The sequence below is a fragment of the Panicum virgatum genome, chromosome 9N, assembly GCF_016808335.1.
Source record: "Panicum virgatum strain AP13 chromosome 9N, P.virgatum_v5, whole genome shotgun sequence".
NCBI lineage: Eukaryota > Viridiplantae > Streptophyta > Magnoliopsida > Poales > Poaceae > Panicum > Panicum virgatum.
The window spans coordinates 27575812-27647549 of NC_053153.1; the positions used below are offsets into that span (position 1 = coordinate 27575812).

Here is a 71738-nt window from a genome sequence, read left to right on the forward strand (position 1 = left end):
CCTTGAAAGTTGCCGATGAACACTTTCCGGAGGTCTGTCCTGCTACCGATGGAGTCGGCGGGCAAGAACTCCAGCCAGGCGTGGAAGTTCTCTCCCAAGCATATTGGGAGATACTGGATGATGAAGCGGTCGTCGCTTGCTCCTCCAGCCTGGCATGCAAGCCGGTAGTCCTCCAGCCACACACCAGGGTTCGAATCCCTAGTATATTTCACGTTGTTCACCGGCAGTCGAAAACACTAGGGGAAAGGCGCCCCACGACAAGGGGAAAAGGCGTCTGGTCCGGCGGGGACCAGGCTCGGACTCCGATTGCGGTCCATGTTGGGTCGCAGGGGCGTCCCTCTCGCCGGAGCGGTGAGCGCTCCGGGTTGGGTGCGTATGCCCGCGCGTCCTCTGCTCGAGCGGCCGCGCGGGCGACTGTTGACGTTCACTAACGTCAACGATTTGTATACCACAAGCGCACGGTTCGTGGTAGCTTTTCCCTTAGAGTATTCCCCCAAGGTTTATCAATCCGTGGATCGACAATGAACTTACTAGGGTTTTCTATCTAATCTAACGGATCTATCCTAACATGAAGCATTAATTGCATATAAAAGGTGAACCTTTGATAGATATGAGTGATGTACAAAGATTGATCTCATCCATGAACATCGGTAAGGATAAAGCATGACCGAAGGCATGACTAAACCTATCACACGCATTCTAGTTGTAGTTCTAGCTAAACGAGTAAGCTCAACATGGATCTCATCCAAAGCCTCTTTAAATCAAAACCTCCAATCCGATCCCTCGATACCCAACCTACTAAGTGGCAACGGCCTGTCACGACGCCACCCCTTTCAACGGGATACCCTGAAGCAAGTCGAACCCCCTTTGGGTAGATCCGGTATGAACTCCTAGCCACCATAGCTACAAGAACACCCCATGCAATCTATCTCGAGAATAGATCTAGGAATAAGCGCACCCAAAGCAAGAACGAAATCAAAAGAGGAGAGACATGATCGCTAAATAGATCGGATGACATGAAGACATTACTCACATAATAGATTCGTTTGGATCGCCACCACCGCGTATACACCATTGACGACTCCAACTAGCTCATGAACTCCACCATGACACAACCACGCAGTGAGGCCATGGCGGCTAGGGATGGCCTAAGCCATCTCCTAAACAACTTCGAAGACTTGCGGCGGCCGTCGTCTCCCTTCGGTCTTGGCCCTAGGTTTTTGTCGAGTTCTGGTTGGATGGATGCTTCGAGTTGAATAAGGTGCGAGCTATTTATAAGTCGAGGAAGCCACCGGTCGAAGGGGAAGGCAAACCGCCTCAGAAAAGGGCTGGGCCGGCCGGCCCCATGGGCCTAGGCCGACCGGCCTACCCCTTTTCGGGCTCGCCTCGGTCTCATTTTTGGCGTGTAGACTCCTCGCATCTTCTAGAGTTTCTGTCCTTCACGATTGCACCCCTTTGGACGTTGTTATCTTGGAGATATCTTCGAGGAAAGGATAGGATAGGGAATCCTTCCTTAAATCTTCATTTGCTTTGCTTAATCCCAAAGTATCTTGATCTCATCTTCGTGGGCTCGGTCCTTTGGGCTCTCTTGGAGGATGGATGTGCGTGAATGGGCTTCGAATCAACACGGGCTTTGGTCCTCCCTTTTGGGCTTTGGCCCTCGTCTTTCTCCGTGTTAGCGCTCGATCACGGGCCTCGTCATTTCATGCTCTAAAATAGGCCAAAAACCTGCAAAAACGAAGTTCCTCCAAAATATATGTGCAAACGTGAAAATGACCAATAATTAGGCCGGGGTTAGGACGGTTAGTGATTTTGATATTGAATTCATGCCATTATCAAGGATAAACAAGGGATAAAACGGGTACTTAAGGAGCGCCAACATTCCCCCCAAGCTTAAACCTTGCTCGTCCTCGAGTAAGTCCAGGAGCTTTGCTTATAAAGAAATCAGCGTTGCCGCTCAATGTCCTCTCTGCACTTAGTCATACATAACAAGACATATTGCTCTCTCAAGTATTTAGCATTTAAGTTCATGTTGTGACCGGCTACTTTTTCATTATGGAAGATAGACTAGCAATTAAAGAACAAGCCACAATAATAAATAAATGCAATGCTCTCAAACTTAAGCGAATTTCAAACATTTACCTTGTTTCATCGTGAAGAGTTTTCAAAAGAATGCATATCAAACATAAGTGAGGTTCTCTTGCAAAAGATCATGGAAATACTCATCTCATCAAGTCGCTCAAGCCTACATTAGATTGTTTTCAACCTATTCTACTCATATATAAAAGTGGAAGGCTTATGTGGAGCTTGGTAGGTAAAAACAATCCTAGCAAAACATTATACTTGAAATATTATCAAACTAAGAGAGAGATCTAATGGGATTACCGAGACTAGTCAAAAAGGCCATTGGAAAATAATGTTGGAGAGGGGGAAAGATAAAACACACACATTTAGATAGGTGGACATGTGCAAGTGGCAAATGGATGATCCCGAGACACAAATGAAGTTCTCGTTATCGGATTGCACATGGTTGGAAGATTTGAGTATGGAATAGTTCTTCAAAGTAACTTGGAAAATTAATGAAGCCAAAAAGAACTAAGGAGTATTTTATTCTTCTCTTTTTTTTCTTTCATTTTTCTTTTCTTTTCTCTTTCTTTTTGCTCCTTAGAACTTTTGATAGCATAGAATACTTACCCAGCCATCCCCCCCATGCTTGAACGAATGCTCGTCCTCGAGTATGAATAGTGGGAGAACCAACTAGCTAGGGTAAGTATCTCAAATTCACCTTCTTCTTCGTAGAACCACTTGAATCTCGGGGAGCCTTGTCTCCCAAAACTTTTCTTTATATGATGCCTTTGATTCTTTTGATTCCGTCGAAATGATAATCCATTCTCAAAGTGGGTTGTGGTCAAGGAGGTAATCACAAAAAGATATTTTTGGTTTAGGGTGGATATCCAGCGAGGCTTGCAAAATTCCCGAAGTGGAAACTCACAATGCATGGATGAATAGGCTAGCAAAAAGAAGGTTACACAAAAAAAACGGAATGACCAGCTTCTTAGTCTCGTACCAAAGAAATCAATCTTAATCCAACTCATCAAAATATAAGTTTGCAATCTAAAGGTTTCATCATGAAAGAATATGCTTCTATAGGCTTTGGTAGGTAGAACTTTGCAAGAGATTCACAAATGTAGATAGCATAGGAATTAAGTTTTCAAATTAAACAACACAAGGTGTAAGGTCATCGGTAGACTTAAATCAAAGAGCAACATAGAATATGTGGGTTTAGAATTTAGTCATTTAACCTCCACAAATAAAAGAGCCGGTATTTAATCATTTAATTCCATTTAATTGAGAGCAAATGGTCAAGTCATATACAACATAGCGTAGGTAAAACAAAGCAGCAACTTTCATCATTTTTCCATAAGCATAAGTCATTGCCAAAATGTATCAATGTGGTGATCTCAAAGTGATGGTGATCCTACACTTATTGTAAAAAAAACAAAACTAGGTTGTCCTCCTAGAAGCCATGTTATTATAGGGAGAGATATACACAAAGGTTGCATCTTTGGTTGAAGGCATATATGTACAAGCATTTAGAAAAAGAGAGAGTTGATGAAGAATTACCATCCTTCTCGATGCTCGTAATGAAGTGTAGCACGGCCTCCCCCATACTTAAGCATTGTGCTAAGCATGGAAAAAGAATCATGAGCATCTTGTGGCAACCGTGATTATCTTACTCCATGAGATCTTTCTTCCTTGTCCACGAAATCCTCCCCCATGCTTAGCATGATGCTAGGCGTGGAAGGAGAAGATGGACCATCTTGAAATTCTTGAAGTCCTTCCCTCATGCGTATGAATATCATCTTCAATGTGTCTTCACCTTTGTTGCCTCAATTTCCTTCAACTTCTTTTTGTACTAAGTCATGGTCCCAATCATTGCTTCACGTCGTCGTCGCCACCTTCAATTCCTCGTTGTCTCATTGCTGCCGCATCTTCACGAATTTTTCTTTCAATTTCCAGAACAGAACCTGTACTGAAACATTGCTCCATTGCGAAGTGCACGAATTTTCCTTTCCAACGAGTCCTTATTCGCCCAAAATTGATTCCGAACAAGAGAGTTGTGTCCATTTTATCCCAGCACTGCAATCTGTCCCGACGAATTTCAGAACGCGCAACGTCCAATATTCTTGCTACATCTCCTTGTATGGGTCTTCAAATTCATTGATCTTGAATCCGTTGGAATGGAAATTTGATGGAGCTTCTGAATATCAACTTTTTGCTTCTTGTACAGCTCTGAACATGTTCTCAAATTGATGAAAACAGCTGCGTCCTTCTCGGGTTTCGACGATGTTGACGATCTTGATTGAAATTCTTTTGGCCTTGAACTCATGGAGCGCTTCTTCATGCCTGCAAAACATTTTAAACACACACTACCCCCGGGGTGACGGTCGGGAGTAGAAACAAATGCCAACAAACCTACCATTCCTAAAATCTCAAATTGTGGCAAAGCTAGCTTAGCGAAACTACTGAGTGTACGTGTGTGCTAGTGTAAATGCAAATGAGAGGAAGGTATATAAACAAAGACAATGTTTACACCTAGTTCTAAACACCATGTTTACAACTAGGTTGCCGAACTTCTCCATAGCCACAAAGACTTATTTAACAAAGGTCAAAACACCATGTCTATCCCAAGATCAATAGGCCTTCATAGCACAAGAAAAAATTAAGCGCATTGCAAAGCTTATAAACCAACCAAATGCAACCTCATAGCTTGGTAACGAAATGATGATGGTCTTCAATCATGTCTAAACACCATGTTTACACAAGATTGCAAAAAGAAAAATGCTCACGTGAAGCATTAACATGGATATGAAAGCTTTCATCAATAAAGTTGAGACCAAGCTAGCAAAATGAGTGCATGAACAATGGAATGGACGCAAAGTGCAAATGCAAAGTTCGTAAAAACAAGTGTTAGCAAGGTTGAAAGGACCTTTCGATGTTGTTCCGCAACTAGCTTATTCGAAAACAATTGCTAAGAGTGACAAAAAACCTTCGCGGCACTTCATAAGAAGTGAGGCTTTTGTCAATGAAAAGATTATTTATCAAAAAAAGGATCAAGCAACCGAGCTAACAAGGTTTTAGAAGTAGGTTTATGGGTTTCCTATATTTTTGTCTTAAAACAAAAATTTTGAAGAGAGAGAGTGTTGGGTATAGAAATTCTATCTAAGGTGGTTTCAAAAAAACTAGAGAGAAACAAAAGTTAGATTTTTTTTGAATGAAAAACATACCTTATGGTTTTAGGATTGCTCTATGAGTGGTTTTCCTAAGGGTTTTAGGATCTCAAAAGCGAGGCTAGTCAATGTTTTTAGAAAATGTTTTTTTAAATGCAACATGCAATGCAATGCAAGGGTGAGACGAACAACATGGTATGCAATGCAACACGGGGTGGGTGAACAAAATGATATGACATGATGAGGTGGTCTAAAACAAAACAAAAAGTTAGCCTAAGTTAACTAGCCTCAAGTTTAGAATCAAAGGGTGGTACAATGCTTCATAAATCTCTCTAAAAGGGACACAAAGAAAAAGACTCTAAACACTAATAGGCACACAAAAAGGTCTACAAGTTTCCCAAGATTAAATAACAAAGTGCTCCATCAATAACATTTAGAATGAACAACATGAAGTTGTGGTTTTTATTAGAGCAATGGTAACAATGTTACTTGATATTCCGATTAAAGAGTGCAATGTAGACGGTCATATTAATATATATAAAATAAAAGATCGGGTTGCCTCCCGCAAAGCGCTTCATTTAGAGTCATAGAGCTCGACTTTCTTACATACCTTCTCATTGATGCGAAGCCATGGTCCTTCATGCAAGAGGTGAAGGTGTTCCATGCAGCTCTTATTCCACTTCCCATGTTGGACATGATCAATCACGCTTAATGGAAAACTTGCCCAATCGTTTCTCACATCATGGTCACCTCCTTCTTTGTTGTCCTTCGTCGCTACCTTTCTTTTCATGAATTTTCCTCTCTGTCCAGATTGGGAGTTGCACCAACCAATTGATCCAATGCAAGGTGCACGGAATCTTCTTTCCAACAAGTCTTCATTTATCCAAAACGCATTCCAATTGAGGGAGTTATGCCCCTTTTTCCCCGTTACTGCAATCTGCCTCGTGCTGATTTCAGCACGTGCATCTCCGATGTTTGAGACATAGCTCCTCCCGTGGGTCTTCAATTGTATCGATCATGGATGCGTTGAACCGAGGACTTGATGGAGATCCTGAATATTCAACTTTGTTGGATTGTAAACCTCTGGACTTGTGCACAAAATTGATGAGGCTTGGCGACGTCCGTTCTTGAAACTTGAATATGTTGATGATGGTGTTCAAAATTTTGGGCACGGTTTCCCTCCTCATCATTTGAGTTTCATGTCCTGCATGGTTAGTGAAATCCCAGGCTTCTCCCGACATGTGCTCTTTTAGGGTCATGAGCTTGACCAAGCGCAAAGCAAGATCGAGATTTGCAATTATTTGTAAACATATGCAACATAATCACATCCTCAATTAAATTTCATCAACATGGCATGGTGTAATTAAATATGGCATGTGTTTCTTGCATAGCGCGACACTCATTATTAGGCAGAGGTTCTTTAAGCATGAAATCAACATTCTCAAGAAACTCTAGCCTATCATCATGAAAAGAACAAGGCATAGAATTTAAACTTTCATTCCGACTATCGGTTCGAGCATGAGATTTTTAAAGATTATCAACAAAACCAATAGAAGCTTGAGAATTCAGTGTATACCTTAGCCTCGGAGCTTTTTCATACACAATGGAGTTGTGGTGCTTTGTGCGAGATGTCATCTTGATGCACTCTTCGTGGTTTGCTTCTCACATCTTCATGTGTTGATTGTTGCGCTCTTGTAATCCGTCGTGGTTTGTTTGCAACATCTTCGTTTGTCGAAAGTCGACCGCTTGTGTCTTCATTTGCCAATGTTTATGAAATTACCTTTCCAACAAGTGGTCATTCGCTCTAATCGGAGTCCAAATGAGAGAGTTATGACCGTTTTACTTTAGCGCTGCGTGCTGTCCAGAAAATTTCAGAGTGCACGACCTTCGATGTTTTGGCCATAATTCCTTGTAGGAAACTTCGATTGACTTCATTCTTGATTCGTTGGAACCGAAACTTTATGGGGCTTTTGAATGTCTAGAAATATGCTGCTATTTCCTTCTAAGGTCGAGCTGGACATTGATGAGAATAATATCTTCTTGTGAATTCATCCGAAGATGTCAATGATCTCGATCATGTGGTCTTTGGAGCGTAGTGTCGTGCGTCCCTAGGCTTCAAGGTCATCACCATTGATTACCAGCAATCACAGCTTCAATGATGTGTCTTCTCCATTGTTCTTGCTTTAACCAAGGTGTCGGGATTGGAAGATGCTCGTGTGCTTCGTGTTGATGATCCGAACGGTTTCCTTCCTTAATAGCATCACTCGATTAGAAGTATATCGAGTATCTCACTGGAGAAGATAGGTGGTGTTGTGGTTCTTCTAGTCTTGTTGCCTCCAGCTTTGGTCAACTTCAAATCATCATCTTTTGTGTACACAGCCTTCCAATCATCATCGTCATCACCTTCTTCGTCCGTTGCTACTGCCTCTGAACTCGTTGAATTCCCCTTCATCCAATGTAGAACATGTACTAAACTTCTGCTCCATTGAAAGGTGCATCAAATTATCTTTCCAACAAGTGGTTATTCAACCCAATTAGACTCCGAATAAAGAAGTTATGCTCGTTTTTATTACGGCGCTGCAATCTGTCCAGAGGGATTTCAGAACGCGCAGCGTTGAAAGATTTTACCATAACTCTTCACACCGATCTCCAAAGCTGATGGTTCTTGATCCGTTGGAAAGAAGACTTGATGGACCTTCAAAATAATCTATTATTTGCTCATGGTACTTCTCTAATCTTGGACGAAAAACTCATCACATCAGTAACACTTCATAGATGATGATGATCGCACGATTTTCTTCGCGGGCATGCTTCATACCTATTGCTTGAACAAACAATTCTTCCCAAAAACATCAGTCTTTAAAATTAATTGACACAGCAGCATACCTTATTTATCATATTTTTCTTTAGGGAGTGGGGACTCGATAGCGGATGCTGGGCCACTAACAAAAGTTAGCACCTACCACTAAAGAGTGAATCTTGATGTTGTTGCCGTCATGTAGATGTGGATGTTGTCGATGTTCCATGTCGAGGCTCCTCGATCATCTTGTTGCCGATTGTTGAAATTTGTCGAAGTGGATTATGGACTTCTCGAAATCCAAGTTTGGTGTCTAGCTTTTTCCACCTGCTTTCAAGGACACAACCAAGAAAACAAGGGTATATGCAATAATAAAAATTAGGGTTAGTCCAAAAAAACTAGATAGATCGCCCTAGGGTTCGAGTTGCCGATCCCCGACAATGGCGCCAGAAAAGCTTGTTGACGTTCACTAACGCCCCCGATTTGTATACCGCAAGCGCACGGTTCGTGGTAGCTTTTCCCATAGAGTATTCCCCCAAGGTTTATCAATCCGTGGATCGACAATGAACTTACTAGGGTTTTCTATCTAATCTAACGGATCTATCCTAACATGAAGCATTAATTGCATATAAAAGGTGAACCTTTGATAGATATGAGTGATGTACGAAGGTTGATCTCATCCATGAACATCGGTAAGGATAAAGAATGACCGAAGGCATGACTAAACCTATCACACGCATTCTAGTTGTAGTTCTAGCTAAACGAGTAAGCTCAACATGGATCTCATCCAAAGCCTCTTTAAATCAAAACCTCCAATCCGATCCCTTGATACCCAACCTACTAAGTGGCAACGGCCTGTCATGACGCCACCCCTTTCAACGGGATACCCTGAAGCAAGTCGAACCCCCTTTGAGTAGATCCGGTATGAACTCCTAGCCACCATAGCTACAAGAACACCCCATGCAATCTATCTCGAGAATAGATCTAGGAATAAGCGCACCCAAAGCAAGAACGAAATCGAAAGAGGAGAGACATGATCGCTAAATAGATCGGATGACATGAAGACATTACTCACATAATAGATTCGTTTGGATCGCCACCACCGCGTATACACCATTGACGACTCCAACTAGCTCATGAACTCCACCATGACACAACCACGCAGGGAGGCCATGGCGGCTAGGGATGGCCTAAGCCATCTCCTAAACAACTTCGAAGACTTGTGGCGGCCGTCGTCTCCCTCTGGTCTTGGCCCTAGGTTTTCGTCGAGTTCTGGTTGGATGGATGCTTTGAGTTGAATAAGGTGCGAGCTATTTATAAGTCGAGGAAGCCACCGGTCGAAGGGGAAGGCAAACCGCCTCAGAAAAGGGCTGGGCCGGCCGGCCCCATGGGCCTAGGCCGGCCGGCCTACCCCTTTTCGGGCTCGCCTCGGTCTCATTTTTGGCGTGTAGACTCCTCGCATCTTCTAGAGTTTCTATCCTTCACGATTGTACCCCTTTGGACGTTGTTATCTTGGAGATATCTTCGAGGAAAGGATAGGATAGGGAATCCTTCCTTAAATCTTCATTTGCTTTGCTTAATCCCAAAGTATCTTGATCTCATCTTCGTGGGCTCGGTCCTTTGGGCTCTCTTGGAGGATGGATGTGCGTGAATGGGCTTCGAATCAACATGAGCTTTGGTCCTCCCTTTTGGGCTTTGGCCCTTGTTTTTCTCCATGTTAGCACTCGATCATGGGCCTCGTCATTTCATGCTCTAAAATAGGCCAAAAACTTGCAAAAATGAAGTTCCTCCAAAATATATGTGCAAACATGAAAATGACCAATAATTAGGCCGGGGTTAGGACGGTTAGTGATTTTGATATTGAATTCATGCCATTATCAAGGATAAACAAGGGATAAAACGGGTACTTATGGAGCGCCAACAGCGACGTCGGCGTGGTGCCTCGCCTGCTGCCGGCCTTGGATCACGCTACGCGCGTCGTAGTTGGGACCGACGTGGTCATGAATCGGCGGCCTCGGCGGGAGAGGAGCCGATGTCGCCGCCAGGGCTGGCGCGCGGCCCATGTTAGCCTGCTGTGCTGGTGGGGGGTGCTGTACCTTGGATGGTTCTCGCCCACGGTGGCTTGCGCCGCCGGCGGGACACGAGGCAGCGGCCTGCCGGCGGTGCAGTGAGGAGCTCTCCACTTGCTGGACGGCGGCGAGTTCCATCAGGTTCCGCATCTGGCGATGAAGGTTCCTCTGGGCCGGGTCCTCCGGCTCTGGCAGGGTCTGCAGGAGGATTGCGGCCGCTGCGATGTTCTAGCCTGCACAGAACTCTTGCGGGAGTTGCATGCAGGCGTCGTTGATGATGTCGCGGTTGACCTTGCGCGCACGCTGAAGTGTGGAACCCGCGGGGTTTACCCACTTTGACCCGGAGGGAGCCCGCGGAGGCTGGTCCACGGGCGGGGGCGTCTGTTGGCGACGGTGGAGATCTTCGCCGTGTGCCTATGCGTTGGCGAGTGCGCGCTCATGGTGGTCCGGTGGGGTGTGCGTCTGTTTGGACGGCACCACCTCCGGCGGCGGGTCGTTGTCGGCCATGGCGCACATGCGCTGCGGTGGGGATGTTCCCTCCAGGTGGTTGTCTCCCATGCAGGAGGAATCACTCAAGGGATCCTCATAGCACAAGAGGTCGTGGACGGAGTTGGGGTATCTCTTAGTCATGCCCGCGAACTGTGATGCGGGCTGGCGCCCTTGGGTGGCCTTGTGCAGCTCCCGAACATTGACACTCGCAGAGTTGCGTAGGCCGAACGACAGCCACTCCGAGAACGAGCGGGGTGTCAGGAGCGGCGGCCCGCCCACGAGCTGCCGAGAGATGTTGGCCAGAGAGAAGAGGACCAGGTTGACGTCCTCGATGGCGGGGTTGGAGGCCATCATGAGCGCGATGCGGCGGAGCACCGCACGGGATGGCTGTGATGGCCTGCGTTTCCTGATGCACCAGCAAACTGATCGCCGACGCCTTAGTTTGTGAGACCTAGGAGGAGGAACGGGCTCCTCTGCGGCCTCCGGGACGGCTTCCTCCTTGTGAAGGCGCAGTGCACCGAGCTGGTCGGTGACGAACTCTAGACTTTCAAAGCGGATGATCTGGGAAGACGGGAATGGTGGAGGCGCCCACGATCCGTCGCGGGGGATCGCGGGGAACTCTAGGGAGCCGAAGCGGATCGTCTCGCCGTGGTTCACCACCGCAGCGGTGAATGGGGTGATCGAAACCATCCGATCGCCGAAGCAGTGAACGCACAAAGCACTCCCCACGGATGGCGCCAAAACTGTCGCTGCGGGAAATGGGCGACTACTAAACTACTCAATTTCTCGTTTGATGTGCGCTTGATCGGATATGGTCTAGCACGCAATGACTCGAGGATTTAGACTGGTTCAGGCCAAATGTGCCCTACGTCCAGTATGGGGGGTGGTGTTCTTGCTCTATTGCTCTCGAGCCCGGGTGCTTAAATTTCAGAGGGGAGCTTACAAGCTGGTCAAGCAGTGTCGAACCTCTAGGAGTCCAACTCTTTCCTATGTGGGGGGCTTTCCTTTTTATAGTCGAAGGTGGGGCCCCCATTTACATATATCTAGTGCTATGTCATGGCACTGTCGGGGTGCTCTTTGTCCTGGTCAGTCGTCGGGGCCCACTCGGTCGGTCAGGAGTGGGGAAGCTGGATACTAGAGATCTTCTTGGGCGATGGGTTGTCCCGGTGTTGTCCCATCCTGGCTTAGTCGGGGCGGTCCGATCACTCGGATGGTCGTTCGGCGGTCACCTCCGGTCTTGTCCGTCTAGGCCTATGTTCCTTATCTGCGGGGCTACCTCACGTCGCCCTTGCGTAGCCTCTGCCAGCGGGGCGGCACACCCGGTGAGGGGTGCACTACCGAGGTCAGGCCAGGGGCGTCCGGTCACACTTGCTGACGTAATGAGGCAGTGCACAGGGGCAACCATCATTACGGCGGGGGTGGCGGCTTCCATTGACGCCTCCTCCTATACTGTCGCAGGGCCCACGCGGACGGCGCTGTCCCTTTGTCAGGGGGTCCTGTAGCCTATGCCCACGCCACAAGATAAGTAGAGCTGGCGTCGTGGAGCCTGTACGTGGCCTGTCTTGGCCGGCACGCCTGTCAGGGGGAGCGGTGTCCTTGGAGCGCACGTCCCGGGTCATCCGGCATGGCTCTGACCCATGGTGCTAGGTCGGAGGACTGCCACGTGTCCCGGGAGGTCGAGCTCCCGGACGTGTTGGCTTAGGAGCAAAGGCAGCTCCCCGTGCGGGTTGGTGGGCCGTCCCGTTCTCGGCCCAGTGAATCAGCTGGGCTTCCCCTTGTACGAGTCGGGCCCGTCAGGGGTCCCGAGTTTACACCCCGTCAATATGGAACCGCTTTCATTTGATCGATCTCATGCTGGTTCCTGGAACATTGAAATTTCCCAAATCTATCGCCCTTGACTATAGGAGCAGGTGAAGGCGTACAAGCATGCATACTGTATTTCTTTAGAACTTTTTCCAAGTAAGCCTTCTGTGACAATCCTAATACCCCCTTTCTTCTATCTCGATGAATTTCAATTCCCAAAACGAATGAAGCTTCACCGAGATTTTTCATATCGAAATTCGAGAACAGAAATTTCTTTGTCTCCAGTAGCAGACCGACATCACTGCTAGTGAGTAAAATGTCATCCACGTACAGGATAAGGAAAATAAATTTCCACTTTTAAACTTTGCATAAATACAATTGTCCTTGTCATTCTCTTTAAACCAAAATTTCCTTATGGTTTCATCAAACTTTAAATACCACTGCCTAGAGGCTTACTTTAATCCATAAATGGATTTCCTTAGGCGACATCCCATACGCTCTTTTCCTTCCATGACAAAACCTTTCGGTTGTGCCATGTAAACACTTTCATACAGATCTCCATTAAGGAATGCCGTCTTTACATCCATCTGATGTAACTCTAAGTCATAATGTGCCACCAAAGCCATTATAATTCTGAAGGAATCTTTACACAAAACCGGAGAAAAGGTTTCGTTATAATCTATCCCTTCCCTTTGCGTAAAAACCTTTGCCATGAGTCGTGCTTTAAACCTTTCTACATTCCCTTTGGAGTCGCGTTTAATCTTGTAGACCCATTTACAGCCTACTGTTTTGGCCCCTTTAGGAATATCCTCTAAATTCCAAACACCATTGGAATTCATCAATTTCATCTCATCCTCCATAGCTTCCAGCCATTTAGATGAGTGAACACTTCTCATGGCTTCTTCATCTGAAGTGGGATTACCCTCCATATGACCTCTTCTGCATTATAAACTTTATAGTCGCTAGAAATAGCTGACCTCCCAACTCTTTGAGACCTTCTAGGGGCCTCAACTTCTGGTACATTTTGTACCTCAACTTGTGGCACATTATTCTCTTGGGGCTGTTGTGGCTCCCCCTCATCTGTGGCAATTGGTTCTGTCGGATCCTGAAGGACAGGTTCCCTATCATCATTTATTGCCACAGTTGGACAACTCACAACAGGTATTGGCATCACAATATCAGGTATTGTCGGTGCAGCAGCAGGTGCTGGCATCACAATGTCAGGCATCGTTGGTGCAGTAGCAACAGGTAGTGAGAAAAACGGCTCTTTAATCATCGGAGTAGGCACACACACCCATTTCTCCTCAAGATCAATTTCTCGAGCTACCATGCTCCCCCTTACCATTTCTTCCTCTAGGAAAACAACGTGTCTAGTTTCTACAAACTTTGTGTGTCTGTCTTGGCAGTAGAAACGAAAACCTTTTGACTTTTCTAGATAGCCCATGAAATAACATCTCACTGTCTTGGGATCCAGTTTCCCAATATTTGGGTTAAATATTTAGCCTCAGCCGGGCTCCCCCACACACACAGGTGGTTTAGTGAGGGTACTCTTCCTGTCCACAGCTCGTACGGTGTTTTGGGCACCGACTTACTTGGCACTCTGTTGAGACTATGGATGACGGTTTTTAACACCTCCATCCATAAACTCAATGGCAAGGTGGAGTAACTCATCATACTGCGCACCACATCCATCAGTGTACGGTTAGACCTTTCAGCCACTCCATTCTGCTGAGGCTCGCCTGGTGTGGAATACTGGGCAACTATTCCATTTTCCTGTAGAAACCTCACAAAAGGTCCAGGAACTTGTCCATATGGGGTATGCCGACCATAGTACTCCCCCCACGATCGGATCTTACTATTTTAATTCTTTTATCATGTTGATTTTCAACTTCAGCTTTGAATATCTTAAATTTATCCAATGCCTCTGATCTTTCTATAGTTGGATAAATGTATCCAAAACGGGAGTAATCATCTGTGAATGTTATGAACGAGTCACAACCATCCACACTTCGCACAGGAAAAGGACCACAAATGTCTGTGTCAATTATCTCTAAAACTCCTGCGCTTCATTTGGCACCCATTTTAATTTGCTTTACAAACTTTCCTTTAATGCATTCTATGCATTGTTCAAGATCAGAGAACTCTAGTGGAAGAAGAATTTCATTCTTTACTAATCTTTCAATTCTCCCCCTCGAAATATGGCATAAACGACAGTGCCATAATTTCGACGACTCAACTTGAGTTCTCATTCTTTTCCTGTTCACATTCACTGACAAGGACACTATCACATTTACATTCGCATCATACACAGAATGTACTTTGTCATGCATAGATAATAAATAAAGCTCATTGTGAAGGAAAGCATCACCAACACAATTATTATCAAACCATAGTTCACATTTGCCATTCTCAAAATGGCAACCATAACCATTTTTGTCTAGACGTGACACACTAATCAAATTTCTATGAAGTGAAGGAACAAATAAAACATCTCTTAGTACAAGCATAAAGCCATTAACTAGCTCGAGGGAGACATCGCCAATAGCTTCAACTTCTGCTTGTACTCCATTTGCAACTTTAATGTGTCTTTCGCTTCTTAGCGTAGTCCTTGTCGAACAGAATCCTTGTAAAGAATTTGCAACATGCACAGTTGCACCAAAGTCAATCCACCAAGTAGATTTAGAAAACTGTATATATAGGGATTCATTTACAAATGAAATTATATTCTCACCATTTTTTGCCATTATCATCTTTAAGTAGCTGGGACAATCTGCTTTACGATGCCCCTTGTCATGGCAGTGGAAGCACTCATATTCCGCTGGAGGGCGCTGTTGCTGATACTTATGTGGCATAGGAGCTTTGTCTTTGGACTGTGAGGAAGAGCCAGCTTGGAAAGACCTTTTCTTTTTATTGTGCACAAAATTAATTGAACCACCATTCTGGCACTTCAATCTTTCTTCTTCTTGCACACACATTGTTGTTGTCTTTTCCATGTTCCACTTCTCTGGCTGTGAGTTATAGTTTAGAATAAACGTTGCGAATTCTTTTGGCAGAGAGGCGAACACCAGGTGAACAAGAAACTTTTCCTTGAGATCCAAGTCCATTGGTTTGAGCTTGGAGTTCAAGGCGCTCACCTCATGATATGATCCCTTATAGTACCGGCACCGACATAGTACCTCTTTGTGACCAACAGCTCTATGATCTGTGTGGCATAACACTTTGAAGAACCAGCAAACTGATTCTTTATCTTTTCAAGGTACTCTGCAGCAGAATCACACTATCCAATTGAGGCCAAAATGTTAGGCTCAATTGTGTTCTTTATTACTACCACACATTTCTTGTTGGCATTGTTCCACTTTGTCTTTTTGAGATCATAAGCCATCTTTAAGGGAGCATAGTCTCTTTCCTTTTTCTGCCACTCAGCATCAGTGTCAGTTGTCCCTCTAACTGGAGCCGGTGGCTCAGTGGGCTTTGGAGTGGTGATCATCTCATCCACCTCTCCACAGACGAAAGCAAGATCAACCTTCTTGATCCATTCGCCATAGTTGTCTCCTTTGAGGGTCGGGATGTGGTTGATGAAACCCATCAAGTTCATCCCCGCTGAAAATTTCAAAGATAGTGAGAACATAATATAACAACAATTGCATGTAATAATTCCAATATTGGTCAAAATAGAGCATACAACTGTTTTTGCAATTAAATCTATATCACCGTTGGGCAGAAATAGAAATAAATGCACAAGAACTATACAAAAATTATAATATTGCTATTAACAACGTTGGTCAGAAAATAACAATATCATAATTCACTTCTCAAGAAAACTCTTTAAATATGCTCTTAATGTAATGCTTGGGCGGGTCGTACTCGTAATTCTCGCACATGAAGAATCTCTTGCAAAAGTCGTCCCCCAAAACCCTTGATTTCATTAGTTTGCACAAGGATCCTCAAAAACACATAGGCACCTGGACTTCTTGGGGGACTGTTTCCGTCACCTTACTCCATAGAATGTAGGTGGATCCTGAGGATGCCATGGTGTTGAGCCCTGGCAATCACAAGTGATCAATCAGATTGCTAATATACTATATCAACGCTAATCATTATCAGTAACTACATCTAAATGTACCACTAATCACTCCTAATAATAATTAAACTGATTGCTAAACTACTGTTTCAACAAAATACTTTCTACAATTTTCTAACATTTTATAAAATTTTTAATATTATCTTCCAATTTTTAAGACTTTCTAATACTTCTCTAACAGTTTTCTAGTACTTTCTAATACTTAATCTAACACTAAATGTACTGTACCAACGCTAATCATTACAAGTAACTGCACCTAAATGTACCAGTAATCACTCCTAACAATAATTAAATTGATTGCTAATCTACTGTTTCAACAAAAATAATTACAACATAATCTATTTGTAAAGCGTAGAAGAATTTTGGTTACCGGCAGTCGCCGGCTCAAAAATCCAGCAGGGCTTCACCGCTCTCCCTCCCTCCCTCTTTTTTCTTAGTTTCTGGAATTTTAGTGATGCAAATGAGGGTTGGGGGACCAGCCAACCCTTATATATGGGTGGGAGAGCCGGTCGCCCGGCAGTCGGGCGGCCAGGGCCGGCCGCCCAGCTGCCGGGCGGCCGGCCCCAGGGACCTCCGCGCAATTATTTGAGCAAAAGGTTTTGCACAAAAGCCCCTGCCGCCCCGCTCCCGGGCGGCCAGGTCCCGGCCGCCCGGCAGCGGGGCGGTCGTGGTATATTCCTGTAAATTTCCAAATCGAAAATATATTTTTGTAAAAAACAAAAATAAAAAAATAAAAAAACAGCTATCATAATAAGGGGCATTCAACGGTTACTAGTGTTGAGCTAGCAAAGCTGATTGCAGGCCCGTTTAATGCCACGACCGAGCGTGCGACCGCTCCACACTACTGCACATTCAGCCTTTTGTCCCGGTTCCAAACTGGCTTTTGTTCCGGTTTTGGAACCGGGACAAGGCTTCCGGGACAAAAGCCTCAGTGGCAGAACCGGGACAAAAGGTGCCTGACATTAAAATTTTTTTGCACACCACGGGATTCGATCCCAAGACCTCTTGTCTAGCGCATGGTTTACTTACCAACTCACCTAAATAGTACACGTGACTCAATATAGAATAACTTCCTTTTGAACTATCACGTGGAGGGGCCTTCTGTCCGGGTTGATAACACCAATCGGGACAAAAGGGTCACCCTTTTGTCCGGGTTGGTGTTACCACCCGGGATAAAAGGGTTGGGCCTTTAGTCCGTGTTGGTGTTACCACCCGAGATAAAAAGGGTTGGGCCTTCTGTCCAGTGTGGAGCCACCGACCGGGACAAAAAGGGCCTTTTGTCCCGGTTGGTGGCTCCACCCGGGACAAAAAAAACCCTGTCCCCCGTTGGCCCGGCTAGCCGTTGGACCCGGGACAAAAGTCACCTTTTGTTCCGGGCCCAAAGGTAACCGGAACAAATGGACTGGAACAAAGGCCTATTCTGTAGTAATGCCAGGTCTAAAAAAAATAGGGTCTCAAATTTTAATAGTCGACATTTGTATCTCTTCTACCTTTCTTTCTTCCTAATGGGTGGAGACAATCCGCAAATCACCAGGACCAGGACCGGTGGGTAGCCACCAACACTCTAGATCAAGCTCAGCAAGATTTTCTATCTGCACATTGCGGCAATTAGGCTCAGCAAGACTCAACGTGAGGTGAGCAGCGTTTCCTATCATGGCTGGCCAAACCAAACCAATAAACTCAACTGATTTTTCTTTGTTTTTGTGAAATTGATGTTTGTTTCTTGGAGAATTTTAGAGTTCCATTTTGCATTTCGCATCGGAGCCCCAAATTTCTGAAGGCGGACCTGGCCGATTGTTCTTCGATGCGAGAAAGCCAAGCTGCTAGCTTCTGCATACTCACGATTTAGGGTGCTGTACGGCGCTGTTTGCGTTTTTTGTCAGGGGCCCTTGGCCAAGCTGATAAGTTTTATAGATAACACAATGTTTTCTTATTAAGTGCCAGCTGAGCTGTTAATACTGTCGCTTAATTAGATGCTGACGATGCGTTGCGAAGGCTCCAGCGCATGCAAGCGTGCTGTTACTGTTCCTTTCTTCAGAAGCCGTTCATCACTTGCTGCTCAACACAAGCGTGGGCTGACAGTAAAGTCTGGTTTTTTTTTAAAGATGTTGAGGGCTGAAAAGTCCCTGAAACCGATCGTAGAGAGGTGGACTATGTACCTCCGATCCAATTCCAACTACGAATGCTGCAACTCTGCAGTCTGCACCATGTTTACCCTCCACTGCTCGATCTGTCAGTGTTCTCGGAGTTGAGCACTCGAACTCATGTGCTTGCCTCTAACCCGGGTAAGCGGCTTCACAGCTAGCACGCCGATGCTGCACCAGCACTGCTTGCTGCTGCTGCTGCTGCTGCTGATTGATTCATTGATCTCAGGGCTGTCCCAAGGGCCATGGCACATTCCGTGAGCCATCGATGTACGCGCTGACCGCCGCCGCCCGCCGGCAGCTAGCTCCAGTGCGCTCGGCCGGCCGGAGACGATGTGATGATTCTGCCGTGGAAATTGAAGGGCACTGGCGTGTCACCGTCAAGAAAGGGGCGGAAAGAGAGGGCACGCACTGTTGGCCTGGCCGCGGCAGGTGGTGCACATCGCGTCCTCGTGTCTCCGGCCTCCGGCGGACACGCCGGCTCGCCATGCACCACAGATCAATGCAACAACCCCGTCCATGGGGCCGCCGTGCGTCGTAGCTAAGCTATATATACCAACGATGCTAATGCACATAAGCACATTAATTATATATACAGTGCTACAGATTATATATAGAACTATAGGTAGCCAATACTATAGAGAGATATTAAGACTAATTAATCTGAAAATAATGACACCACATTTAGGGATCTTGTCATCTCGCAGGCACCATTACCATATACCAGTATCGGCATGGCTTCGGTTGCCATGTCGACGTCCACGTCCTAGCCCTGCTCAATACGATTGCCCTCGATCGAGCTGCCGGGCACCACCACATTTAGGGCTTGTCAAGGGTCTCTCTGTCTCTCTCACACACTCACACACTCACATTTCGCGAGGGACTCATGAGTATGCAAAGAAAACAATACCTGAAAGCGTACGAATAATTCAGGCTTAATTAGATGGTTACCGGCCGGCGAGCTGCGTACACATGTAGCTGGATGTGTATATGTCGATGTAGGATTGCGCGGGACCATCATCACGATCCTCACTCAACTGAACTATCTAGAATTTTCGGTGTGACTTTAATTAGTTATTCAAATCGACCACAAGAATGTCCTACATTTTAGAAAAAATTATTATGAAGAATAATGACCTTCGGCTATGTGAGAAACACTAAGACAATGCTGGATATGTTTAAGCGAGATGGTGGAAATGGTTTAACCATGCAATAAAGTTTGTTTCATATATAAATTCTTCCATCATTGTCTTCCATAGTTAAAACACCGTTTATGCCTTTTGTAGGTTATAGTTTGCCTTAAAACCTGCTTCCTCACTTCCAACAGCTTAGATAGAATGCTTGAGCTCACCCATTTCAGTTGTGTTAACATTGCACGAAGCACGAACCATACGAGGGGAGCATCTTGCGACATGGTTATTAGACTTAAAGGGGTGATAATTGCAACTCTCCCTCCATCTCAAAATACAAGTTTTTTTTGATGAAACAGGAGGGGCGAAATCCCCTACTGGTTAAATATTGGAAAAAAACAAAAGATACAGATCGTCTTAAGAAACAAAAAAGGAAACAAAGAAAATAAGGGAAATTACAAGAGGTTGTCTATCCATATTTACATTAAATCTATGACGGAACTCTTTGCTATATGCATAGCCAGAGCAAACTCTTTCTTGAACAGAAGATTACTAGTCTGCATCGAGGGATTTATCTGTCGAAAGATGAAATCATTGTGTGACATCCAGATGCTCCAACAACCCAGGATGATAATTTCCATGAAAAAAGGAACATGAAGCTGTTGCCGGAATGAAGCTACCACCTCTGTGTGATCCTGAAAGGGTGGAACCACTAATCCCAAAGACGCCCAAAACTGAGTGGCAAGGGGACAAGTCAAGAACAGATGATCCAGAGTTTCTCTAGAATTGTGATGACAGAGTACACAGTCATGTGATTATTTTTCCAAAGCCGATCTTTTAGGAGTAACCAGAAGAACACTTTATGTTTGTGTTGACAACAATTTTTCCAAAGCCACTTGAATGCCGGTGGCACATTTGCTTGACCTGTAAAATGCTTATATGCTTTAGAGCTAGAGAAGAAAGGTGACCCCCAAATGTAAGTCCAAGTGTTTGAACTGTTGTTGAGTTGGATAGCATCTAATCTTTCACTTAAGAGAAGCAGCTGAGAGTAAGCCTCTGATGAGAGAGGCAAGTGGAAAAGTTGGTCAATATCAATGGGGGATAAAACTCTCTGTAAAGTAGCATTTTTTATTCTGGCAAAAGAGAAGAGTTCAGGATAAACTTGAGCACAAACTTGTCATTCCCATAAATCCCACCAAAGCAAACAAGTTCTTCCGTCAGAGATAGAGACAGATGCCAGTCCTTTATAGTTGTCTAAAAGTTTCAGAATGTCTTCCCACCAAAAAGATCCCTTCCTAGTTGCATTTGGCAGTTTGTCACTTTGGTAATGTTTTTCCCAGATTAAATTAACCCAAGGAATATCAAGCCTATTAAAGAATTTGTGCAAATTCTTGAGCAACAGAGCTTCATTATGAGTTGTCAGATTGATGACACCTAGTCCACCTTGTGACTTTGGTAAGCATACCATATGCCAAGCGGCCTCCCATCCCATGCCATTGAGCATAGAGGCTCTACGCCACGCCCTACGAACCCTGCGAATTTACCCAAAGTCGAAGGAACCATGGCTTCTCCTGAGGCGATGATCCTCTCGGCTTGGTGCTCCATCCTTCTTCCTTGATCCGCTGCTGGTTAGTTCGTTCCTCTCTCCCCTTCCCTTCTTTTTGTTCTCTCATGGCTCATTCCACTTCTTCATCATCCCCTGGTCTTCTCTTCGCTTCGAATATTCGTGCTAAATTGGGTGTGCCAGTTGTTTCCCACCAATCGGATGATGCATCAAGCTTTTGGCTCTTAGCGTCCTTTAGCCGTTCTGATTTCCGGTTGACTCCAGAATCTGTCTCTTCGGCACTCCAGTTTGTCTTGGGTGGCGATGCCCAGCTTTTTGCGGTTGTTGAGTTTGAGGAACGTATCTTTAAGTTCACTGTTTCATCAAGAGCGCTTGGGCTTGAGGTTTATCATCTGAATTCGTTTTCCAACTCATCGTTCCAATTCTTCTTTCATCTTTGGAACAAGCTGGGTTTTGACAGAGCTAAAGCCAATTCCATCGAGGACTCCCGTCCAACTTTTGAATGGATTGAAGTCAAGAAAAAGAAGAAATCAACCCACCGCTGTTTTGTTGATGTGGTCAAATCCCACATTTCTGATCTGAACAAGCCTGTCAACTAGGCATTTCCCGTTAAGAATGTGTTCTCACGTATCTCCAAAGATCTTGGGCCAAGATCTGTTTTTTCAAGATTACATTTTCCTGATCATTCTTATGCACCAGCGAAGAACACGGAGTTTCATCATCATTCTCCCAGATTTCACACCTCATTAACGGGCATTCACTCTGGTCCTAATCAGGCTCTTAATCTTGATCTTAATTTGGGGTCCTCTATTTCAAATTCAAATCCTCTAACGGGCTCTAATTGTGTACCGCTGGGCCAATATAAGATTTTATCTTCCTCGCATGGTCTGTCTGGGCTGGGCCGAAAAAACTGCTCCCGTTGTCTCTCTTACTCTCACCTCCGGCCCAACTGCACCTATAGTGTTCGTTGCAATGCTTGATTTTGGCTTGGTCACATTGCCAGCTCTTGTACGTTCCCGCCTCAGTTTCCGGGTCTTTCCATGGAGCGCCTCTCCAGCTTCGCACCATGTGCAGGAGATTGGTCACATTTTTCCGTCTCACGTTGGTTTCATTCTAATCCGCAACTGCCTGTTGGGCCTAATCCTTTGCCGGTCCCAGTGTTCAGCTCCTTTGCGCTTCTATCTCAGGCTTTGTCTAAACATGCCTCTGCTCCTGCATTTACGATTCCATGGAAAGATATCTCCCCTGCTCCCTTGCCCTGTGTTCCTCCTTCCACCTCGCCATCATCGACGATTCCCCCGGATCATCCGCTTCATCAAAGCACACCACCTTCATGCTCTGATCCTGGCCTAGATTTCTCGCCCCGTTCCTCTCCCTCCTCTTTCCCCTTACCATCACATTTCCACACTCCGCCAGCCAAGAAAACCCCACCCCTAGCTACAGTAAACCCTGCTCCGCCGGTGAAGAATCCAGACATGGCTTTCCATTTTGTTGATCCCACACCCTTCATCCCTTGAGGGTTTCAGTGAGTGCAGATAGAAGGATGCAAGTTGATGTCACGTGTGGTGAGGGAACCCCCCGGCGGCAAGGAACAGTGACCTGGCCATCGCGACGATCGAGCCTTTGCCAAATCAGCAGGTATCCTTTACTGGCATCCGACATGTTCTAGAGGATTTTCTGAGAGATGAAAAGGGGGTTAGCTTCTGTTCCATCCAGCTGTGCCCTTTTGGCCAAGCATACGTCAGGTTCAACTTCTTTCACGACAGGCATGCTCTGATTCATGCTAGCGCGCACACTTTTGGGGATATCCGTATTTATTTTGTACCTCACAATGATGGTTGGAATCATAGATCAGTCACTTTTAATCATGAAGTTTGGCTCATGTTTTTGGGGTATAATGTGGATTACTGGTCACAGAAACATGTGGAGAAAGCACTAGCTGATAATGGCAAATTAGTTGCTTGGGAGGAAGATCCAAACAACCTGGCACGTGTTTTAGTCAAAGCAAGAGTGGTTAACTTAGAAGAGATCCCTTGGTTTATGGTCTGCTCTGATGGTGAGGGTTTTGAGGGGGAATCTTGATCTTGTCAGTGTGAAATTATTCAGACAAGGATGCTAGGTATTCAGCCTCAAGATGAGGATGTCCCTCCTGATAATGATGATGGTTTTAACCCTGGGCTTTTTGACTTCTTTGGTTATGGTCAGCCAGGCAATGCCCCTCCACCTCCCATTGATCCAGCTAATGACCATAATGCACCTGCGGCAGCTGATTGGGGTCTTTGGCCGGATAATGGTCAAGAAAATGCAGATGAAGTTAATGGTTCTGTGGGTAATGTAGGGGCAGTGAATCTTGTGCAAGTGCCTGTTCAAGGCGAACCTTTTTTGGAGCTCAATGATCTTATCAACCAAGCTGATGGATTTGGTAAAAATGATCTTGATCTTAACCAGCCTCTAGATGATGATTTGGGTGGCATAGAGGATCTTATTCAGGCTGCAGATGCAATGGAGGAAGGTGCTCTCCAGGCTCAGGAGGAGCAAATTATCATAGAAGATGTTCACTCTGACAATTCAGAAGATGAATTGGATGTCCAGCCTATGATTAATTTGAATGATCCTAATGAAGTAAATGTTTTTATCCCAATGGATTGGGATGTTCCACTGCAACTAATCCCTGCTGAGATCCATGAGGATGAACTGCTTGGTGAGCCTTCACCCAACTCTGACCAAGCCCAATTAGATGTTCTGCACAATGACAACATGCAGCTTGGTTTTGTGGAAACCTTTTTCCCTGTGGTTGACCTTGTTTTTGCCTCAATCCAAAACGATTTGCAGTCAGCCTCATCAGAGCTCATTAGACAATGGGCCAGAAACTTTGCTCCAGGACCTGGGGCACACACTGTTCAAGTTCCTTTGCAGTGGAGCCCATTTTTCACCTCAATGCTCTTAAACCCTGGCAATTTCCTCTGGGCTAAAAAATTCTTAGAATCCTCTGCCTGGGACTTCTTCTCCAGTTCTTTGTCTGACTCAAGGCCGTTTGCTCTGCCAAAATATTGTCCTACTTCAGTTAAAATTTCTTGTATGAAAGATGTAGTCGATTTCGAACAATATGAAGATTTGCTTACAGATCACAACACAATTGAAAAGGACTCTCAGCCAGTGGAAATGGACAAAACCTCTCCTGCAAAGCTAGCCAAAAACCAGAACAGCATGGGCCCATGGTCTAAGGTGGTCTTAGCCCAAACAGGGAAACTGAGACTTTCTATTGATGATCCCAGTTTGAGGAGAAGTGCACGTAGAAAGAACATTAACAAAGGCTACAAAGACCCGACTTGCTCAAAAAAAAGACTGCATTGCTTGCTCGGTCAAGCCTCCTTCCATCTCTACTTCTGTAATCAAGAACTTGGGTGCCACCTTCTGTAAGATTGATCCTGTCAAGATGTCTGATGAAGCTCTACAAAAGAAAAAGAAGCCATCTGCTCCTGGTGGGAAGAAGATGAGAAAGCAACAAGACAAAAGTGATGATGCATCGAAGCCTGACAAAAAAAATCTAGGAAGTGATAACTTTGGAGTTCTTAGCTATGCTGCTTTTTCTTTTGAACTTTCTGCTCTATTTTAGACTCTCCCTTTCATGTCTGTAATAAGTTATTTGGCTCTGTCAACCCAAACTTCAAGTGTGCCTCTAGTACTCATGTTAATCATGTGTTACTTTCATCACTCTCTTTTGGTTCTTTAATGGCTTACACATATACTGTTAAGAGTTGGAAAATATTGTGCTGGAATGTTCGAGGAATTAATTCTGCGAGTAAGTGGGATTCTATCAGGGACAAAATCATAGAAAGTGGTTGCGATATTGTCTGTCTCTATGAAACAAAGAGAGAAACCTTTGATCTTCAATATATAAAGCAGTTCTGCCCTCCTGCTTTTGATGCTTTTGAGTATCTCCCTTCAGTAGGAGCCTTGGGGGGAATAATCACTATTTGGAAATCAGCTTTGTTTGAGGGTCATCTTGCTTTTCACAATTCTTTCTCTTTATCGGTGGATTTTTGATCCCTTCATAATAATGCTAGAGCATCCAACACACTTTTTAAAACAACCACGAATAGAGAAAAATTTAAAACTAGACTAAAACTAATGATCCAATAGACTTTTGATCTACCGTGCCTCGCCATCCCACTCGCGATACCACACCCCTTCCTCGACAAATTTGCCGAGCCACCGCCACTCGGCAACTCACCCTCCCGCGCCCCATCCCCCCCCCCCCCCCGTCCATCGCCGAGCTCGCGGAAGGAGGCATCGCCGCTCCTCGCTCCGTTGTCGCGCGAACAACAAGGCGGGTTCTTGGCGGGCAACGGGGCAAGGCCATGGAGGTCTGGCAGCCTCCGGCTCCCTTCTCTCGTGCTGTGCTGTGGTGCGTGTCCTGGCCTCTCCTGGTAAGCAGTGCAAGCTGTCATCGCCGTCACTCCTGACGTCGTGGACAGGCAGCCTGCTTGGGACGACCTCGTGTGGTACGAGAGTGCGGGCATGGAGGTCGTCCTCCTCCAGCTCCCTAGCTGCCTTGCTTCTTCCCGGCCTCGATCCACCCTAGCTGACCTACAAAATCTGTTGCACTCGTCTTCCTGTTGCTCCTCCCCCCTCTTCTTCCCCACCGCCGGCGAGCCCCTTCGCCGGATTTCGCCCCCAACTACGGCAGCTCCAGCCAATGACCCAATTGCAAGTCCCCAATTATTTATAGGGTTATTAGTGCAAGAACTCAGGGATCCCGTTGCAAATAATAACTTTGACTCTCAAACTTAGATAGCTATAGTATGTTGGATAGAATAGACATATAGATAGTGACGGCTGGCCAAATGGATAGCTAAATGTCAATATAGAGAGTGAGATTTGACTAGTCTTTTGGAAATGCCCTTGCTTATTCTAAAAATTCTATAATAGACTAACAATATATTTATTGTTTGGCACTAACTGATTCATGCATGCACATGCAATTTCTAAATAAGGTAAAAATGACTTATTTTCTAGGATTTTTTTTCAAATCAATTATAAACAAATTTTAAAATGTTTAGTTTAAAATGTTTAGATTTAAGTGAAAAATTCACATAGCACCTACAAGTCAGTCACCCAATTTGCAAATACCCTTATAGAGGAAAATATTTGCATTACTTAGCATCCCTCAAGTCTATGCCCGGCCGTACAAAATCTAGCCTTATGGTTCTTACTCGAAGTAGTGCCAACATTTACGCTGTGACATAAACTTGAAGTGTTTTCGAGGTAAGAAGCTAGTATGGATGAGTGGGGATAGAGGAAGCATACCACTTGGCGGTAGAGTTTGTTGCACAAGTTTTTCATTGCAATTTTCTCCCTAAACTAGACAAAATCATAATGTTGTAAGCTCTATATGCTTTTAATACTTGCTCCCTCAGTTAGCATACAATGGTCACGACTCGACCCCTATACCTCAGTTAGCATTAATCTAGAAAAGCCTCACTCACACACCCATTAACAAATATAGGCTATTACTATTTCTTTTTGAGGAACAAGAAGCCGGCAGGCAACACAAACTGATTCATGCATGCACATGCACTTTCTAAATAGGGTAAAAATGTCTTATTTTCTACGATTTTTTTCAAATCAATTATAAACAAATTTTAAAATGATTAGTTCAAAATGTTTAGATTTAAGTGAAAAATTGACATAGCACCTACAAGCCAGTCACCCAATTTGCAAATACCCTTACAGAGGAAAATATTTGCATTACTTAGCATCCCTCAAATCTATGCCCGGCCGTACAAAATCTAGCCTTATGGTTCTTACTCGAAGCAGTGCCAACATTTACGCTGTGACATAATCTTGAAGTGTTTTCGAGGTAAGAAGCTAGTATGGATGAGTGGGGATAGAGGAAGCATACCACTTGGCGGTAAAGTTTGTTGCACAAGTTTTTCATTGTAATTTTCTCCAAAAACTAGACAAAATCAGAATGCTATAAGCCCTATATGCTTTTAATACTTGCTCCCTCAGTTAGCATACAATGGTCACGACCCGACCCCCATACCTCAGTTAGCATTAATCTAGAAAAGCCTCACTCACACACCCATTAACAAATATAGGCTATTACTATTTCTTTTTGAGGAACAAGAAGCCGGCAGGCAGCACAAACTGATTCATCCATGCACATGCACTTTCTAAATAGGGTAAAAATGTCTTATTTTCTAGGATTTTTTTTCAAATCAATTATAAACAAATTTTAAAATGTTTAGTTTAAAATGTTTAGATTTAAGTGAAAAATTTACATAGCACCTGCAAGCCAGTCACCCAATTTGCAAATACCCTTACAGAGGAAAATATTTGCATTACTTAGCATCCCTCAACTCTATGCCCGGCCGTACAAAATCTAGCCTTATGGTTCTTACTCGAAGCAGTGCCAACATTTACGCTGTGACATAATCTTGAAGTGTTTTCGAGGTAAGAAGCTAGTATGGATGAGTGGGGATAGAGGAAGCATACACTTGGCGGTAAAGTTTGTTGCACAAGTTTTTCATTGTAATTTTCTCCATAAACTAGACAAAATCAGAATGCTGTAAGCCTCATATGCTTTTAATACTTGCTCCCTCAGTTAGCATACAATGGTCACGACTCGACCCCCATACCTCAGTTAGCATTAATCTAGAAAAGCCTCACTCACACACCCATTAACAAATATAGGCTATTACTATTTCTTTTTGAGGACCAAGAAGCCGGCAGGCAGCACAAACTGATTCATGCATGCATATGCACTTTCTAAATATGGTAAAAATGTGTTATTTTCTAGGATTTTTTTCAAATCAATTATAAACAAATTTTAAAATGTCTAGTTTAAAATGTTTAGATTTAAGTGAAAAATTGACATAGCACCTACAAGCCAGTCACCCAATTTGCAAATACCCTTACAGAGGAAAATATTTGCATTACTTAGCATCACTCAAGTCGATACCCGGCCGTTCAAAATCTAGCCTTATGGTTCTTACTCGTAGCAGTGCCAATATTTACGCTGTGACATAATATTGAAATGTTTTCGAGGTAAGAAGCTAGTATTGATGAGTGGGGATAGAGGAAGCATACCACTTGGCGGTAAAGTTTGTTACACAAGTTTTTCATTGCAATTTTCTCCATAAACTAGACAAAATCAGAATGCCGTAAGCTCTATATGCTTTTAATACTTGCTCCCTCAGTTAGCAAACAATGGTCACGACTCGACCCCCATACCTCAGTTAGCATTAATCTATAAAAGCCTCACTCACACACCCATTAACAAATATAGGCTATTACTATTTCTTTTTGAGGAACAAGAAGCCGGCAGGCAGCACAAACTGATTCATGCATGCACATGCACTTTCTAAATAGGGTAAAATGTCTTATTTTCTAGGATTTTTTTTCAATTCAATTATAAACAAATTTTAAAATGTTTAGTTTAAAATGTTTAGATTTAAGTGAAAAATTGACATAGCACCTACAAGCCAGTCGCCCAATTTGCAAATACACTTACAGAGGAAAATATTTGCATTATTTAGCATCCCTCAAGTCTATGCCCGGCCGTACAAAATCTAGCCTTATGGTTCTTACTCGAAGCAGTGCCAACATTTACGCTGTGACATAATCTCGAAGTGTTTTCGAGGTAAGAAACTAGTATGGATGAGTGGGGATAGAGGAACCATACCACTTGGCGGTAAAGTTTGTTGCACAAGTTTTTCATTGTAATTTTCTCCATAAACTAGACAAAATCAGAATGCTGTAAGCCCCATATGCTTTTAATACTTGCTCCCTCAGTTAGCATACAATGGTCACGACTCGACCCCCATACCTCAGTTAGCATTAATCTAGAAAAGCCTCACTCACACACCCATTAACAAATATAGGCTATTACTATTTCTTTTTGAGGAACAAGAAGCCGGCAGGCAGCACAAACTGATTCATCCATGCACATGCACTTTCTAAATAGGGTAAAAATGTCTTATTTTCAAGGATTTTTTTCAAATCAATTATAAACAAATTTTAAAATGTTTAGTTTAAAATGTTTAGATTTAAGTGAAAAATTGACATAGCACCTACAAGCCAGTCACCCAATTTGCAAATACCCTTACAGCGGAAAATATTTGCATTACTTAGCATCCCTCAACTCTATGCCCGGCCGTACAAAATCTAGCCTTATGGTTCTTACTCGAAGCAGTGCCAACATTTACGCTGTGACATAATCTTGAAGTGTTTTCGAGGTAAGAAGCTAGTATGGATGAGTGGGGATAGAGGAAGCATACCACTTGGCGGTAAAGTTTGTTGCACAAGTTTTTCATTGTAATTTTCTCCATAAACTAGACAAAATCAGAATGCTGTAAGCCCCATATGCTTTTAATACTTGCTCCCTCAGTTAGCATACAATGGTCACGACTCGACCCCCATACCTCAGTTAGCATTAATCTTGAAAAGCCTCACTCACACACCCATTAACAAATATAGGCTATTACTATTTCTTTTTGAGGACCAAGAAGCCGGCAGGCAGCACAAACTGATTCATGCATGCATATGCACTTTCTAAATATGGTAAAAATGTGTTATTTTCTAGGATTTTTTTTCAAATCAATTATAAACAAATTTTAAAATGTTTAGTTTAAAATGTTTAGATTTAAGTGAAAAATTGACATAGCACCTACAAGCCAGTCGCCCAATTTGCAAATACACTTACAGAGGAAAATATTTGCATTACTTAGCATCCCTCAAGTCTATGCTCGGCCGTACAAAATCTAGCCTTATGGTTCTTACTCGAAGCAGTGCCAACATTTACGCTGTGACATAATCTTAAAGTGTTTTCGAGGTAAGAAGCTAGTATGGATGAGTGGGGATAGAGGAAGCATACCACTTGGCGGTAAAGTTTGTTGCACAAGTTTTTCATTGCAATTTTCTACATAAACTAGACAAAATCAGAATATTGTAAGCTCTATATGCTTTTAATACTTGCTCCCTCAGTTAGCAAACAATGGTCACGACTCGACCCCCATACCTCAGTTAGCATTAATCTAGAAAAGCCTCACTCACACACCCATTAACAAATATAGGCTATTACTATTTCTTTTTGAGGAACAAGAAGCCGGAAGGCAGCACAAACTGATTCATGCATGCACATGCACTTTCTAAATAGGGTAAAAATGTCTTATTTTCTAGGATTTTTTTTTCAAATCAATTATAAACAAATTTTAAAATATTTAGTTTAAAATGTTTAGATTTAAGTGAAAAATTGACATAGCACCTACAAGCCAGTCGCCCAATTTACAAATACCCTTACAGATGAAAATATTTGCATTACTTAGCATCCCTCAAGTCTATGCCCGGCCGTACAAAATCTAGCCTTATGGTTCTTACTCGAAGCAGTGCCAACATTTACGCTGTGACATAATCTTGAAGTGTTTTTGAGGTAAGAAGCTAGTATGGATGAGTGGGGATAGAGGAAGCATACCACTTGGCGGTAAAGTTTGTTGCACAAGTTTTTCATTGCAATTTTCTACATAAACTAGACAAAATCTGAATGTTGTAAGCTCTATATGCTTTTAATACTTGCTCCCTCAGTTAGCATACAATGGTCACGACTCGACCCCTATACCTCAGTTAGCATTAATCTAGAAAAGCCTCACTCACACACCCATTAACAAATATAGGCTATTACTATTTCTTTTTGAGGAACAAGAAGCCGGCAGGCAGCACAAACTGATTCATGCATGCACATGCACTTTCTAAATAGGGTAAAAATGTCTTATTTTCTACGATTTTTTTTCAAATCAATTATAAAGAAATTTTCAAATGTTTAGTTTAAAATGTTTAGATTTAAGTGAAAAATTGACATAGCACCTACAAGCCAGTCACCCAATTTGCAAATACCCTTACAGAGGAAAATATTTGCATTACTTAGCATCCCTCAAATCTATGCCCGGCCGTACAAAATCTAGCCTTATGGTTCTTACTCGAAGCAGTGCCAACATTTACGCTGTGACATAATCTTGAAGTGTTTTCGAGGTAAGAAGCTAGTATGGATGAGTGGGGATAGAGAAAGCATACCACTTGGCGGTAAAGTTTGTTGCACAAGTTTTTCATTGCAATTTTCTACATGAACTAGACAAAATCAGAATATTTTAAGCTCTATATGCTTTTAATACTTGCTCCCTCAGTTAGCAAACAATGGTCACGACTCGACCCCCATACCTCAGTTAGCATTAATCTAGAAAAGCCTCACTCACACACCCATTAACAAATATAGGCTATTACTATTTCTTTTTGAGGAACAAGAAGCCGGAAGGCAGCACAAACTGATTCATGCAAGCACATGCACTTTCTAAATAGGGTAAAATGTCTTATTTTCTAGGATTTTTTTTTCAAATCAATTATAAACAAATTTTAAAATGTTTAGTTTAAAATGTTTAGATTTAAGAGAAAAATTGACATAGCACCTACAAGCCAGTCGCCCAATTTGCAAATACACTTACAGAGGAAAATATTTGCATTACTTAGCATCCCTCAAGTCTATGCCCGGCCGTACAAAATCTAGCCTTATGGTTCTTACTCGAAGCAGTGCCAACATTTACGCTGTGACATAATCTTGAAGTGTTTTCGAGGTAAGAAGCTAGTATGGATGAGTGGGGATAGAGGAAGCATACCACTTGGCGGTAAAGTTTGTTGCACAAGTTTTTCATTGCAATTTTTTACATAAACTAGACAAAATCAGAATATTGTAAGCTCTATATGCTTTTAATACTTGCTCCCTCAGTTAGCAAACAATGGTCACGACTCGACCCCCATACCTCAGTTAGCATTAATCTAGAAAAGCCTCACTCACACACCCATTAACAAATATAGGCTATTACTATTTCTTTTTGAGGAACAAGAAGCCGGAAGGCAGCACAAACTGATTCATGCAAGCACATGCACTTTCTAAATAGGGTAAAATGTCTGATTTTCTAGGATTTTTTTTTTCAAATCAATTATAAACAAATTTTAAAATGTTTAGTTTAAAATGTTTAGATTTAAGTGAAAAATTGACATAGCACCTACAAGCCAGTCGCCCAATTTGTAAATACACTTACAGAGGAAAATATTTGCATTACTTAGCATCCCTCAAGTCTATGCCCGGCCGTACAAAATCTAGCCTTATGGTTCTTACTCGAAGCAGTGCCAACATTTACGCTGTGACATAATCTTGAAGTGTTTTCGAGGTAAGAAGCTAGTATGGATGAGTGGGGATAGAGGAAGCATACCACTTGGCGGTAAAGTTTGTTGCACAAGGTTTTCATTGCAATTTTCTACATAAACTAGACAAAATCAGAATATTGTAAGCTCTATATGCTTTTAATACTTGCTCCCTCAGTTAGCAAACAATGGTCACGACTCGACCCCCATACCTCAATTAGCATTAATCTAGAAAAGCCTCACTCACACACCCATTAACAAATATAGGCTATTACTATTTCTTTTTGAGGAACAAGAAGCCGGAAGGCAGCACAAACTGATTCATGCAAGCACATGCACTTTCTAAATAGGGTAAAATGTCTGATTTTCTAGGATTTTTTTTTTCAAATCAATTATAAACAAATTTTAAAATGTTTAGTTTAAAATGTTTAGATTTAAGTGAAAAATTGACATAGCACCTACAAGCCAGTCGCCCAATTTGCAAATACACTTACAGAGGAAAATATTTGCATTACTTAGCATCCCTCAAGTCTATGCCCGGCCGTACAAAATCTAGCCTTATGGTTCTTACTCGAAGCAGTGCCAACATTTACGCTGTGACATAATCTTGAAGTGTTTTCGAGGTAAGAAGCTAGTATGGATGAGTGGGGATAGAGGAAGCATACCACTTGGCGGTAAAGTTTGTTGCACAAGGTTTTCATTGCAATTTTCTACATAAACTAGACAAAATCAGAATATTGTAAGCTCTATATGCTTTTAATACTTGCTCCCTCAGTTAGCAAACAATGGTCACGACTCGACCCCCATACCTCAATTAGCATTAATCTAGAAAAGCCTCACTCACACACCCATTAACAAATATAGGCTATTACTATTTCTTTTTGAGGAACAAGAAGCCGGAAGGCAGCACAAACTGATTCATGCAAGCACATGCACTTTCTAAATAGGGTAAAATGTCTGATTTTCTAGGATTTTTTTTTTCAAATCAATTATAAACAAATTTTAAAATGTTTAGTTTAAAATGTTTAGATTTAAGTGAAAAATTGACATAGCACCTACAAGCCAGTCGCCCAATTTGCAAATACACTTACAGAGGAAAATATTTGCATTACTTAGCATCCCTCAAGTCTATGCCCGGCCGTACAAAATCTAGCCTTATGGTTCTTACTCGAAGCAGTGCCAACATTTACGCTGTGACATAATCTTGAAGTGTTTTCGAGGTAAGAAGCTAGTATGGATGAGTGGGGATAGAGGAAGCATACCACTTGGCGGTAAAGTTTGTTGCACAAGGTTTTCATTGCAATTTTCTACATAAACTAGACAAAATCAGAATATTGTAAGCTCTATATGCTTTTAATACTTGCTCCCTCAGTTAGCAAACAATGGTCACGACTCGACCCCCATACCTCAATTAGCATTAATCTAGAAAAGCCTCACTCACACACCCATTAACAAATATAGGCTATTACTATTTTTTTTTTGAGGAACAAGAAGCCGGAAGGCAGCACAAACTGATTCATGCATGCACATGCACTTTCTAAATAGGGTAAAAATGTCTTGTTTTCTAGGATTTTTTTTTCAAATCAATTATAAACAAATTTTGAAATATTTAGTTTAAAATGTTTAGATTTAAGTGAAAAATTGACATAGCACCTACAAGCCAGTCGCCCAATTTGCAAATACCCTTACAGATGAAAATATTTGCATTACTTAGCATCCCTCAAGTCTATGCCCGGCCGTACAAAATCTAGCGTTATGGTTCTTACTCGAAGCAGTGCCAACATTTACGCTGTGACATAATCTTGAAGTGTTTTCGAGGTAAGAAGCTATTATGGATGAGTGGGGATAGAGGAAGCATACCACTTGGCGGTAAAGTTTGTTGCACAAGTTTTTCATTGCAATTTTCTACATAAACTAGACAAAATCTGAATGTTGTAAGCTCTATATGCTTTTAATACTTGCTCCCTCAGTTAGCATACAATGGTCACGACTCGACCCCTATACCTCAGTTAGCATTAATCTAGAAAAGCCTCACTCACACACCCATTAACAAATATAGGTTATTACTGTTTCTTTTTGAGGAACAAGAAGCCGGCAGGCAGCACAAACTGATTCATGCATGCACATGCACTTTCTAAATAGGGTAAAAATGTCTTATTTTCTAGGATTTTTTTCAAATCAATTATAAACAAATTTTAAAATGTTTAGTTTAAAATGTTTACATTTAAGTGAAAAATTGACATAGCACTTACAAATCAGTCACCCCATTTGCAAGTACCCTTACAGAGGAAAATATTTGCATTACATAGCATCCCTCAAGTCGATGCCCGGCTGTACAAAATCTAGCCTTATGGTTCTTACTCGAAGAAGTGCCAACATTTACGCTGTGACATAATCTTGAAGTGTTTTCGAGGTAAGAAGCTAGTATGGATGAGTGGGGATAGAGGAAGCATACCACTTGGCGGTAAAGTTTGTTGCACAAGTTTTTCATTGTAATTTTCTCCATAAACTAGACAAAATCAGAATGCTGTAAGCCCTATATGCTTTTAATACTTGCTCCCTTAGTTAGCATACAATGGTCACGACTCGACCCCCATACCTCAGTTAGCATTAATCTAGAAAAGCCTCACTCACACACCCATTAACAAATATAGGCTATTACTATTTCTTTTTGAGGAACAAGAAGCCGGCAGGCAGCACAAACTGATTCATGCATGCACATGCACTTTCTAAATAGGTAAAAATATCTTATTTTCTAGGATTTTTTTCAAATCAATTATAAACAAATTTTAAAATGTTTAGTTTAAAATGTTTAGATTTAAGTGAAAAATTGACATAGCATCTACAAGCCAGTCACCCAATTTGCAAATACCCTTACAGAGGAAAATATTTGCATTACTTAGCATCCCTCAAGTCTATGCCCGGCCGTACAAAATCTAGCCTTATGGTTCTTACTCGTAGCAGTGCCAACATTTACGCTGTGACATAATCTTGAAGTGTTTTCGAGGTAAGAAGCTAGTATGGATGAGTGGGGATAGAGGAAGCATACCACTTGGCGGTAAAGTTTGTTGCACAAGTTTTTCATTGCAATTTTCTCCATAAACTAGAAAAAATCAGAATGCTGTAAGCTCTATATGCTTTTAATACTTGCTCCCTCAGTTAGCAAACAATGGTCACGACTCGACCCCCATACCTCAGTTAGCATTAATCTAGAAAAGCCTCACTCACACACCCATTAACAAATATAGGCTATTACTATTTCTTTTTGAGGAACAAGAAAACGGCAGGCAGCACAAACTGATTCATGCATGCACATGCTTTTTCTAAATAGGGTAAAAATGTCTTATTTTCTAGGATTTTTTTTTTCAAATCAATTGTAAACAGATTTTAAAATATTTAGTTTAAAATGTTTAGATTTAAGTGAAAAATTGACATAGCACCTACAAGCCTGTCGCCCAATTTGCAAATACCCTTATAGAGGAAAATATTTGCATTACTTAGCATCCCTCAAGTCTATGCCCGGCCGTACAAAATCTAGCCTTATGGTTCTTACTCGAAGCAGTGCCAACATTTACGGTGTGACATAATCTTGAAGTTTTTTCGAGGTAAGAAACTAGTATGGATGAGTGGGGATAGAGGAACCATACCACTTGGCGGTAAAGTTTGTTGCACAAGTTTTTCATTGCAATTTTCTCCATAAATTAGACAAAATCAGAATGCTGTAATCTCTATATGCTTTTAATACTTGCTCCCTTAGTTGGCATACAATGGTCACGACTCGACCCCATACCTCAGTTAGCATTAATCGAGAAAAGCCTCACTCACACACCCATTAACAAATATAGGCTATTACTATTTCTTTTTGAGAAACAAGAAGCCCGCAGGCAGCACAAACTGATTCATGCATGCACATGCACTTTCTGAATAGGGTAAAAATGTCTTATTTTCTAGGATTTTTTTTCAAATCAATTATAAACAAATTTTAAAATATTTAGATTTAAGTGAAAAATTGACATAGCACCTACAAGTCAGTCGCCCAATTTGCAAATACCCTTACAGAGGAAAATATTTGCATTACTTAGCATCCCTCAAGTCTATGCCCGGCCGTACAAAATCTAGCCTTATGGTTCTTACTCGAAGCAGTGCCAACAGTTACGCTGTGACATAATCTTGAAGTGTTTTTGAGGTAAGAAGCTAGTATGGATGAGTGGGGATAGAGTAAGCATACCACTTGACGGTAAAATTTGTTGCACAAGTTTTTCATTGCAATTTTCTCCATAAACTAGACAAAATCAGAATGTTTTAAGCTCTATACGCTTTTAATACTTGCTCCCTGAGTTAGCATACAATGGTCACGACTCGACCCCATACCTCAGTTAGCATTAATCTAGAAAAGCCTCACTCACACACCCATTAACAAATATAGACTATTACTATTTCTTTTTGAGGAACAAGAAGCCGGCAGGCAGCACAACGCACCAACAGCCAGTTGGCCTGTTCGTTGTCACGCTCACGACCTCAAGCGCCTTTCTACTCTCCCTACACGATCACCGCTCGCCGCCGCAGCTGCGCCCGCGTGCCGGTATCTACATGCCTACCCCCGCGCCGTCCGATCCTGCACCTCGGCGTCGCGCTTCTGCCCGCCGGCGGCGGCTGTCGCGGTTGCAGCCGCATCCTGCTTGCCGGCGTCGAGGAGGCACATGAGGTCGGCGAACGCGCCGAGGATGTCCCTGAGCGCGTCGCGCTCGTTGAGCGCGATGTAGCAGAGCAGCAGGTCGTGCAGGCGGGCCAGGTCGGCGTCGCGGCGGCGCGGGTCCAGCCCCAGCGCCTCCACCATCTCCACCATGGACTTGAGGAAGTCGGCGCGGGGCGCGTCCGTGGACAGCGAGACCTTCCGCACCGGCCGCATGTCGTCGTCGTCTCCGAAGGGCGGCCTGGTGGCCGAGGAGGAAGCCGCGGCAGCGGGCGCGGGGAACGCGGAGGTGGCCGCTCGGCGCAGCGCGCGGACGTTGGAGGCGCTGTCGTCCCGGGCGAGGCGCGCGGCCGGCGGGTGCTCGGCGGAGTCGACGATGGAGTTGGACCGGCCGGGGGACGCGAGGAAGAAGCGGCGGGCGGCGATGGCCGTGGACAGCCCGCCCGCGTCGGGCTCCGGCTCGGCGTCGTCCAGGTACAGCGCTTCGTCGTCGTCGAGGAAGGCCGGGGACGACGTGGACGCCGAGGACGTCGGCGGCGAGGCCGACGTCGACGGCGCCGACGTGGACCCCTCCTCGTACGACAGCGACGGCCGCCGCGGGACATGGAAGCACCCCAGCATTGCGCGCTCCGCGCCCCTCGGCATCCTTCTAGTTGGCGAGAGAGAGGAGGGAGAGGAGAGCGAGAGAGGCGGGCGGGGATGGAGAAAATGGAAGGAGACTGGTGACCGCGCGTGTATATAGCGGAGCTGGAAAGGCAGAGGCCGGGAGGGAGGCAGGCAGCAAAGCAGGTGTGATTAAGGATGGCGCTTAGCTTAAGAGGCAAATAACACGGCCTATAATTAGGCGCGATCAGCCTAATCCCCCTTGCTAAGCCATGTCCTAATTAAGCAGGGACAGCCATTAATCCGGCCCACGCCCTCGCTAATACCTCTCGTGCAAACGCAAAATCGGCACACGGATGGAATTTAAATTCGGTGCCGTTGGGCCGTGCGTGGTCATGCCCGTGCCAAGAATAAAATCAATTGCTACGGATATAGCCATATTTATTGATATAAAAATTCATAAATTGGGGCTGCACCGTCGCCTGCATTTGGATGGCTGGGATCGTCCTTGAGATTTGCTAGCACGATCCGAGCCGCCGAATTCAGAATCGGTCCGGGATTTTGAACTGAAACTGGTGGGATTTGACGGTGGGATCCTCATGCATATCCGACGAGGGAGGAGATATTGTGCCAAGAGATCTCAAGAAAGATGTTTCGGAAGATATGGGAGCAGTGGGTTTTCAAAGATTTCCATTTATTATTGTATCTTTGGTTGTTTGGGCACTGTCTCATTAATTCCAAACCTTTTCAGACACGAAATTAATTAATGTCCATGCACCCAGCAGTTCAAATGAATGGATGGTAGTGAAAATAATATTGCGGGATATTCCATATGAATATTTTCTGACCCGTTGGGTACTCGGTTGTTCTTTTTCCCAACGGGCATATTTTTCAAATATCCATGCAAAAAATAAATCAATGCTCTATGGATTTGGGGTTCTAGAGAAAATTTCATATCTTCAAGATTACCAAATAAAAAGGAGATAAATGATTTTAAATCACATCTAGGATATGAACAAAAAAGCGCATGATTTTCCAAAGAAAAAATCAGGGTGTCAAAACCAAACCTTGTTTATGAGCCTGCGGGATATTGTTTTAATTGATTCCTTTTGCACTATAAGGAACAAAGGATGTCATGATGGCTTGAAAACCAGGTCCATGCTACGAACAAGCAGACCATTATTTTCCATATTGGAAGATCTAAAATAACTACAATTGAGAACTAGGTTTTTAGCACCATATTTGCTATTCTTCTAGCTAATAAACTTAAGAAAAACAAGTAGTACAGACCAACAAACCTGAATTCATTGTTGCACAGAGCCGAATATTTTGTTGATACGAACATGGTTAAAAATCGAATCCAGGCTATGAAAAAAAGGATTGCATGAATTTCTCTGGAACAAAAGAAAAACAAGGTTAAGGGGAAAACGAGATGTAGGTTCTCAGAACCATGTTTTTTTAATCCTTTTAGCTAATAAACCTGAGAAAAAAACAAAGAGTAGAGACCATTAACGCACCTGACACTACTAGAAAACAAGCCGGTTCATCTCCATACCGGTACTTTTGGGGTGGATGGAATTTATGAATGACCTTTAGGTACCGGTTGGTATTATCAACCGGTACCTAAGGCTCTCCATAGGTACCGGTACCTATAGATGAGCCTTAGGTACCAGTTGGTGTTACCAACCGGTACCTATAGATGAGCCTAAGGTACCGGTTGATTACCAACCGGTACCTTAGGCTCATCCATTGGTTACTTTAAAAAGAAAATATCTCCTACTCGATCAGAACAACTGTGTAGTTGAGATGGTAAAGGAGCAACGTGCGAGGCTAGAGGTTGCGAGTTCAAGTCCCAACCAAAGAGAATATTTTGCGTGAATTTTGAAGGCTTAGGCACCAGTTGTTTTACCCGGTACCAAAAGCTGAGCCTTTGGTACCACTTTGGGGGTACCGGTTCAAAAAACCGGTACCAAAGGCATTCTCCGACCGGTGCCAAAGGCAGTTTTTCTAGTAGTGTGATTTGATCTGCCGATAGGTGAAACATTGATAGGAACTATCAAACGATTCAACTATTCGAGGATAACCTAGACAAAAGATCAATTTCCATGTACCCAGGAAATCAAGGGCAACTCGAGGTAGGAAGAACGACCGAAGAGGTAGGGAGTGTAGAATGTTAGTGAGTCGGGGCTAGAGGGAAAGGGAGCGTATAGATGCAGCGACAGCAAGCGAAGAGGAGATTATATATGCGATATTTATAGCGGTAGCAGACTAGCAGTATCTTCAAGCTAGATGCCAAGCATGTTGCAAACGTGAATGTGTCGAGAGAAGACAAATGTCAAGTGACACCACTTGTCGCGCAATCCATGTGGAGATTGCACAAAAGCCACTTGTAAACATCTACAAGGTTAGATCCTTCTAGAAACTATTCAACGACTAGGATTGAACGAAGTATAAGATTGCACGAAGGGAAGACTTCAAATGTCAAGTGATGTTGTATTCAGTGTGACTCCATAAAAGGAACTTAGGTGTATCGTCTTTAAGCGGGCAAATTGTAGCTCTACTCTTTACGGTAACCAGAGTGCCCTACATTTAGGAGCTCATGCTCCCTACAGCTATGCGCCTATGCCCACGCTTCCAAGGTGCTCCATACTTTCCAAACTCTAGATCGTTTTGCCAAATCATGATAAATAGTTTTAACTATTCATATATATCTGTTATGTCTGGGTGCATAGTAAAGATTGGAAACTTATAGGCGGAATAGCCATTTTGGCCCCCTAAACTATCGCACAAGGCTCAAATTGGCCCTTAAACTATTAAAACGTCCAATTTGACCCTTAAACTTCTGATTTCCAAACAATCTCTTCCATGCTCCTTCATTGCCCGACACGTGGATAGTTGAAGACGCAAAATGACTCTCTTGCCCTTCCCTAATTCCTTTACCTCATGGCAACAATTGAAGAAACATAGGCTGCAAGAGTACCAAAAGAGATTTTGGAAGATTGCGAAGGCACCTAATGAGCAATTATTTAATTATTACAAGAATAAGCTTGCTGCAAAAACTCCACGGGGATGGCTGGATTTGGAGAAAACAGATCCTGTCCTTTGGTCTCGAGCTTGGTTTAAACTTGGTTCAAATTGTGAATCAGTTGACAAGAACAGGAGTGAATCCTTCAATAGCTGTATTATTGAATCAAAGTTCAAGCCTATCATTACTATGTTAGAGGACATCAAGATCCAAGTGACTAGAAGAATCTAAGAAAATAGGAGTAATAGTGAAAGGTGAACAATGGCTTTGTGTCCAAACATTATTAAGGAAGGGTTGAAGAGTCATTTTGCATCTTCTACTCTCCACATGTCGAGCAATAAAGGAGTATGGACGAGATTGAGTTGGAAATCAGAAGTTTAAGGGTCAAAATGGACATTTTGATAGTTCAGAAGTTAATTTGAGCCTTGCGCGATATTTTAGGGGCAACAATGAACCTTGTCAATGTCTTGCGTGCGCGTAGCCTGAAATAGGATCCGCTCATGTTTCCCACGGAGTCCAGCTAGTAGCGAGGAAAGGAAGGCAGGCACTGGCCGTAAAGTACAGTGAGGCAACGGAAAAGGAGAAAACCCGTTACTGCAAGTAGTACTACTCCCTCACATGAAACAGATCGGGTCGTCATCGGGTAGGTTGAGCCCTTTAGCACCCTGGGCGCGGTGCACCCCCGCCGCTTTTCCGATCCCCTGCTCTCACCGTTTGTCCCGGCCGCCGGTCCCCCGCACCGCCGCGCCGCGCGCACGGGTACGGACGGGGAGGCCAGCAGGCCACGTATGCACCAGCCGCTGGCCGCCAACCAACTCGACTCGGCCGGCAGGAACGACATCGCCGGCTCGGGCGCCCGCAGCCGGCCTTTGGATTGGCGTCGCCGCGTGACCGCTGCCGGCGCCCGGCCGTGATCGTTGGACGTGTCGTGCGTGCCCCCCGTGCGGCATGTGATCGTCGGTGGGAACCGCCGCGTGCCTTTCGCTGGCCCATCCCATCGTTTCGAGTTCGGCGGTCCGCCTTTCGGTTCGTGCCTGCCCTTTGTATTCAACTTGTTATAACACAAGTCATTATTGCGAGTATAGTGTATACAAGCCATACATAGCGTGCCAATGCCAATTACAGACACAGTTGAGTGGCACGCGCGCAAACGTTGGGAGCTGACGACGACGGTGCGAGGCTACTGCCGGCCGCGGTTGAGCCGCGCGGCGGCGGCGATGGACGCGGCCACCCCGCCGGGCCGCGCCGCCGCGTCGGGGCCGCCGCCGCTCACCTCGGCGCCCACCACCCGCGCCGCGTCCTCCCGCTCCACCTCCTTGTCCGCGCCCAGCCTCAACGTCGCGTCCTGCGTGCGTACGAGCGCAGGTCGTCACAAATTAAAACAAGGTGCAAACTGCATTCAAGTAGTAATAAAAAGTAGTATACACGAGACGCATGCACGTGGCCGCTGCTCTCCGCCCGCCACGTGACCAAGGCACGGAGGACGCGTGGCGTACCGCGAGGACGTCGCGCAGCGTGGCCCTGTCCTCGTCGCGCCGCGCCACGGCGTTGGCGTTGGCGTCCGCGGCCGCGCGCGCCCGCGCGGCGAGCCCGTCCGGCGGCGCCTCGTCCGCCCCGCTCGCTCGCGCCTCGGCGGCCGCGATCGCCGCCGCGTCGCTCGGCTCCACGGGCTGGTCGCCCGCCGAGAACGCCGTCGCCTCCAGCGCCTCGCCGATCGTGATCTTCGTTCCGTCCCTCACCGCTCCGCCAGGGCCCCGGCAGCCGCCTCCGAGCTCGCCTGCTTCTGCTGCGGCGCCATCGGCGGGGTCATCATCCTCCGCCGCCTCGATGTACTGCCCGACAGGCTGCATTAACATGTGCGCGCATGCGCATGAGCGCAGAGTCAGCGCGCGGGCTCAGGTCACAGCTTGGCATCAGCAACACGGTGCGCGGCTAACATGATACCACCTGGTCGGCGACGAACTCCGTGACGACGCGGGCGCCCGGCACGCGCGCCTCGGTGACGGCGACCCCGCACTCGGCGGCGGCGCCGTCGGTGGCCGCCTCGCCGCGCGCCACCACGCCGAGGCGCTCGTTGCGCCGGGCCGCGAGCTGCATGACGGCGGCGGTCCCGCCCCTGGGCGCCCGCCCGAGCACTGCGCTCTCGGCGGCCTGCATCATGGCCGCGTCCTGCGGCGCGATGGGCGTCCTCGCCAGCTCGCCCTCCACGGCGAACACGTCGCCGTAGAGGACGGCGCCGCCGCCGCCCGGTCGGTCCTGGCCCGGGCCGTCGGGGTTCGCCGGCTGTGTCCTCAGTCGCTCCTCCTGGCTCATCCTGGGATCTGATGCTTCACTGGCTAGCTGCTGGGTGCGGGAAGCGTCGTCAGTGCGAGTGTGCAGGAACTCTGACTCTGAGCTTTGACCCGCTCGTGAACGTTGTTGGTGGCCGTGGATGCGGGCGGGTTTATGGCGGCGAGCGAGATGGATGCAAGGTGGCGGGTATGGGAGAAGGCGGGCGACGTGTGCGGCGTGCGGGCAGGCACGTGGCCTCGGTGCTGCCAGGTGGCGACTGCGCCCTAGCCAACCAAACATGATGGTACGTCATCTCATAGCAGCGTGAACGATTACGAGGGTAAAAACATCGAACCAAACACCACCCGCAAACGAGAAAATTGCATATTTATGATGTTAAACATCGTGCTTCACAGTTTTGACTTTACAAATATTGATTCCGTAAAAATAGAACTTCAAATATGCGCAATTTAATTTTCATACCATTAGATATATTTCTCTCTTTTCTATTTTTTTATGTATTTAACAAACGAATTGACTAAAATGCCCCTATATATATTTTTTTCCCCAATAGTCTCTTCTCTCTTGCATTCGCGACCTCCCGTCCCCATCCTCGCCGCCGCCCGGTCTGGGGTTCGTGGCCTGCTAGGGCCGGCGGCCATGAAGCGTTACAATGTTTAGAGTCCTAAATATGCAATTTTCTCGAAGAAAACATATATCTCTACCTATTTTAAAGCCACCAAGGTTTCCACCTATTTTTTTTGTTTTGTCCATCTAAATTTTTTGTTTTATCCATCTTGTGTCATTGACAGGTGGACCTTAGTTCACCCCGTATGCGAGTTGGACCAGTCCGACTCGATCACGTAGATCCCTACAAATTAACGAAATGGACAATTATACATATATGATAATTATACCAACTCTATCCGTAGCAACGCACGAACATAATTGTCTAGTTGATATATATCAGGAATGGCCCGATTGGTATAATCAGCGTGATTGGCATATCATTGGTAGTTGGCAGAGAGGCTTCCGCCTGTTGCCTCACCGCCGCCGCCGGCCGATCTCCCGGCCACGACCTCCTCTGCCCACGCTGCCATAGATCCGAGCTCTCCTCCGCGCGCTCGTCCCGTCCATCCCCTCGGTTGCTCCTCTAGTGGCCTGTAGGAGGAGATCGACACTCGACGCGCGCCGCCGACGCCAAGATGAGCTGAGCGCCGAGTGAGCTTCGCCCTCTCACCATTGGCCACCCTGGCCACGGCACCCTCCAGCCTTCCACCCCCCATGCTGCTGAGCTGCCGCCATGGACTCGGGGTCCTGCGCTCGGCCTCCCGACCCCGACCCCCCACTCGCCGCCTGCAGCTCGCTGGAGCACCTCTGCTTCGATTCGCCGCCGCTGCCGTCCACCCGCCCGCTGGCAGCCACTCCGGCGCTGACGGCCACCCCATCCTCAACACCTCCTACGCCGGGCACGCTGACGGCCACCCCGGCCCCGGCGACCTCCTCCTCCTCCTCCTCGCCGACGGGCACTCCTCTCCCCTCCCCCGGGCGCGGAGCTCTCTCCCCGGACGCGGCTCCGTTTTTCCCTAGCGGCCACTCCGACGGCCGGGGGAAGCTGCTCCGATGGAGAGACGACACCCCACCCCTCTCCGACGACGACGGCTCCCCGTCCTACCACGACATCCTGCTGCGGCAACCGAGGGCGAACACCCCTGCCTCAACACCAGCGGCGGCGCAGGTCGATGCGCCGGCTCCGATGCCCACTCTCTGCTCCATCGTGGTGCTGCCGCCACGTGGCGAGGGTGGGCACCGCAAGCGTCCTCGTCGACGGGGCCGCCGGCTGCCCTCTCCGCCACCCTGGACGGACAAGCGTTCCCGGCGCTGCAACCGCCGGCGCGGAATGACGGAGCTGGTCGTCGGTCTCCGGCGGCACGACCACCTTCACGAGGCTGGCCGGGCTGCCCCGAACCATGTGCGGGGTCACGATGCGCGTTGCCCTCCTCGCGTTGACCCTGATGGCTGGCAACGAGTTGAGAGGCGGAGCGCGCATCCTCGGGACCATCGGGAGTGGCCCCCTCAGCCTGATGCACTGCCGCGACGATGCTTCCCCAAGGAGCTCGATGGACGATGCTTGAACTGCCTTTCCTTCAAGCATCGGGTTGCTTCGTGTCGTCAGCCTTCGCGGTGCCTCCGCTGCCACGGCCTTCAGCACCGTGCCAAGGATTGCTTGCGGCCTCGTCGCCCGCCACTTCGCTCGGGCCAGCCTTGGTTGGACGGTTGTGTTGCTCCTGCTGGGTTTGGGCATGGTCGTGATCGCCCTGTCTTAGACGATCGGCCGTCGCCGACGGTTGCTACTGTTGATGGTGGCCTCCACCTCACGCTCTCCGCCACCGATGGCTTGGCCGTGGTTGCTTTGACTGCGGCCAAATCAGCGATCATGGCTGTGCTTCACATCGAGGAGGACGACTTCTCCCTCGGGCCTGCCTTCCCTGAGCTGCTTGTGGCCACCTTCCGGTCTCAAGAGCTCCGAGATCGGGCTTCGGCGGCGAATGTTTCCCTGGAGAGGCAATCGCTCTCCAGTGGTCTGCTGGGGCACTCTGGGGCTGCTACACCCGTGCCGCCTGTGGAGGTGCCGCCTGTGGAGGAGATTGTGGTGCCGGCTTCTGAGGAGGCAATAGGCACGGACGGGGCGTCAGAGGACGGCAATTCCATGGCCTTGAAGGACTTCATCAGCCAAGATACGATGAATATCCCGCCGCCTCTTGTGGACAAGCCGCCTCGTCGCCGTCGAGTTGACCCTGTCCTCGTCGACGCGCCTCCTCAGCTGCCTTCGTCTGAGGCAGATGGTCTCAGGCGAAGCCATCGCCAAGCCTTGGACCATCTCTCGGCCGTCAAGCCGGCAAAGCGAGGGTCGGTGCTCCTGATGCGCCGACTCGGTGAAGTTGGCGCGCCTCTGCCCTTGGCGGCTTCAACAGAGCAAGTGGTGGAGAATTTCTTTTGTGAACCTCCACCGCGCCATGTGGACGCACTGCATGTCTTATTTCCGATGTTGAAGAACAAGAGCAAGAGCTCTCCCTTCGTGGGATTGAGCGTTGACTAAGGGCTACGCTCAGAGCCAGTCGTTAGGTTGTGCGGAATGTGAGTAGTTTATGTTGGAGTTTATCTTTCGGGTTGTGTTCAGCTGGCTTGCCGGCTTGTGTCCATCTGGAGTCCGTTCCATCTGGGTTGTAACCGAACACTGTACCAATTTCTTCTTCGTCTTAATACAATGATACGCTGCGCGCGTATTCGAGAAAAAAATAGTTGATATATATATAACTCAATTTTGCAATATCACTTTTCAAACACCCCTCTCCCTCGAGCGACACGGGTGGAAACCCTAGCACCACCGCATACCCAATGCTCTCTCCTGCCACGCCACCACTAGAGTCGGCCACCAGTGAGGTCGGTAGCGGCGAAACAATCTCGACAAGTTCTATCAAGCCAACATCATTGCGGGAGGTAGATCCGGGCGCACCGCAAGTCCGAGGCGGCGGACATCGCTGTCGTGTTCAGGCTCGCTAGCGGTGGTGGTGAGATGCCTGCGCCGCTCATGAAGAGGCCCGATCCGAAGTCTGGTAAGGATGGCGGCGACGCGTCCATCTGGTTTGGGGGCGACCAGATCTCGACTTCCCCAGATGGATCCGCCTCCTTCAGCTCTTCTTCAACCTGACTAGGCGAGAGGGCAGCGTCACTGATATTGGCAGTGACGGTAGCAGGGATGGCAAAGATAGCTCGGGACAGAAAGGGCCCGACGACCAGTTCCGCTTCGCCCTTCAACACGGCAGGCAGTGCTGTCTAGCATCATGCTTCAGTGAGGGGCTCCCGACTGCGGTCGCCATTAGCGGCTGGGGCTAGTCAAAGGCGGCGGTTCTCCCACCGATTGATCCTTCTTTTGCTTGTGGACTGTGTTGCTCTCCCCTGTAGGTTTTTTGGTCAATCTAGAATGCGATCGTGCAGGGGCATCAGAGGAAAGCCATACACGGGTATGCCGGTGTCGACAAAGCAATGTCGTGTAGTGTCATTCTCCTCATGGGCATTGTCGAGGGTGCCCTCTATTGGAAATATGCCCGAGAGGCAATCATATTTCCTTATATTCATGGTTAATAAAGTGTACCTTGAATATTCATGGATGACAACTTGTATTGATTAATGCTTATGTGAAGTATTTGTGAAACTCTATACTTGTATGAATATTCTAAAATGTTCCTAGTCGGAGTTCATGTTAGGACACACATGAATATTACACTAGCACATGTATTAGTTGATTAACTACATTTCACAAGTCATGGACATGGGGATGTCAAACTAATAATGTGGGCTCATGTGAGACATGAGACTGAACTGACCCAACACGAGACGATGACTTCTCATTACATAATATGTACGTTGTGTCCTAAGACCTGACTTACTTAGGAGCCATCAAACGCTACATCATAACTGGGTAGTTATAAAGGTGACTTTTGGGTCTGTCAAGAAGCATGCTGTGAGACATAGTCGGTCAAGATGGGATTTGCCCCTCTCTGCAAGAGAGAGAAATTTCAGGGCCCCTCGAGTGATTCAGATCAGGAAATGCATGGCCATGCTGGGGTTAAGAGTTAACCAAGGATTCCGAATCACAGGATCGAGAAAGAGCGGTTGGCTTGGAGCTAGACCAAATATCGTGAGGCAAAAGGAACAACATGTATATAAGATTGTGACGGCTCGACAGATATGATTCGCGTGTGCTTAGGAGTTGACACATCTTGCTAGAGACCGCTATCAACTATTGGCCAGTAGGAGTATTAGGCCATGTCTATTCACGCGTGAGCCCATAGGGTCACACACTTAAGAGCCAGAAACCTAATGAGGATGAGATCCAAATTAGACTTGGCTTAGATGCACTAATGGGCTTCAGTTGGCCCATTAGGGGATGCCTAAGGTGGGGCCCATGGAAGCCCACCTAAGGGGCGCCCAAAGGAGCTATAAATATAGGGTGGGGGGGTACTCGCCACTAGAGTAACCCTAGCCGCCCCTCCTCCCTGCTTCGCTTCCTCGTGCATCTAGCCCTAGTTCATTCTCGCGGATCTAGCAATCCGGAGTGCGAAGCTTCTTCCCGTACGTGTGGAGTTCGTGGAGGTGTTGTGCTTGCTGCATAAGTACGAGCCGTTCGTGAGGTGGTTCACGCAACTACACTGCCGGCTTCCATCTGCACTACACCGACGCGCTATAGAAGTTCCGCAACCGCGCGTCTAGGGGTAATCCCGTGATCTATAACTGCAGTAATCCTGGTTTATGCGGTAGAAAATTTTTATTTTTACTACCCCATATTCCTACAGCGGTATCAAGAGCCAGTGCTGTGTTGTTATAGATTCGATTATGTGCATATGGAGATATGCGTAGTTGCAGATCAATTTATGACCTAGTTTCATAGACTTGCTGCGAAGGTAGTGCAACGACATACTTCTACCAGTCGGTTTTCCGCCATCGGAGTTAAGTGATGCACATAAACCCAGTCGTTGGGGTTGGAGATCAATGTGATTGGTCAAATTGAAACTTAGGGCATAAGCCAGATGCATGAGATGCATAGGGCAGTAGATTGGATCTACTGCGAATTCCGTTTTGTTGCAAAAGCGTGTTTTACTGTAAAATAGTCATAACTTTTGCATACGAACTCGGATTGAGGCAAATTTTATATTGATTTGTATCTACAGAAAAAGTTAGACTTAGTTTTGAACAGAGCTACTGTTTTTGTGAAATTTAGATTTTCGAAATTCAGCTTGGAAGATAGGGTTTTCGGGAATTTAAGTTCGGACGTCGGAATCGCATAACTCTGTTTTGCAGGTTTTGTGATCAGTATGACCCCTATGTGTATGTGATGTATGTGTGTAATTGTTTCATGACCTGCGTGTCGTGATTATGACAATTCGGCTGGAGCCATATGAATTGTTGCATTTGATGTAATGGCCTGCATGCCAACCTGTGATGATCCAAGTCGTGAATGTAATTTTATTTACTAGCTATTAGGTGTAATAGCGAGTTCTAGTTCTTGGAGGCTTCATCAAATGGAGGATGGTGCACATGAAACATGGAGATGGAGATCAACGTGGTGAACAGGTTCTATGAGGATGGAGATCACCATAAAAACATGGGCTGTACTGATTCACAATTATGTGCTTGCCGTTCTTGACGTTTTACTACTACGTGCGTCATAGTAGAAGTAGAACGATCCCTCACAAATTTTGAGCTATCATGCCCTACCAACTAAACCTTGTTCTGTTCCATGTCTTGTACGATTGGTGGTGGGTCTATGAAATCGGGGCACCACTGGTTTTCCTTGACTAGACAGGCTGTATCGGATACATGCACGCATAAAGGGTTGGTTAGCTTGACAATATCATCTTAACGGTTAAGGATCTTGGGGCATAAAGGTTGGGAGCGAGACATGGAGATGTCACCCAACAACAAGTGTCCTATGTGATATGATTAGCAAAGAGTTGCTTACCAATCTATCTAGTCTTCTAGCGGTGATGCTAAAGCTCACTAGTCAACTTGATAGTTGTGGGTCTTGAATCGCTAAGAATCAATAGAGGGATATTGATTTTAGTGGGAGTAAATTCTGTTAATTGCTTAAAGTCATTTACTCCATCATGAATATATTTGTCTTAGTATTTTGCATTATTATTTTGTTGTAGATCATGGTCCACAATAACACCCAATCCTTTTCATTGCGTTCGGTCCTTGAGAAGGACAAACTGAATGGGACTAACTATGCGGATTGGATCCGCAACCTGAGAATTGTTCTCAGGGCAGAGAAAAAGGAAGATGTTCTGGATACCCCATTACCAGAAGAGCCTGCTGATGATGCAGCTGGTGAGGAAAAGACTGCTTACAAAAAGGCTTGTGACAACAACCTTGAAGTAAGCTTCCTTATGCTCGCTTGCATGGAACCTGACATACAGATGCAGTTCGAGACAAACCATGAGGCACACGATATGATCGTGGCGCTTCAGGACATGTTTCAAACTCAGGCCAGGACTGAAAGGTTCAATGTGTCCAAGGCCTTTGTCGAGAGCAAGCTGGCAGAAGGCGCTGCAGTGGGTCCGCATGTAATCAAGATGGTTGGTTACACACAGAGGTTGGAGAAGCTGGGCTTCCCACTTGGCCAAGAGTTGGCCACTGATTTCATTCTCGCCTCTTTACCACCAAGCTATGGGAACTTCATCTCGAACTACCATATGAATGGGGCTGAAAAGGGCCTGACTAAACTGTGTGGCATGCTCAAGACAGCAGAGAGTGACATCAAGAAGAGCACAAGCGGCGGTCATGTGATGGCTATCCAGAATAAGCCTGCTTTCAAGAAGAAAGGTTCTTCTTGGAAGAAGAAGGGCAAGGCTAAGGTTGCGAACCCTAAGCCAAACCCTGCACCCAAGGCTAAACCTGGACCAGCTGCAGATAATGAGTGCTTTCATTATCACAAGAAGGGACACTGGAAGAGGAATTGCAAGTTGTACCTTGCCTCGTTGAAGAACCGTTCTTCCACCTTAGGTACGCTTGTTATTCATATTACAGAAATATTCCTCGCTGATTCTTGTGTTAATTCTTGGATATTTGATACCGGATTGGTTGCTCACATATGCAATTCGATGCAGGGACTAACAAAGAGTAGAATCGTTGGAAGAGGAGAAGTTGACTTCCGCGTCGGCAATAATGCAAGAGTTGCTGCTGTGGCCGTCGGGACGATGCAACTTCACCTACCGTCAGGATTTGTCTTGGAGCTTAGTAATTATTATTTTGTTCCTAGTTTGAGTCGAAACATTCTGTCTAATTCATGTTTGATGAAGGATGGTTATTCTTTTGCGAGTGAAAACAATGGTTGTGCTATCTCTAAGAATAATATGTTTGTGGCTTTTGCGTCCATTGTGAATGGGCTATTTGTTTTAAATCTTAATGATTCACCTATCTGTAATATTAATGCTAAAAGGCCTCGGCTTGCTGATTTGAATCCTACCTACATGTGGCATTGTCGTCTCGGTCATATAAGTGAGAAACGCATGACGAAGCTCCATTCAGATGGACTTCTAACTTCGTTTGATTTTGAGTCATACGAGACATGCGAAGCTTGTTTGCTAGGCAAGATGACCAAGACACCATTCACAGGTTTTCCAGAGAGAGCATCGGACTTACTGGAACTCATACATACTGATGTATGTGGACCAATGAGCTCGATTGCTAGAGGTGGATTCCAATACTTCATAACTTTCACTGATGACTTGAGTAGATATGGCTATGTCTATTTGATGAAGCATAAGTCTGAAACTTTTGAAAAGTTCAAAGAATTTCAGAGTGAAGTTGAAAATCAATGTGGCAAGAAAATTAAAGCTTTACGATCTGATCGTGGAGGTGAATATCTGAGCCACGAGTTTAGCAATCATCTAAAGAGTTGCGGAATTGTTCCACAACTTACGCCGCCTGGAACACCTTGGAGAAACGGTGTGTCTGAGCGACATAATCGAACTCTGTTGGACATGGTTCGATCAATGATGAGCCAGTCAGACCTATCGTTATCGTTTTGGGATTACGCTTTAGAAACAACAGCTTTCACATTAAATAGGGTGCCATCAAAATCCATAGATAAGACACCATATGAGATATGGACTGGCAAGACTCCCAGTTGTCTTTTCTAAAGATTTGGGGTTGTGAAGTATTTGTCAAACGACTCCAGTCTGACAAGCTTGCACCCAAATCAGATAAGTGCATATTCGTGGGATACCCAAAGGAGACCTTAGGGTATTACTTCTACAATCGATCTGAGGGCAAAGTGTTTGTCGCTCGGAACGGAGTTTTCCTAGAGAAAGAGTTTCTCAAAGGAGAGAAAAGTGGAAGAACAGTGCAACTTGAAGATGTTCGAGATGAGCCAATAGGACAAAACTCTACAAGTGATGCTAATGTAGCTGAACAAGTTGAGATGCCTATGGCAACAGAAGCACCTCCGCAACCACGAAGGTCAGCAAGGCTCTGTGCAGCGCGGGAATTATTATTGTTAGACAATGATGAGCCTGCAACATATGCAGAGGCGATGGCAGACCCTGACTCTGAGAAATGGCAAGATGCCATGAAATCCGAAATAGAATCCATGAAGGAAAATCAAGTTTGGAACTTGATAGACCCGCCTGATGGTGTGAGAACCATCGAATGCAAATGGATCTATAAGAAGAAAAAAGATATAGATGGAAATGTTCACATCTATAAAGCTCGACTTGTCGCAAAAGGTTTTTGACAAGTTCAAGGAGTTGACTACGACGAGACTTTCTCGCCTGTGGCGATGCTTAAATCTGTTCGGATTATTCTAGCTGTTGCTGCATATTTCAATTATGAAATATGGCAGATGGATGTCAAAACAGCTTTCCTTAATGGAAATCTGACCGAGGACGTGTATATGATGCAGCCCGAGGGTTTTGTCGATCCGACCAATGCTGGAAAGATATGCAAGCTTCAAAAATCCATTTATGGATTAAAGCAAGAATCTCAAAGTTGGAATATTCGTTTTGATGAAGTAGTCAAAGGGTTTGGCTTCATTAAAAACGAAGAAGAAGCTTGTGTTTATAAGAAGGAAAGTGGAAGTTATGTTGCATTTCTAATCTTGTATGTAGATGACATACTGCTGATTGGAAATAATATTCCTATGCTTGAGTCCGTAAAGACTTCATTGAAAAATAGTTTTTTGATGAAGGATTTAGGAGAAGCAGCATACATACTGGGCATCAAGATCTATAGAGATAGATCGAGGAGGCTTATAGGATTAAGCCAGGATACTTATATTGACAAAATGTTGAAACAGTTCAACATGGAAGAGGCGAAGAAAGGGTTCTTTCCTACGTCACATGGCATACATCTTAGCAAGAGTCAGTGTCCTACGACAACTGATGAGTGGGATCGCATGAGCAAAGTTCCATATGCTTCGGCAATTGGATCTATTATGTATGCAATGATAAGTACCCGTCCAGATGTTTCTTATGCTCTAAGCGTTACAAGCAGATACCAGTCTAATCCGGGTGAGAGTCACTGGACAGCTGTGAAGAACATTCTTAAGTACTTAAGAAAAACTAAGAATGTGTTTTTGGTCAATGGAGGTGAGAAAGAGCTCGTTGTAACGGGTTACACCATTGCTAGCTTCCAAACTGACAAAGATGATTCAAAGTCCCAATCAAATTACGTGTTCACAATAAATTGTGGTGCTGTTAGCTGGAAGAGTTCCAAGCAGGAGACGGTGGCTGATTCTACGACAGAGGCCGAGTACATCGCAACTTCGAAAGCTGCGAAGGAAGGTGTTTGGATAAGGAAGTTCCTTATTGAGCTTGGTGTGTTCCCTAATGCCTCTAGCACGCTGGATCTCTACTGTGACAACAGTGGAGCCATTGCGCAAGCCAAGGAGCCAAGGAATCACCAGAAGAGCAAACACGTTATGCAGCGATTTCATCTCATTCGAGAGTTCATCGATCGGGGTGAGATCAAGATATGCAAAATACACACTGACCTGAACATTTCAGATCCGTTGACAAAACCCCTTCCACAGCCCAAGCATGAGAGGCACACAAGAGCAATGGGTATTAGATACATTCTGGATTGACTCTAGTGCAAGTGGGAGACTGTTGGAAATATGCCCTAGAGGCAATCATATTTCCTTGTATTCATGGTTAATAAAGTGTACCTCCAGTGATTGCACTAGAGGCAATCAGATTTTCCCCTCTCTGCAAGAGAGATATCTCTGGGCCCCTCGAGTGATTCGAATCAGGAAATGCATGGCCATGCTGGGGTTAAGAGTTAACCAAGGATTCCGAATCACAGGATCGAGAAAGAGCGGTTGGCTTGGAGCTAGACCAAATATCGTGAGGCAAAAGGAACAACATGTATATAAGATTGTGACGGCTCGACAGATATGATTCGCGCGTGCTTATGAGTTGACACGTCTTGCTAGAGACCGCTATCAACTATTGGCCAGTAGGAGTACTGGGCCATGTCTATTCATGCGTGAGCCCATAGGGTCACACACTTAAGGGCCAGAAGCCTAATGAGGATGAGATCCAAATTAGACTGGGCTTAGATGCACTAATGGGCTTCAGTTGGCCCATTAGGGGATGCCTAAGGTGGGGCCCATGGAAGCCCACCTAAGGGGCGCCCAAAGGAGCTATAAATACAGGGTGGGGGGGGGGGTACTCGCCACTATAGTAACCCTAGCCGCCCCCTCCTCCCTGCTTCGCTTCCTCGTGCATCTAGCCCTAGTTCGTTCTTGTGGATCTAGCAATCTGGAGTGCGAAGCTTCTTCCCGTACGTGTGGACTTCGTGGAGGTGCTGCGCTTGCTGCACAAAGACGAGCCGTTCATGAGGTGGTTCACACAACTGCACTACCGGCTTCCATCTGCACTACACCGACGCGCTACAGAAGTTCCGCAACCGCGTGTCTAGTGGTAATCCCGTGATCTATAACTGCAGAAATCCTGATTTATGCGGTAGAAAATTTTTATTTTTACTACCCCATATTCCTACACCCTCTCCTTGTGTTGCATGACTTCCGGGTGAAAACCCAATTCCGGCTCGCCAGCTTTGCAGTTGTGGCATCTTCGACGTCGTATCCTCCTTGGAGGCGCCGCCTAGGAGGTTCTTTTCATGCCGGCATTGGCATCCTCATTTGTTGTTGCTAGGAATCATCTTGGGTGATGGCGATTTTGTCGGCGGGCCTATGGAGGGGTGCATATGGTTGTGGTCGAGATTGACTTAGCGGTCTTTTATGCGATAGAGAGGCGCAAGCATGATATGATGGTTTCGCTTCCAAGTCCGGCATCAAGTTTCTAAGTAGATGGAAGATGTGATGGTTTGGCGAGGCATAGTGATAACACAAGATAGAAGCATGGATGAACAAGAAGAATGAAGTTTAGTCTTCTAGTTATTTTGTTTGTCTTAGAGTTTTCTTTCTTGTGTTTTTGTGCTCCTCTTTGTTGAGGACTAGAGTCTAAGAACTCTTTGTAACCTTTGGCTGTATATATCCACCATGTGGTTGTAGAGGCCTAATTTTATCCTTTATCTAAAATAATCAAAGATGTTTTATCAAAATAAAGTTTACTATAATCCCAATTCGATCCTCAATTGCACCAGCTCCTGCAGCAATTACTACATAGGCTCCTCCACGTGTTTCAACAGTTACTACAAAACCACAGACAATGGAGCCGTCTTCTTCAGAGTCCGGTCCGGTGATGACTTTTCTATGTGACGTGACTCCGCTCCCAAGGGCACTCCTGCACCTCCTGCTCCAGCTTTCGACACAGAGTTTTTTGTGCTTGATAACAAAGGGGGAGAGAGTGGAAAGATGTGAGTAGGGGGGGGCTTTTGGTAGCTAGGCTTTTTGATCTTATGATGTGCTACTCTCATGCATCATGTCTACTTGTATGCATTTGTATATATTGCCAACTACCTAGCTACCGTGTTTGACATGTACTTGTACTTATTTCATATCCTTTCACATATGTTTTGATTGCTTGCGTATGTGCTTAATCACTTGTATGAGTTGTTGGACTTGATTTGCATGAACTTGACTAACACTCTTCTCTTATTTGAAACAAGTTCATGCACATCAAGTGAGTCATACCTCACATTCCTTTCAAATTATATGATTTAAGGTTGTATTGGCATCAATCACAAGAAAGGAGAGAATGAAAGAGCATATAGGCTCCTTTTGATTTGGGCGATTAATGACAACATAAATATTGCGACTAACATTTGTTTTACGGTAAGTTTGTGCAATGATGAACTTTCATGGTATTCTTGACCCATCGTTGTGGTTTTCATTGTATTGGTGCAAAGGATATGCGCAAAGATTAAGGACAACCTAGTTCTAAGTTTTGTTTGGTATTGAGAGACACTTAGAATAGTTTAGGACTTTGTTTTTCCATTGGCCGTACTATAAATGGGGCAAGGTGTAGTAGCTTGACCTTGATAAGCCTATAGATAGGTGTGGTGCATACTTGTGAAAATCTAGTACTAGATAGCTCAGATGAAGCCACGAGAAACTTAGACACAAAAAGATTAAATGGGACGAGTTTGCTTAACTCAGGAGTCACAGATTCAACAGACCGAATCATTTGGTCATGAAGATGTGGGGTCACCCAATTAGTCGGTGGTCATTGGCAAGTATGATATTGGAATGACAGTATGGTTCGGTCATACTGTGTTATACCATGCCTGAACCTTCTGGAATGACTGATTGATTCGGTGGTGAGTGAGTTGATCAAGACCAAATTAGTCGGTGGTATTGTGGTGTGTATGTGCAAAACCTTCTGGAATGACCGATAGATTCGGAGCTCACTGGTTTTGCATAGACCGAACCAGCCGATGGGAAACTGCAGATGTCTCTGGGTTCGGTGATTACGTAGAGGAAGGACTGACCGAACCAGTCGGTCAACTGTCAGAAAGTGATTCTACTTTTACTAGTCGGTCAATGTTGCATCAGACGTTGAAACTGGGGCCAACTGCTGTGAACATAGAAACAATTCCGCCCGCGTCACCCCCGCTCGGGCGACTCGGGCGGCGCCCCCAAACCCTCACCACTGCCACCCCCATCCCCCGCCTCTCCTCCTCGCCGCCGCCGGAAGGAGCTGCCGGAAGTCCGCGCAGCTCCCTAGGAGGGCGGCAGTGGGGTCTCTGCGTGACCTGCACGCGTGGTCTGGCGGGGGACCATGCCCGGTGGTGGAGGCGCCCTGGGTCGCCGGCGCCTGCGTCCCCGCGTTGTGGCGGCCTCTCGGCGGTGGTGCCTGGCGTGCGAGGAGGGTGTGGGCGGCGCGCAAGGCGAGCAGAGGTCATGCGCGACGAGGGGATCTGCGAAGGAGGGCGCCGGCGCGGGTGGCGGCTGGTGGCTGCAGGGCGCAGGGCGCTAGATTTGGCACGCACCTGCCGGATCTGGCTGTCTGTGGCTTGGGCGCACGGGGCGGGCACCGTTGGCGCGGGCTCGGCGCGGAGGAGGAGGCGCAGGCTCGGCAGTGGCCGCGCGCGGGCGTTGAGGAGGCGTGGGGCTGCGCGCGGGAGAAGCTGGGGTGCTCGGGGCCGGCCGTGACTGGTTCCGGCCCTCCGGCGGCCGGATTCCTGTGGCTGCGGCCTTGGCAACGGAGCTGCGCATGGGGGAGGTGCGGCTGTTTGGAGGCTGTGTGCTGGTCGCGGCTCGAGGTGGCACCACGGCGGCGCTGCACCCGGGGAGCTTCCATGGCTGCGGATTCGGAATGCTAGGCTCAGTGCGTGCAGTGGATGGGATTCTCCGGACGTAAGCCTTGCCGGCATTCCTGCCGGCGGTGATGGCGACGGCGTCCGAGTGCGTCGTTCTCCCCATTGGGGGCGTCATCTTGGAGCCCATCCCTGTTGCACGGGTTCTCTGGGTGAAAGCCCTGTCCGCTTTGGACGAGCGATGGCGGCGCCTTAGGCGTCGTCACCTTCTTGGAGGCGTCGTTTGCTGAGACCCAACTCGGCCTGTAGCATTGCCGGTGTTGTCGTTGTTCATGGATGGCTTCCGCCGGTGGCGCGGCTTGGCAGTCGGTGCAGGAGTGTGGCTCGATGGGGGGTTGCTGAGCCCTTGTGGCGGCGGCCAATATTATGCCGGCTGCCAGGGGTCTTCGCATGGGTGTTGGTTTTGGCTGCTTGCAGCGGATCGCGGCGGCTGGCATTGCATGGCAATTGTTAGTTCGGCGCAGGACTACGTCGGAGGACGGCGCTTGCAGCAACGACACCAAGGGAAGACTAGGTTTGCAGCGGACTGCGGTGGGTTGCTCAGCCTCGCTCGGCGGCTCCAGTGCGGTACATCGTCGGAAGACGACGTAGACGACAACTTAGCTTGCTGGCATGATGGCGGAGGCTGTGTGCGCAGGTGGGGCAACGAGATGCTGTCGTCCGGTGGGCGCGGATCATCTGCTTCTGATGGGAGGCTTGGAAACGGGGCAACACTACTCCTCATCCTGATGACAGCGACTTAGTAAACGGATCTGCGACTAGGAGTGCTGAGGCGGGCGTGGCAAGGTCCCCGCGTGAGGCGAGGCGACGAGTGAGGTGGAGTCCAACGGCGGATGCGGCGAGGCCCCCGTGCGTTGTGTTTCGCGGTGGCGACTGCGAGGCAGCCTGTGTGGTCCGGATCTGGTGGTTTCACCCTGTCGGATGGTGTGTGGTGTTGCAGCGGCACTACGGCGGTGGGTCCCGCTTGGCGGTGGCCTTTTCGGTGCGGTGCGATCTGTTTCTCTCGTTTTTCTTTCAGCGCGGGGGCTGTACCTGACAGCGGCTACTTGAGGTGAAGAAGGTTTGTTAGCCGCGGCGGCTAGACTTTGGTCTGCCTCCATTGTCCAGTGGAGTGGTCTCGTCCGTGTCGATGTCCCAATCCGACCGGGCAGTGTTGTCTAGTGGAGACAAGTTGTGTGGCTTGCATCGACGTCCCAATCCGACCAGCCTAAGTCGTTTGACTGGAGTTGTGTTCAGCGCGTGTTGATGTCCCAATCCAATCCGCCAGTGTTGCTGTTGTGCCTTTTTTTCTTTTTCTGGTTATGGCCTCCCAAGGTTATATCCTTGTACTTTTTTCTACTATATTAATAGAAACGCACTCGTCGAGTATTGTTCGTTAAAAAAAATGTTTCATCTGCAGCATAAAGGGCAACGACTAGTTGTTTTGAGTGAAGCTATATATATACGTGTTCAACAACTCCAAGGAAGCTCTCTTAGCACCAGAAAAGTTTCACACTCACCTTTGGGAGTTAAGGGCAAAGTGAAGCGCTAGAGTAATTTTGCAAAATTCTTAATTGAAGATTAAGGACATCATTAGTGCCTAGGGTGTAGCAAGTGTGCATCCACCTTTTCTCTTAGTCTAGAGCAGGTCAAGTGAAGTATTTGCTTGTTACTCTTAGTAATCGGCATCACCTAGACAGCCTGTGGTAGTGTTCTTGGTAAGCACAAAACGAAGGTGGTGCTCAGTTTGGAATTCGCCGATCGCTGATCTGCGATACCTTAGGAAAAAATTGGGGTTCTAACCCTCTTTTTACTTTCCGCAATTTCAATTACTAAAATTGTCATGCTAGTATAGGGTTAGAACTAGGGTATAAAATTTTGGAACGCATAGAATATTCACACATTCTAAGTGCTAGTCACACATTCTAAGGTTTAGGCATCTGGAATATAATGATTAGGCTTATGCGTGAGTTTAATTTCCGCAAGAAAAAAAATTTGTAGAAGCCTAATTCACGCCCCGTCTTAGGCATTTTGATCCTTCCATACTGTTCACTGAAACTTGTTTCACACTCTGTGCTACTACACATCGTTTCCCGTTATCAAGCTGAATTGATGGAAGCTAAGAGGCAAAATAGTTTAATAAAAGGAAAAAAATCTAATTTACCGCCTTCAAGTATAGACAAAGTCTGAATAACCCACTAAACTATAACTTAGTTCAATTTACCCCTAAACTATACAATTTAGTTCATTTTACCTCATATATAATTTATCCTTTTTTATTTCTCCATACATAAGTTGAATTTTAATTTCAAATTTTGCAGGGTAGTAGTGAACATCATAATGCATATTAAAATTTTTTGTTATAATTTATTTATCATGATTTTTCATATAATTTTATACTCCAATAATTAATTTATTATTTAATATACTAATCTATTAAAATAATGATAAAAAGTTAATGTGTATTTTTCTAAGATATGTTATGATGTATACTATCATCTTATAAAATTTCTGGTTAAAACTCCACCTATGCATGGAGAAATAAAAAAAAAGACAAATTATATTAGGGGGTAATTTGAACCAAAAGATATACTTTCGGGTGTAAAATGAATCAAACGATAGTTTAGGGGGTTATCCAAACTTTGGCTATAGTTCACGAGAGTAATTTAGACTTTTCCTTAATAAAAAGAAAAGTGAAATCAAGATGGAAAGGGAAGCGTGTATATAATGAGCCATAAAAACCAGCATCACAATTAATTACTATTGTCGAATTTACAGAACATGTAAGCACTAAGCAATTGTGTTGTGTTCTATATGCTGTACTAACTAGTCAAGCTCTACAGTATCTATTTTACAGTAAGAGCTAATTTACAGCCGGATCAACCCTACACCAACAAGAGGAATCAGAGCATAATGCACCAGTGAACCAATTAAAAGAAGCATGAAAAGAAAACTATCTTGTAACGTTCCAGGAGATGAATTGTTCAAAGGTCTCAACTGGGAAACACCAGTTGGATTCCTTGCTTCCTCAGGAGAGTAGTTCTCAGACGTTGAAGGTGAAAAAACTGACGAATTCCGTGAGTTGGTGGAGAGAGGGTTTGAACTATCAGTATCATAACCTTCATTTCACATAGCAAATCATAAGCAAATCAGTTTGGGATAAAAGGGCGAGATACATGATTACTTACAATTGAATTTCTTCCATCCAAGAATTCTCCTTTCTCGATCGAACACTACACGAAGACCAGTCATGAAATTTTCTGGAAAAGACAATATACATAAGTTGTACTCTGTTTTCATGAAAAAACAAATATCTCAAAGCTTGAATGATAGGTCACCATTTATTTAGACCGGTGGGTTTAATTGATTCAATAGATACTGTCACATAGCTACATAGATATTCGATACCGTCACATAGCTATGAAGATATTTAAGGAACACTAGTGATGGCTGTAGAAATTCCAATAGACTGGAGAAATCATTATATGAATTTCAGATAACATCTTCAGTTTGAATAAAACAGGGATATAAGAAAAATGTACTGACTCATAACAGCATATTCAGTTAGTCCGAAATTTGGTTGTCCTCGATGTTGACCATCATTTGCTTCTTTAGATCACATTTGGAATTTTCTCTAGATTTTTTCCTTAGTTCAATTACAAAATTAACAAAAAAAACAAATTTCATTTTTTTGGGGTAAATTTCGTAATTTTCGTTTGATATTGCACAGTAACTGGTCCAAGATTTCCAATAGCCTGAAACCTTAGTATACACCAGTTCTTTTCTAGAGACCTTTACCTTGAGCACCAAATCAGCAAGCAATATTCAGGCCAAACGTGTGTGATTTAGATCAAACTGATGGCCTGTACACTAGTTTATAGAGACATTTAGGATGATTTCAAGAGATTGAGTGTTCCCATTGGTACATCATATTCTTTTGTACTTGCAAGGAATGGGTTCCATTCAGTTCAAAGTTGGTCACAACAACCACCTAGTGCTCCTGAGCACAACTTTGGAACGACTGCTAGAAGCATATCATGTTTGTAAACCGCATCAACCCAGATCATATATAACATGAGTTGTATGCATATGCCGATACTGGCAATAATAAGGAAAAAAAATGAGTATGCTAATTTGCTGAACATTCCTTCTGTTAGGAAATGAACAACTCAAGTGTATTCCATGCCCAATGGGGCTGATAACTAAATGTACAATATGCAAGGAGCACCCTATACTACTGACTAAGTACATAAGATGCATATACATCTAACACCCCCCCCCACTCAAACTCATGGAGGGTCTACAACACTGAGTTTGGAGAGGAAGTAATCATGTTGCGCCCTTGTTTGAGCCTTCGTGAAGAAATCTGCCAACTGGAACTCTGAAGGGACATAGCGAAGGGCGACAATCGCATCATGGACTTGCGATCGCACGTAGGAAGCATCAACCCCGATGTGCTTGGTAAGTTCATGCTTGACCGGATCACGAGCAATGCTGATCGCACCAGTGCTGTCAGAAGATAGAGGAGTTGGTGTGAAAACTGTCACACCAAAATCCTCAAGGAGCCATCGGAGCCAAGTGATCTCAGCTGTCACAGCCGCCATAGCTCTCAACTCAGCCTTAGCACTCGAACGGGAAATTGCTGTCTGCTTCTTGGTTTTCCAAGCAATCAAGGAGGATCCAAGAAAGACACAATAGGCAGAGAGAGAACGACGATCAGAGTGGTCACTAGCCCAGGTCGCATCAGAGTACGCCTGAAGGTGGAGAGGGCTAGAGCGAGGGAAGAATAACCGTCGAGAAATGGTGCCGCGAAGATACCGAAGAACACGGAGAAGGTGGGTATAGTGGAGTTGAGTGGGAGCAGAGACAAACTGACTTAGTATATGGACAACATGAGAAATATCAGGACGAGTGACCCCAAGATAAACAAGGCTACCAACAAGATGACGATAGCGAGTCGGATCAGCGAGGTGTTCGCCATCCGTGGCACGCAGGTGAACACCAAGCTCCATGGGTGTATCAACAGTGCGCTGATCTGTGAGAGCGGCACGAGAAAGAAGATCCTGAATATACTTCTCCTAAGAGAGATAGATGCCAGCAGGCGTGGAAGAGACCTCAAGACCAAGAAAGTAATGTAGAGGACCAAGATCAGACATCAAGAACTTATCACTGAGGCGCTTCTTCACAAAGTCAATGAACTGAGAGTCATCACCGGTGATAATCATGTCATCAACATAGAGGAGAAGAAGCATGCGGCCACATGGAGAAGTGTGGACAAAGAGGGCAGGATCGTGGTCACTTGGCTTGAAGCTAGCATCAGTAACAACAGAGGAGAAGTGCTCAAACCAGGCCCGAGGAGTCTGCTTGAGCCTGTAAAGGGATCGACGCAACCGACAAACCAAGCCATCCGGGACAGAAATGCCCGGGGGTGGCTGCATATAGACCTCCTCTTGCAATTCTCCATTAAGAAAAGCATTCTTAACATCAAACTAGGAGATGGACCACTGCCGCACAGAAGCAACAGCAAGGAGAGTCCGGACAGTGGTCATGTGAGCAACAGGAGCAAAAGTCTCATCATAGTCACAACCATGCTCCTGCTAGAAACCACACGCCACAAGGCGAGCCTTGTAGCGCTCAAGAGAGCCATCAGATCGAGTCTTAATCTTATAGACCCACTTACAAGTAATAGGAGTGGCGTGAGGCGGCAAGGGGACAAGATCCCATGTACCGGTGCGCTCTAAGGCAGCAATCTCCTCGTACATAGCATGCTGCCAGTCAGGATGGATAGCAGCCTCACGGTAAGTGGTTGGCTCGACAAGAGAAGCAACAGTGAAGCCATAGCGCTCTGGAGGGTGTAGAGTACCACGATCACGAAGACCATACCGAGGTGACAGGTTTGGAGTAGGTCCAAGGAGCGAAGGAGAAGACTCAGACGGTGGCTCTGGAGGAGGAGGTCTGGGGCGACGAGTGTAGACGTGAGTGATCTCACGAGAAAGGACCTCAGTGGGAGGAGACCCAAGGAGTGACGGAGAGGAATCGCAAGGGGGCTCGCAAGAAGACACATCCAGTGGAGGTGTGGGGACAATAGAAGGAGCAGAAGGAAGTGGTGGGAGATTGGGTGGTGGGAAGGAGTGTGAAGAAGATAGCGGAAGAGTCAAGAAAGAGAGGGACTCAGCAGCAGCAGTGGAAGTAGAGCTAGAAGAGGAACGAGGATGGTAAGAACGGAATTCATCAAAAGTGACATCCCGAGATATCCTCATCCGACGAGCAACAGGATCATAGCAATGATAACCCTTGTGCTCCGTGCTATAGCCAAGAAAAACGCACTCAACTGACTGAGCAGTCAGTTTAGTGCGCTCACGAGGAGGAAGAAGGACAAAACAAACACACCCAAAACACCGGAGATGACTGTAACGAGGAGCATGACCAAAAAGGCGCTCATAGGGTGTACACCCGTGAAGAACAGAGGAGGGTTGCTTGTTAATAAAGAAGACGGCAGTAGAGACAACCTCAGCCCAGAAGTGAGGTGGAAGCTCAGAAGAAAGGAGTAAAGCACGAGAAGTCTCAAGAATGTGGCGATGCTTATGCTCGGCAACACCATTTTGAGCGTGAGCACCAGGGCAGGAGAACTCAGCAAGAGTACCATGATCAGTAAGGAAGCGCCGATGTGCATCAGAGATGTACTCGCCAGCAGAGTCAGCGCGAAAAGCACGAATGGGAGAATCGAACTGTGTGCGAATCATAGTGGCAAACTGCTGGTAAATGGACATAAACTGACCACGAGATGACATAAGATAGATACAGGTAAATCTCGAATAATCATCAATAAATATGACATAGTAGGAATGATTCCCTTTTGAGACAAAAGGAGCAGGGCCCCATACATCAGAGTGAATGAGATCAAAAGGGCGCTGCGAGACAGAGTCACTAGAAGGGTAGGGGAGTTGTAGCTGTTTGCCAAGCTTACAACCCGTACAATGAAGAGCAACATCTCCAGAAACAGGACCTAGAACACCACTACCAACAAGAGTGGAAAGCCTTGAGCCAAAGAGATGTCCAAGACGACGATGCCACTGAGCAAAAGTAGTGGTAATGGAGGCAGCCGATGCAGAAGCAGGAGAACTGGATGAGTGACTCGCTAGAGTAGTGGAAGGAAGTCATAGCCAGTCAAGCTCCCATAGGCGCTGAGAGTCATGACGCCTAGGCCAAGTCCCCACCAGAAGCCCCGTGTGAAGATCCTGAACACAACAAGAATCAGACTTAAGAATGATACGGCAGCCATGATCAGTGATCTGACCAGCGGACATCAACTGCATGTTGAGCTGAGGAACATGAAAAGAAGATGTAGAAAGAACACCCCGACCAGCAACTGGAAGAGAGGTGCCATCAGCTGTCTGAACAATAGGCGGTGGATCAACACGAGAAAAAGAGGACAGCTGACTGGAATCTGGAGTCATATGAAAAGAGGCACCGAAATCAAGAAACCACTTGGATGATATACCTGAGGGAGGAGGTGGTGGAGACGGACCCGAGGCCTGAACAGTAGTGCCAGAGGGAGGAACAGCATTGAGACGGCGGAACAATGTGAGGACCTCCTGCTCCAAAGCAGAAACTGAGCGAGCAGTACTGGAGCTGCTAGACTGACCACGGCGAGCCTTCTTATCGCGCTGCTTCTTGCGACAAACATCCTCAGTATGGCGATCTTTGCCACCGTAGTGGCACCAATCAACAGAGTCGGCATGCTCCGTCGAGGCCGGTGGCTGAGAAGTAGCGGTGGGCAAGAGTGGTACTCGAGCAGCCAGAACAGAGGACTACGGAGCTCCACTCATACCCTCCGCCCGTAGACGAGTCTCCTCAGCACGTAGCTCCGGCATCACCTCGTCGAGAGATGGGTGAGGCCGACGGGTCAGGAGCTGGGACCTGACAACCTCAAACTCAGGGCGAAGGCGGGAGAGAAACTCATGAAGACGAAGAGTCTCCCGCTGTCCCCGGTGACGATCGCAGCATGTGCAAGTACCACTAGCACAGAACTCCGCACCCAAGGTGTCGAGGCGGTGCCACACTACGGACATCTGACGATGGAACTCCTCCACAGTAGAGTTGTGCTGCCGAAGTGATTGGGCCTCCTCAACCACCACGAGGTACAAGGCCTCATTACGAATCTCGTAGCTCCGGCGGAGGTGGGCCCACATCAAGTGAGAAGTGGAGAGACCACAGAGGGACAATGAGATGCCGACCTCCATGCTTGCAAGGAGGATTGCCTTGGCACAGGCCTCCTCACACAGCCAGATCGCTTGAGCGTCAACATTGGACTGGTAGGTGTCCATCTCAACCTCAAACGCCTCCAGGAGAGGCTTCTTGATCTCATCAGTCGCATCAGGTGCATAGGTGGGCGGAGTGGGAAGGTGGGGAGTAGGCGAACAAGGCCGCTCACCCGTGAGATAACACCATAGCTGCTGTCCGCCCATGTGCACCTCCATGTGGAAGGCAAACTCACTCCAATTGGTGCCGGTGAACAAAACAGGACACCGAGGAACGGGTATAGCACCTGGTCGAGCAAGGGAGGCCATGACAGCAGCACTCTATTTCTTTTTTTTTTTAGGGGAAGACAACAGAGGCAGGGGAAGTAGAGGAGTCGCTAAAAGCAGAGCAGGCGCGCAGGCGAAGCGGAGCAGCCGCGCGCTGCAGCGGAAGGAAGAAATGGGAGGTTGGGGGGAGGGGGGCACGCAGGAGAGCACGCCGGAGCAGAGCCGCAGCGCAGGAGGTCGGCGCGGACCGGAGGCGGCGCAGGAGACCGCAGGGTCGGCGGTGACGGGTGGTGCGGACGCGGCGCGGCCCTGCGGGAGACCGGCGGCGGGGCGGACAGGCGGCGCGCGGGCCAGCACGCGCGCAGGGCCGGGAGGCGGCAGATCCGGCGGCGGTGCGCCACAGAGGCGCGGGCCAGCGGCGGATCCGGTGGCGGCGCGCCGCAGAGGGGCGGGCCAGCGGCGGATCCGGCGGCGCAGAGGCGCGGGCCGGCGTTTGATGCGCCCCGTAGAGGAGCTGGCCGGCGTTTACAGAGGAAGGGAGTGGAGGGAGGGAGAAGAGGGGGAGCTGCCTTCGCCAACCGGCGGTGGTGACTCACCGGCGTCTCGCCGGAGGCAAGCCGGCGACGGGAGGTCCAAGGATCCTAACCCTAGGCTGTGGTACCATGTTAGGAAATGAGCAACTCAAGTGTATTCCATGCCCAATGGGGCTAATAACTAAATGTACAATATGCAAGGAGCACCCTATACTACTGACTAAGTACATAAGATGCATATACATCTAACACCTTCATCATTGTATACCATTTGAAGCATTTGGTGTAGGAAAAGTACTAACTGTTGTGCCTTCGAAAAAGCAAACAATAAAACAGTAGAATAGTATAACATCATAGCAACCACCCTAAGTGCCTAATACTACAAATGGTATGGAACGACTCAAGATTTATATTACTGCAGCAAACTTACGCCCTATAATATTGAGCTTCATGCTCTTGACAATTGCCAGGCAATAAACATATTCATGTTCCTGAACATCAAATACAAATGGTTAGAAAATGTTATCAAACAAAAATATTACTTCAAGCTTATAGTAGATAAAACTTTACAAATACAAGGACCAAGATCTCAATAATACCTGAATTGAGATTACTTGCCCTGGATCAATCACAGGAAACAGACTTCCACTTACTGTTCTCAGGATTATATCAGGAGTTGGAATCCTTGCTTCACCAGAGCTGGACAAGTTAGCCTATGTCATTTGCCATTGGATGACAAAAGATTTAAAGTAATGGTCGCATATAACAGTTCATAAAATGACCTCAGATCATAGCAATATTCAAAAGGAATTCTCGAGTCAGCAGCATGGCGATTTGCTTGAACTTGTGCGTGAAACTGAAAATGGAGGACAAAACAACAATTAGTCCAAAACATATTCTCATTTTGCCCAAATACAAATTTCAATCTTGATGAAAAAAAAAAACTTAACTTTTTGGTCAAAGATAAATTTTCATATCAGATTATTTACTTACAGTCTGGGTTATATATGTATATGCTGGGTCCGCCAAGTATGTGAAGGAGGTACCAGTGTCGAAAATAGTACTGAATTCCAAGTCTGTTAGCTTATTTTCAATGGCAATCCCAGTGATACTGATGGTGTAGGTGGGACTAGACAACAATAAATAATAAAAAAAGGTGACAAATTAACAGGAGGCAAAAGATATAACATAAAAGTGTAATTATAGAGACAGGTAAGCGAACAAATTTTGCTCACTGTCGTTGGTTGATATCAAGAGGTGTCTCTTGTTGGTCCGAGCTTCCTTGATCTCCAAAGTTTATCCTCCCAATACCATCACGTCCAAAGCACATCGAGAAGGAGTTAGGTATCAGACCTTTCTGCGCTAAAATGCTTGGAACTGAAGCCTTGTCTATTCCAAGTCCAAAAAGGCCATTAGGAGCAGCAGCATCCAGAAATGACCCAGTTTGAGTCTGTCCACAACTAATTAACAAAAAAGTATAAAAAATGTCAAATACTGCATTGAATGCATTTGCAAGTAGATCCAGACTCCAGAGTAAATGATTACCCAAGCATTATCTGCGCCTTAAGAATGTGAGGATGTGAATTCTCCGTTGAGAGATAAAGTACATCCTCAACTAAAAATCCAGAAGATGATGTGCCCGCAGAGACATACACCATCTTGTATGGACATTGTGATGTCGTGGAGCATTCTTTTTGAAGATCACAAAAGTTGCTACTGCATGGAATGACTTTGCTAGTTGATGACATACCAGGGTTGTAAAAGGAAGCCTAAAAATCAGCTAGTTAGTAGTGATGCAAGAAACTAAACATAAATTTCCAGATCAGTAGTTCAGCACCAACGGAGTCGCCTAAATAGTGGAAATAGTCAAGCACATCAACCCATGAACAACCACAAAATCATTCACTTTTGAGGATGGCATACATACTATACCTAATTTTAACTATGTCAAAGATGAAACATGGGACTTATTTGGATAAAACCTACTAGAGGCAATTGACCAACAATTTCTGAGCAAAAATGTCTGCCAAAACACCAAAGGTAGTAGTCCAATGACTGACATCATTGATAGCAATTGACAATAGTGGTGGTTTCAAGATTTTGCTGAGCCATTAAGTAGAGAAGACAAAAGAGAGAATAAGAGAACTTTGAGGAGAAAGAAGGGAGTTGATCTGGATCAGTGAGAGCCTAGGTGGAGATAAACATTGGAGGATGAAGAATCTTTCATGTTGAGCACAGTGTCAATGTCAGTGCAAGGGTCAAACTTTATTACCATGCAATATCACGTTTGGAGTAATGGAATTTGGTCGATAGTTGCAAAAAACAGGTGAATTTTCGATGTTGTGGCATGTGAGAAGCATCGTCCACAACAGAACAATGTTCTGAATAACAATTTCAATTCATAGTGATATGCATGATATACAACTAACCTACCACATGGGTAATAGCCATCAAATTGCATAAACGTCCATTTGACTCAATGCAGTCATCAAATTGTGATAACCAATGAAAACGAGCTTCACAATCACAGTTTAGAGATGAAGTTAAGTACAACACTTGACTCTTTGATTACCAAACAAGCAAAACAGATCAAGCATTAGACTCACAATGTCTCTAAGCACGAAAATGGTTACCTGGAAGACACATAAATGGAAGAAATAGCACAAAAATTATATCCAACGGTTGATAGACAGCATACAGAACTAATTTTAGCAGGAATTAAATCCTAAAGACTAACAGTTCACAATCTGCTGAAGCTAGAATCCTTGTAAACACAGGCAACGTGCATTGACATTCTACTCTGAGTCCTAAACCACCGCCTCATCGATCGAAGGATCCACAATATTCTGAAGACAGGAGCTCTTACTGATCCCGAAGCAGCCGTCGCAGGCGGCGTGCAGCTATCACACTGGCACGGCAGCCAGAAGAGGTCGCTCCCAGTGTCCAGAGCCACCATGAACGTTTGCCCTGGTGTGCCTACGGTCACGAGAGCATAGTGCAAACTACACAAGAATCCAGAGAAATGTAATTTATCAGATGAAATTCTCCAATACAGCACAACATATGCATACACAATTTTGATGACTGGGGGATACGAGAGAGTCCTTACAATCCGAGGTTGCTGACCTTGAGGGTGGCGTTTCCCTCGGCGAAAGTTAGCGGAGGGGCCTCGCCGCTACCTCCAGCACCAGCAGCCGACATCGCGTGGTGACGGTCGTGCTCGGCAAGGGCGGCGACATACGCAGCACCGCCAGGGGCCGGCCACCCGCCGGGGAGCGCGTGCCCGCGGGCCTCCAGCCACCGCCGCACAGGCGCGGAGAACCGGTGGTGGAACTCAAGCGACGGCGTCGTCTGAACAGCGCCACCGCGGCCCAGAGAGGCGGCGGCAAAAAGGAGGAACAGCAACAAAGCGTTGAAGAGTCGGGAGGTCATCTGAGAGGTGACCACATGTGATCCGGCGAATCAGGGCTCGGATGAAGCTGCTTGGGCAGCGGCGGTGACCGGCGTCGTGGTTCCGACTCCGGCGAGAGTAACGACGGCGGCGTTGCAATTGGCGTAGCGGTGTGGGCTGCGCTGGGTTGGTCTGCTTTAGGTCCCTTCTTCGCCTTTGGTTGGGATTTCGCTTGCGGCTTTCGGCTCCAAAAAAGCCAAAAGCTAAATCAAAAGGCCCAACGGCAGCTGGTTTTTTTCCCAAAAATAGTTTTCACCCTAATCCAAATCAAACTACCATCTTCCCCTGCTTTTACTGGCTTTTGGATCAAAAAATTACCCATCTGCCACTGGTTATGTAGATAACGGTTCGCTTCTATCTTTTTCGTCCTTCTCTCGCTCTCGCGACCGCTTCCTCGCCGGCACCCAACCGCCTCCTCGCCGACGCCCCTCACCTCCGGTCGCCGTCCGCTCCAGCGCCCCTCCCCGACACTCCTCTCCACCGCAGGAGCGGGGTGGAGTCCTAGGCGCGCTCCACCACGAGTGAGCCGCTGCCGGCTCGGGCTCCGCCCCCATGGTTGGTCTACTTTAGGGTCCCTTTGCCCTTTTGATTGGGCTTTCGCCTACGCCTTTCAGCTCCAAAAGTCAAAAGCTAAATCAAAAGGCCCAAAAGCAGCTGGTACTTTTGCCCAAAAATAGTTTTCACCCTAATACAAATAAAAAGTACCATCTCTCCCGGCTTTTACTGGCTTTTGGGTCACAAAATTACCCAGCTGCCACTGGTTATGTAGATAACGGTTCGCTTTTTTCTTTTCCGTCCTTCTCTCCCTCTCGCGACCGCTTCCTCGGCGGCACCCCACCATCTCCTCGCCGGCGCCCCTTACCTCCGGCCATCCTCCGCTCCGGTGCCCCTCCCCGACACTCCCTCTCCGCCGCAGGAGCGGGGTGGAGTCCCAGGGCGCGCTCCACCGCGAGTGAGCCGCCGCCGGTTCGGATTCCGCCCTCAGGGTGCACTCCGCCACGAGCGAGTTGCCGTCGGCTTGGGCTCCGCCCCGAGGGCGAGCTTCGCCGCACGCGCCGCTAGCAACGCAAGCCTTCGTGGCGAGGCCCCAAGCCTGCTCAGACAACTGCGGTGGCGCGGCCAGCCTCAGCGGCCTGCCCCTTCCAGGGAGAGAGAGGAAGAAGATTGGTGAGAGAGAGGAGGACGAAGATGAGGTGTGAGAGAGAGAGGAAGAAGAAGTAATTTGTCTCTATGACGTGTAGGGTCTGCTCGTAAGTGAAAGAAGCTTTATCCAAAGCCACAGCTGCTCAACCAAACGAGCTTCCAGACAACACACCCACATCATGCTTTTCCAAAAGCCACAGCCTACAATAGCTTTTCCAAAAGCCACAGTCCAACCAAACACACCCTTAGGCATGGACTGCTCCCCTCCACAAAGTTCAGCTCTGCTATCAAATCTTCATGCCAAGCCCTACAAGTTGTCCAAACAGGCAGCCAAGCCCGCCCTGGCTAGGCCCGACAAACTTAGTGCTGGGTCGGGCTCGGCACTACACCCTACTATGCCGGACTGTGCCAGCCTACGGGCTGCATTAACAACGCAGGCATGGGCCCATAGAACTATTTCGAGTCGGGCTAGCCTGTGATGCATGGGCACATTGCATGTGCCCTATCGACCCAGAGCCCGCAAGGGAGGAAGGTGGCGGCTCGGTGGGGTTGTGAGGTGAGAGTAGGAGAGTGGGAGGGGATCGGCGCCAGTTCGGTGGGTGCGAGTCCTATCCTCGTAGAGGAGAGGGGGGTAGGGAGGAGCAACATGGGTGGTTAAGGAGAGGGGGAGGGGAGAGGAGCCGGTGATGGAGGAGAGGAGAGAGCGAGCCACGCCGGCC

General features: G+C 46.2%; 3 protein-coding genes across 4 annotated transcripts; all 3 read right to left on the bottom strand.

Annotated features, from left to right (window-relative positions):
- Positions 1 to 36808: 36808 nt before the first annotated feature.
- Positions 36809 to 37886, bottom strand: LOC120692941 (transcription repressor OFP12-like). The gene has a single exon (XM_039976329.1). It carries the CDS (start codon positions 37843 to 37845, stop codon positions 37102 to 37104), a length of 744 nt encoding a protein of 247 aa, XP_039832263.1. The 5' UTR covers positions 37846 to 37886; the 3' UTR covers positions 36809 to 37101.
- A 4096-nt stretch (positions 37887 to 41982) lies between these two features.
- Positions 41983 to 43216, bottom strand: LOC120687612 (late embryogenesis abundant protein 31-like). Its single transcript, XM_039969634.1, has 3 exons — positions 42776 to 43216; positions 42325 to 42672; positions 41983 to 42173 (listed from the first exon to the last, which is right to left on the bottom strand). Exons 1-3 carry the CDS (start codon positions 43139 to 43141, stop codon positions 42009 to 42011), a joined length of 879 nt encoding a protein of 292 aa, XP_039825568.1. The 5' UTR covers positions 43142 to 43216; the 3' UTR covers positions 41983 to 42008.
- A 16853-nt stretch (positions 43217 to 60069) lies between these two features.
- Positions 60070 to 70052, bottom strand: LOC120689743 (aspartyl protease family protein 1-like). 2 transcript variants are annotated; one of them, XM_039972139.1, is made up of 10 exons: positions 69535 to 70051; positions 69292 to 69427; positions 67971 to 68194; positions 67661 to 67885; positions 67419 to 67554; positions 67208 to 67281; positions 67025 to 67124; positions 66856 to 66916; positions 60553 to 60624; positions 60070 to 60483 (listed from the first exon to the last, which is right to left on the bottom strand). In XM_039972139.1, the coding sequence occupies exons 1-10, from the start codon at positions 69855 to 69857 to the stop codon at positions 60233 to 60235; spliced, it is 1602 nt and encodes a 533-aa protein (XP_039828073.1). In that variant the 5' UTR covers positions 69858 to 70051; the 3' UTR covers positions 60070 to 60232. The 2 variants fall into 2 exon arrangements, with proteins under 2 accessions (XP_039828073.1, XP_039828074.1); XM_039972140.1 differs by having other exon boundaries at positions 60072 to 60429; positions 69535 to 70052.
- Between the last annotated feature and the right edge of the window lie 1686 nt (positions 70053 to 71738).

Coding starts and splice junctions, on each gene's coding strand:
- LOC120689743 (XM_039972139.1), bottom strand. CDS start 69,857: ATGACCTCCCGACTCTTCAACGCTTTGTTGCTGTTCCTCCTTTTTGCC. Junction 67,555..67,660: donor CTTGATATCAACCAACGACA/GTGAGCAAAATT, acceptor ATTGTTGTCTAG/TCCCACCTACACCATCAGTA. Junction 60,625..66,855: donor GAAGCTCAATATTATAGGGC/GTAAGTTTGCTG, acceptor TGTCTTTTCCAG/AAAATTTCATGACTGGTCTT.
- LOC120687612 (XM_039969634.1), bottom strand. CDS start 43,141: ATGAGCCAGGAGGAGCGACTGAGGACACAGCCGGCGAACCCCGACGGC. Junction 42,673..42,775: donor CGGAGTTCGTCGCCGACCAG/GTGGTATCATGT, acceptor ATGTTAATGCAG/CCTGTCGGGCAGTACATCGA. Junction 42,174..42,324: donor CGCTGCGCGACGTCCTCGCG/GTACGCCACGCG, acceptor GTACGCACGCAG/GACGCGACGTTGAGGCTGGG.
- LOC120692941 (XM_039976329.1), bottom strand. CDS start 37,845: ATGCCGAGGGGCGCGGAGCGCGCAATGCTGGGGTGCTTCCATGTCCCG.